General features: G+C 42.7%; 1 pseudogene; it reads right to left on the bottom strand.

The window, feature by feature from the left end:
• Positions 1 to 19,545: 19,545 nt before the first annotated feature.
• LOC141145956 (ADP/ATP translocase 2-like) lies at positions 19,546 to 46,330 on the bottom strand (annotated as a pseudogene).
• Between the last annotated feature and the right edge of the window lie 25,759 nt (positions 46,331 to 72,089).

The following is a 72,089-nucleotide window of genomic DNA, read 5'->3' as shown; positions in this document are numbered from 1 at the left end:
TCCATTGCCCCACTGATCCAACGTCAGCCAAGTAGTTAAATGTAGCAACTCTGGTATTGGGCAGTATAACACTTAAGTCACATGCAAAATCTAAACAGCACAATCTTAAACAACTTATCTGACTCAAATGTGACCTTGGTGCTCAGGCATGTAGGGAAATCAGAATGACTTGTTTCAGGTCAGTCTATTTCCCTAAAACCCTGAAATCACAGGCTCTGAAGTTCAATGTGTGGTACAACATATAACAATATGCAACATCAGCTTTATGCTTAAAATTAGAGTTCCTCCTGAATCAATATAAATGTGGTCACTGAACTTCTGCAGGCCTGAATAAAAACACTGAAATTCTTATCCCTTGTAATGGGGGATATTCAGTAATTCTTAGAAATGAAGCCTTGAGTCTTCAGCTAGCTCTTTGAAAAGGGCTCAATATGTCCTGGAAAGTGTTTTAAATGCAATATTTCATCAGGGTGAAATAACTGGCACAAAGGGCCTCCTCACAGGGCTTGATAAAGTGAGTGAAGCAAAGATGTCTGCATACAGTGTCCTCTATCTAAGGGGTTTGCACAAGATGGGCTATTGCCCGCTCACCTATCTGGTGACACCAAGGCCCAAGGGAAAATATGTCCTGCAACAGGCTCTTGCAGGGTGCCCAACTGGCCACCCGGCAACCAAAGAACCCAGCGACACAGCGATCCCTGTGTTAGCTGCTCTATGTCCAGCCGTGGAGCTACTGGTGGGCAAGTCTCTCACCCCGTCCTTGCTGTGATGTCCCCTTTTGCATAACTGACAAGGAAAACGCCTCTTCTCTTGTCTCCAGCCTCCCTGCCTCATTGTGTCTCTCTTCTGCCCCGGTCCCCTCTGTCTGCCACGTGGTGTCTCTCCCCTCTTGTCCACCAACCTGTTGGGGTCTGTAGTCTGCCCGCTATGGGGTCGCCTGCCTTCAGGACTACATGTCCCAAGATCCTCTGGTCCTGCAGTCCTTCTCCAGCTCCTCTGGCATTGGCTCTGAGCATGGCCAATCAGGGGCTGACAAAGGCAAGCCGAACTGGCTACGTACAAAATCATGCTTGATTTGAAATATCATTTTGTATGTGTGCGTTGTAATCTATTTTGGACTGGCTACGTAGACGCCGCTTTCCCCTGTGTAACAGTGCGGGGAGGAGAGGGAGGGGAGGAAATTCCCCACAGCTGCTGCAGTCTCAGTGCCTGTTTGCGCCACACTGCCTGTGTGTCCTATGGCAGGCCGAGCAGGCTGAGCGGCACCTGCTACAAGAGGATAGAGGTTGCTCTGTGCAAAACCATTGCACAGAGCAGGTGAGTTAATTTATTAAAAAATAATAAAGAAAAGCTTTGCAATCACTTTAAAGTGCACATGTATTTTTCCCATTTAGGGAGCAACAGAAGGTTTGCTTAAAATAGGTATAAAGCCTTAAGGTTTTTTACGCGAATGCATTCTCTGCATTAAGGTAAAAAACCTTTTGTAATGAGGTTCCCGTTCCAACCCCCCCCTTATACTTACCTGAACCCAACCTCAATCCAGCACTGTGCCCAAGAGCTCTCACTCTCTCTCTCTCTCTCCTCATAGGGCAGATTGATAGCATTAGGAGCCATTGGCTCCTGCTGCTGTCAATCAAATCCTAGGATGAAGAAGCGGGGGGCAGGGCAAAACCCCACTGTCTGTATTAATGAATGCAACCAGCATGGCTTGGACATTGAAGGGGGGAGGAGCCAGGAGCACTGGCAGGGGACACCAGAAGAGGAGGATTGTGGCTGCTCTGTGCAAAACCATTGCGACAGAGCAGGTAAGAAAAAACATTTTTATTTGTTTGTTTTTAAATGACAAAGGTTTAATATATATCACTTTAAGGCTCAGTTCACACTGGTGCAATGCGGGAACCACTGCGATTTCTGTGCGGGTTCACGCATCTCATCTGACTCGCAGGCAGTTCACACTGCTCTCTGCGAACTGCTGCGGGTATCAATATGAACTTAATAAGCCCCCAAATCGCTTTGCAAAACGCAGCGCAAACTGTGGAATCGGATTGCATGGGTCTGAACAAACACCCATGCAATCTGATTACAGTGCAGACCAAAAAAAGAGTCCTGCACCATTTTGGTGCGAATGTGATGCGATTTCAGCCATACAAACTGTATGAATTTGCATCGCACAGATATCGCATGTGATGTGCACAGCAATACGGTACGAATCACATGCAATGTCTAGCATCGCATTAGTGTGAACCCAGCTTCAATCCTATCCTCAACATTAGGGGTGAGCAAATCTGTCCAGGTTCCATTTGCTAAAGGGATGGCGAATCCTGTTTGAAATTTATAGAAATCTAATAAAAACTAATGGAGGCGAATCCTGTAAGTAAATTCGGTCCATTTTTAGGGCTATCTACAGGCAATCTACTTTTAAAAAGGCATTGGAAGCAAAGCAGAAACATTTTTTTTAAATGCTGTAAAGCGGGCAGAGGGTCTTTTTATGCAGCTTCGAGAGCAAAATTGAAATCCTTTAAATTACAAGCCTAATGAATGCATGAAAGCTGTATGTGGCGTTACGGAACAGTAAGATTTTCATGGACAGTCTCATCGAAAGCATACCCGGTTGTCATGATAACCCTATTTGGCTTTAATTCTTTGAATCACTGAGCCAGAGAAGTGCGCAGATAAGGATTTCTAATTTTCTCTGACCTTACTGATCTGGAGTTCTGCCATTTACCAGCAGGTTGAACTTGTCTGATCTTTGCAATATTGCACCTTAGACTGGGTGGTGGACAAGTGTCATTGATCTTTGGCACCTTGCACTCACCATGCTGTGATGTTGTCAACCTTCTCTCCTTGTTCATATTATTTCAACCTGTATTGTACCTTCCTTTGACTTTGTTTCTTCATATAATCCTTTTCTATACAGTGATGACAGTATTTAAATAACAATACTTTTTTTTTTTTTTTTTATTGACTTAGATTTGATAGAAGGGTTCTTCCTGTCTGTGATATATAGATTAACATTCCTGTGCATGATTCCCCCTACTTTAATGCATGTTAATCCAGGTCCTCCCTTTGACAGCTAGTGCTAACAGCTCCAGTACCTACTATTGATCAGGAACCTTTCCTTTTAAGCCAGCCATAGATGGTGCGATTTTCTTTTCTGCAACCAGGAAAGAAAATCGCTTAGTTCCCTCCTGTGGAGCTATTGTGTTCCACCGGAGTTCCCCTGATCAATCAACTTGGGTAAAATCAGCCTGCCCATACATGGTTCAAATCTTGGCCAGTCCCTGCTGAACCGGCTGAAATTCGAACCGTCTATGGCTGGCTTTAGAGTGGTCCCCAATCATGAGATCACTGTGTCATCTATAGTTAGCACATGCAGGCTTATTTTGCAGGCTTCATTCACAAAATAAGGTTTAGCATGCATTCCAGCAGATGGCACTGCAGCTTGCAGTTTACTTCTTTTTAATGCTGTATTGTCAAATACAATTATATGTATTAAAAATATTATACAATAATTGAAATATATATGTTTTACATTTATGTGCACTGCCAGCCTATAATAAAAATGAAGGATTTTTTTAAACAGTGCACCAAATAAAAGCCTTATATGTTCTTAATATTAATATACTGTATATGCTTTTAGGAATGCATACATTTAAAGTTCCAGTAGAAGTAAAGCAGCAGGTTTGCTTTAATTTTCCCTTTTCTAAAAGCAGACACCATCCTTTGTTTTGCTCATCCATCTCTACATTCAACCACTTGGGCAAAAAAAGGAAATTCCAAGTAAGTAATTTCTTTGCTCCCTGTGCATAAATGGGGCATAGGGGGAGCAACGTATTGTTGGTGATGGTGGCATTACAGCAAACCTGTTGCTTTGTCCTCTGCAGGGCATTCTTTACTTTTTTTAATGTTATTGTTGTACCCATGCTTCATGGGGCAGAACCATCTTCAGGGAGCAGCCAAAACACTCTGCAGGCACAGGATTCACATGGCAATAGGAGGAGGAGGCTGTAGAAGAATTGTGCAGACACTGAAGATTAATGCTGATCTGTGTACACAGTACATGCTGCATGCCGTTTCATTTTGCAAGATTTGCCTGTTGCAGAATGCTATTTGTTTTTATATAAGGAACTGGGGACTGACAGCACCACTAATAGCTCACTCTTTTAGCTATTTTGTAGAACATTTTTTACACTTCAAATATTTTTATTTTCTCATAGATAGAGAAACAGCAATACAGAGTTGTGCAACAAAGATAGGATACACGATCCAACCATAGACCACAGGTTACAAGTGCATTACATGACAGATAAAATGCCTCCAAAGACTTCACCATCGCATAGTAAATACATTAAATTGGCACATAAATAACACACACGCCCTGCTACATGGGGGAGTGATATGAACCCATGTGTCAAAGGATAACATAATGAAAAGTACCTAACTCAAAATTGGGTGAGTCACACAATCAAAAATGAAAGGAGAATAAGCAGGATAAAAGGGAAAGAGAAAAAAATATAATGGAGAAGAAAGCACAAGAACATACACCATATTACCAAAAGTATTGGGACGCCTGCCTTTACACGCACATGAACTTTAATGCCATCCCAGTCTTAGTCTGTAGGGTTCAATATTGAGTTGGCCTACCCTTTGCAGCTATAACAGCTTCGGAGACTGCGAGTCAGGACTTCTTGTCCAACATCAGTGCCTGACCTCACAAATGCGCTTCTGGAAGAATGGCCAAACATTCCCCTAGACACACTCCTAAACCTTGTGGACAGCCTTCCCTAGAGAGTTGAAGCTGTTACAGCTGCAAAGGGTGGGCCAACTCAATAATAAACCCATACGGACTAAGGCTGGGATGCCACTAAAGTTCATGTGCGTGTAAAGGCAGCGTCCCAATACCTATTACCTGGTAATATTGTGTAGATATACTGGATCCTGACATGCGACCCAAAACCTTAATCCAAAGTGTATGACAACCAAATCCTGCATTGATTTTACAGAACATTTTTAGAAGAATAAGCTACTGGGGTAATATAGCACTGGTTAAAATTGAAATATTTCATAATGAAAGAACATTTCACAATGAAATCATGCAAATTATTGTAGTGTTGCTGAAGTTATAATCATTAAAATCAAGATTAAGTCAATATTGATTTAGTATTTCTGGATTATTTAATTAAAGCAGAACTCCGCACACAGTAGACAAGTACACACTGTCCTATGCATTGCATAACAAATCTTTTATGGGCAGACTTTAATGTATTTACTCGCTCCTCCGAGTTAATTTGGCTTCATTTAGTTCAGTTTACAAATGCATAACACTGCTTCTTTGCTTCAGTAGACTACCAGATCCTACTCTACCCCAGTCATCAGTCTGGAGGTCATAGTTTATCCACTGCTCCCCATGGACTACAGCACATAAATTGGCAATGGACGTTACTAACAGCAGAGTATCCTGCTGAGTACCTGGCTAGTAACACTGCTTAATTTCACTGACATTTCTGAGTAAAGGATTTGTGGTTGTAAACCTAAAACATTAAATATGAACAAATCATATCCCTCTATAGTGTGTACTTGTCTCAATCCAGAGCACTAAGTGTAATTTCTGTCTGCTGCCTCATTCCTCTGCTATAAGCATGATTCACTTCTGACAAGTTTTCCTGACAAGAGCAAAATGGTAACAAGGGAGGGATCTGCAGCTGATTGACAGGCTCGGCTCTGTTCCTGTGTGCTGTGTGAAGCCTCAGAGCTCTCCTCACTGAGCTCTGCAGAGTGTAACATCAGCTCCCTGTCCCCTTTTCTGAACTCTCAGACAAGCTTTAAAATTCAGCCTTGAACAGATGTAGAGAAGAGACAACCGCTGATAAACAGGTACAACTTATGTAGGAGGATTTGTTTAACCACTTCCCGCCCGCCCTATAGCGGATTGACGTCCGGGAAGTGGTTCCATTATCCTGACTGGGCGTCATATGACGTCCAGCAGAATAACATGCTGCCGCGCGCCCCCGGGGGCGCGCATCGCAGCGATCAGTGGAGCGGTGTGTCAGCCTGACACACCGCTACACCGATCTTGGTAAAGAGCCTCCGGCGGAGGCTCTTTACCACGTGATCAGCCGTGTCCAATCACGGCTGATCACGCTGTCAATGGGAAGAGCCGTTGATCGGCTTTTCCTCACTCGCGTCTGACAGACGCGAGTAGAGGAGAGCCGATCGGCGGTTTTCCTGACAGGGGGGGTCTGCGCTGATTGTTTATCAGCGCAGCCCCCCTTCAGATCACCACACTGGACCACCAGGGATCGCCACTAGGACCACCAGGGAAGGGGCAACATGTGGATGGCCAGGAATGTACCCCATGGCCATCCACATGTGCCCAATGTGCCCAATCTGTGCCAATCAGTGCACAAAAATGGGCACTGATTGGCACCATTATGTTCCAAATCTGCCCAGCAATGTTTTATCAGTGCCACCTGTCATTGCCCATCAGTGCCACCTGTCAGTGCCCATCTGTGCCCACCAGTGCCCACCTATCAGTGCCCATCAGTGCCATCAGTGCCACCTGTCAGTGCCCATCAGTGCCACCCATATGTACCAATCAATGCCACCTACGAGTGCCCATCAGTGCCGCATACCAGTGCCACCTATCAGTGCCCATCAGTGCCACCTATCAGTGCCCATCAGTGCCGCCTATCAGTGCCCATCATCAGTTCCCATCAGTGCCACCTCATCAGTGCCACCTCATTGGTGCCACCTCATCGGTGCCCATCAGTGCCGCCATAACAGTGCCGTCAGTGCAGCCATATCAGTGCCCATCATTGAAGGAGAAAACTTACTTATTTACAAAAAATTTTAACAGAAACAAAGAAAAACTTGTTTTTTTTCGAAATTTTCGGGTTTTTTTTATTTGTTGCGCAATAAATAAAAACCGCAGAGGTGATCAAATACCACCAAAAGAAAGCTCTATTTGTGGGAACAAAATGATAAAAAATTTGTTTGGGTACAGTGTTGCATGACTGCACAATTGTCATTCAAATTGCGACAGCGCTGAAAGCTGAAAATTGGTCTGGGCGGGAAGGTGTCTAAGTGCCTGGTATTGAAGTGGTTAATGTCCGTGTATCACCTGAGGCCTGTCACTGCACTGGGTGTATGTATGTTTTTTGGATAGTGGATACAGCAGGAAAGGTTTAGAACAGCTGCCAATTTTTTATAGCTCTCAGTGTTCCAAACTAGGTAGATTTACGAACTCTATCTCTCATAATGTCCATTGTGAGAAAGGCAGATAATGATAAAGAGTAAATCTTCAGATATGGACACCTGTTACAGTGACAACTGTCTGAAAGCCCCCTAACCCTTCCCTACTCAAAGCTGAAAAAAGTTCTGACTTTAACGGTTTTTGAGTCCAACAGCACCACTTTGTACCTCTGAACTGTGACATAGCACCACCAGAATTTTTTTTCCTGTCAGCCCGCATTGCATTTTGAAAGGACAACATAATTAAGACCACATTATCCAGATTTCCAGGCACAAATCCTTTTTTATTTCAGAAATGTATGTACTGCGGGAGGAAGGAAATTGACTAAAACTGGAGAGTTTGAAAAATCTGGTGCAGCTCTACATAGAAACCAGTCAGCTTCAAGGTTTTATTATCAAAGCTTACTTGAACAAGCTGATGTTAGAAGCTGATTGGATCATGCACAGCTGCACCAGATTCTGAGTGCTGCAGTTTTAGTAAATCTCTCCCTGTATATTATTGTAGCCTAGTTAAAGTGGTTGTAAACCCTTACAGGCCACTTTCACCTACAGGTAAGCCTAGATTAAGGCTTACCTGTAGGTGCTTGAAATATCTCCTAAACCTACACGGTTTAGGAGATATTTACTATTTCCCCGAACGATGCTGTCTTCTGCGCATGTGCCGATGTATTCGGCGCATGTGCACTCTTTAAAGGGCACGCTGTGCTGTTTCAAGCTGGGGTCATGCCGTGACTGGCGGCTCCCGCACGCATGTGCGAGAGTGGCGTCACGCGACTCTGACCAGTCACAGAGCCGGAGTTCACGGCCCCAGAAGGAAGAGGGGTGAAGAATGGACACTCGCTGCCAGTGAGGAAATCGGGGACATCGTGGGCTCCTGTGTCAGGTAAGTGACACACAATGGGCTACTATGCGATGCATAGTAGCCATTATGCTTTACCTTTGCAGGGAAACAAAGAGGAAGTAAAACCCAACAGGGTTTACTTCCTCTTTAAGTGTGTAGATATTACACAATATATAGTTGTTCTTATGCCTGGAATTCTTCCTTAAATAAGCCGGGTAATGTCCAGCCCTGCCCTTTGAGTTAATGGAAGGGCACAATAGAAAAACAATTTTCAGCACCCAAGAACACATTGAGGTCATGAGGCATCAGGGTCAAAGTATGTTGTTCCCAAACGTGAACACTTTGGTGCTTTCCAGTGTTCAAAGGTGTGGTATCTCAATTACTATAGTAATTTGAAACACCAGACAAAATGTTTTTCTAGATTTACATTGAAGAAAATAATTTTTTTGAACCCCTGAAGATTTTGTAAGTTTGCCCACTTACAAAAAAGTGAAGGGTCTATAATTTTTATCATAGGTGTATTTTTAAATCCAGAAAAAACACATGATGCAAATGTTATAAATTGAGTTGCAGTTCAGTGCATAAAATAAGTATTCGATCTCCAAGCAAAACATGACTTGTACTTGGTGGAGAAACCCTTGTTGGCAAGCACAGAGGTGAGACGTTTCTTGTAGTTGGTTACCAGGTTTGTACACATCTCAGGTGGGATTTTGGTCCACTCTTATTTACAGATCTTCTCTAAATCCTTAAGGTTTTTTGGCTGTTGCTTGACAACTCGAAGTTTCAGCTCCCTCCATACATTTTCTATAGGATTAATGTCTGGAGACTGGATAGGCCACTTCATGACCTTAATGTGCTTCTTCTTGAGCCACTCCTTTGTTTCCTTGGCAGTATGTTTTGGGTCATTGTCATGCTGGAAGACCCATCCATGATCCTTCTTCAGTGTTCTGGCTGAGGGAAGAAGGTTATCCCCCAAGATTTTACAATACCTGGCCCGTCCATTGGCCCCTCAATGCAGCAAAGTCAACCTGTACCTTTAGCAGAGAAACAGCCCTAAAGCATAATGTTTCCACCTCTGTGCTTGATTGTAGGGATGGTGTTCTTAGGGTCATAGTCAGCTTTTTTTTTTCTCCGAACATGACGAGTTAAGTTAATGCCAAAGAGCTCAATTTTGGTCTCATCTGACCACAGCACTTTCTCCCAATCCTTCTCTGAATCATACAGATGTTCATTGGCAAACTTCAGAGAGGCCTGTACATGTGCATTCTTGAGGAGAAGGGCCTTGCAGGTGCTGCAGGATTTCAATCCATGGTGGTGTGTGTTACCAATGGGTTGAGATAACTCACAAGTTCCTCCCGTGTAGTTCTGGGCTGACCCCTCACTTTTCTCATGATCATCCTTACCCCATGAGGCGAAATCTTGCACGGAGCTCCAGACCAAGGGCGATTGATGGTTATTTTGCATTTCTTCCATTTGCAAATAATCACTCCAACAGTTGTCTCCTATTTACCAAGCTTCTTGCTGATGGTCTTGTAGCCAATTCCAGCCTTGTGCAGGTCTACAATCTTGTCCCTGAAGTCCTTTGACAGCTCTTTGGTCTTGCCCATGATGGTGAGGTTTGAATGCAAGAAAGAGATTCTGTGTACAGGTGTCTTTTATACACATAATGAGTTGCCATTAGGAGCACCTTCTTAAATTGACAGGACTAATCTGTGTACCACATGAGCACATGCTGTAGTCAGTCTGTGGGAGCCAGAAATTATTGTTGGTTGGAAGAGGATCAAATACTTATTTTACTCACTGAACTGCAACTCCAGTTTATAACATTTGTATCATGTGTTTTTTCTGTCTCTATCATTTAAAATGCACCTATAATAACAATTATAGACCCTTCATTTCTTTGTAAGTGGGCAAACTTACAAAATCTGCAGGGGAACAAATTATTATTTTCCCCAATGTAGATAGAAATAGGACATGTTGCCTGTGACACAACAGGAAGTGAAAGGTAATTCCCCTAAAGTAAGGAGAAATCCTATCTTTGACAATTGTCACCAGAACAGGTTTCCCCATTGGAATATCTCCCCTCTACCTCTTTTTCTAGTGACAACTCTAAAAGTATAATTTTCCTCCCATTTACTGCCCTGGTGACAACAGGCCACCAGGAAAAAAAGAAAAACAGAGTTAATCTTCTCAGTGGGAACACAGACCCGAGCTTTTAATTCTTCCTCACTCTACTCAAAACTAAATTAGTAGAAGGTATATCAAATAAGAGCAGGGAACATGTCTATTTCTTCAGTAATGGAGTAAGTGTTTATTGTGCAGCAGTGTAGTTGCCACTAGTAACAAACATCCACCAATTCACCCCGCTGCCAGACCCAAAAATATCACTTGCAGAGACAATGAACAGTCTTTTGCTGGTTTTGTTTTGTTTATTGTGGGGTGCAACTTGGTTGGGGAAAAGGGGTATTTAGGATAGTTCACTTTGCCATTATATTTGTAGATTTTTACAGGTTAGCACATAATTAGAGCCTGAAGAAATGATGTGCATGTTTAACTGCTATGACTTTTCTCCTGCATCACCATGCAGACTATTGCTCCTCCTCTGCTTAACTCCTGCAGACTATTGCTTCCAAGACTTCCTCACCCATGTAAGGATGAGGACATCACTCTTGACCGTGTAAGGGTGATGTTCCCAGAAATCCTCTCCTCCTGCACAAACGTATCCTGTAATTTTCAATGCAATGTAAATGCCACATCTTCTTCTGTAAGCAAGAAGGACCCACTCTAAATAGTTCCTTTAAGCTGGCTCTGGTTGCTCGCTGCTACTAGGGCAGAGGCCTACAGCACCTCTCCCCGGAGGCCTAGTAGTTTAAAAATACATGTTGGATGGTGGACTACTGTTCAGACATCGCTAATGACCATGTAAAGGCGAAGTTCCCTCACAGTTCTCCCTAGGCCACCTCCTGCGATCGGCGCACCCCCCCCCCCAGATGGGGGTGCCCTCCTGCTGCTGTCTATTATTGCATTCGCCACTTCACTCAGCCGACAACTTCCCCCCAGTGGCATGTTACCTCAGCTTATACAGGAGGCCCACTCCCTGCCAATTCCAGTTGGGTATTGGTCAGGGCTCCCACATGAGCTGCCTGCCACTCCAGTTCCAGGCCCAGCCCCTCTACCAGAATCTTCTCCCTGGAAGCAGGGGAGGCGCCTCAGAACTGAAGTGCAGGTGGTCACACCCATTGCCTCTCTGACCGCTCCCAGCCCCCAGATCAAAACAGACAGGCCTAGCTTGCAGCATAGGCCTTCCTAATTTTACCTGTGCTGACAGTCTATTTAACAAAAATCCTATTACTAGCACCTACTGATGGTAGAGGGTGCTACAATTGATTTAGCAAATAATATATATTAAATGAACATCCAAATTTACACTGTTATACAAGCTGTACACTCGCTAATTTACATTGTAGCAAAGTGTCATTTCTTCAGTGTTGTCACATGGAAAGATATAATAATATAAGTACAAAATTGTGAGGGGTGTACTCACTTTTGTGAGATACTGTATATTTTAATTATTTAAAATCATAAGAAACTATACAAAATAAATTGATAAAACGAGGTCCTACACTGAGCAGTAGGTGACCCATTGAAGTAAAAATTTAGTAAACGTTGGCTTTCAAAAAGTTAAGAAACTCAGAGAAAATTACATTATTGCTGAAGAAGAGGAATAAAGACTTTCACCTTTATAATACTTAATGATACATATCCTTCGTGACACAGCCATAAACTCTTTTATGATGGATGAGCTTTATGGCTCCAGGACCCTGAGACTGAAAACACACCAGGCTCTGCTCCTGATGAATTACTCTGATAAGCACTGCTATCTTCCTCTGTCTGGCTACACCTTTTTCCTTACAAGTATCTGACATGGTACCGATGCTTTTCCAGACAATCCTTCTGGCAGCAAACGTGGTCAGTTTTAGCATATGCAACAATTTACAGCTACTAAGACTTCAACTCCAATGTATTTATAATAATTATTATTATTGTTTTCTGAAATATTTTACAGAGAATGTTAAAGTGCAACTCCAGCCAAAACAGCAATTACAGACAAAGGTTATAACTCTTCCTCACTGTATCCAGAAGTAAAATTGAACTCTAGCTAAAATCTGTTGTGGCCAGAGCTGCAATTTAACTCTTCATTTCGATCCTTGCCCCTTCAAATCCCTACAGCCTAATGTCCATACTGCTGTCATGCTTGTTTCCATGCAGTAGGTCCAACGTTTGGGTAGGAGCCACTAAGTCAAATTGTTTTAAAGTTGAAGGAATAGAGCATTTAAAGCTGAACTCTGGCTGTAAAGCTAAATATTGTTTAAATAGAACTATATACTGAACCAGTATCATTACTTCTGTAGAGATAGCAGCAGGGTGAATCAGGAATGTGCAGGCAATACTGAATGTGCTTTTTGTTTTTGTGAATTGCATTGATCCGGGATATTCACACAGGTGCACAAATTAGTGTCTACTTATCGATGCAAAATTTAGAACATCTTATCTGATTTATTTAAAAGTGGTATCTGGGATGTGTGCTGAGTGTCTAGATATGCAAGCTCAGACCGTATGAACCAATATGAATAAAATAAAAAACAAACAAACAAATGCTTACCAAGCTGTGAAAAAGTATTTGCTCCCTTTCTGATTTTTTTATTTTTTTGCATATTTGTCACACTTAAATGACTCAGATCATCAAACAACTTTTGTTATTACACAAAGATAACCCGAGTAAATACAAAATGCAGTTCTTAAATGATGGTTTCATTTATTAAGGCAAAAAAGCTGTCCAAACCTGCCTGGCTTTATTTGAAAAAGTAATTGCCCCCTAAACCTAATAACTGGTTGTGCCACCCTTAGTGGAAACAACTGCAATCAAGCATTTGCGATAACTGGCAATGAGTCTTTCACATTGCTGTGGAACAATTTTGGCCCACACTTCTTTGCAGAATTGTTTTAATTCACCCACATTGGAGGGTTTTCCAGCATGAACGGCCTGTGTAAGGTCATGATACAGCAACTCAATTGGATTTAAGTCCGGGCTTTGACTAGGCTACTCCAAAATCTAAATTTTGCTTTGTTTGAACCATTTGGAGGTGGACTTGCTGTTGTGTTTCGGATCATTGCTTGAGCTTGAGGTCACAAACTGATGGCCGGATATTCTCCTTTAGGATTTTCTGGTAGAGCCCAGAATTCATAGTTCCATCAATTATGGTAAGTTGTCCAGGTCCTGAAGCTGAAAAGCAGCCCCTGACCATCACGCTACCACCACCATGTCTGACTGTTGGTATGATGTTCTTGTTATGAAATGCTGTATTAGTTTTATGCCAGATGTAACGGGATGCACACCCTCCAAACAGTAAAATTTTTGTCTCATCAGTCCACAGAATATTTGCCTAAAAGTCTTGGGGATAATCAAGATGTTTTTTGCTAAATGTGAGATGAGCCTTTGTGTTCTTTTTTCTCAGCAGTGGCTTTGGCCTTGGAACTCTCCCATGGATGCCATTTTTTGCCCAATCTCTTTCTTATTGTCGAATCATGAACACCGATCTTACCTGAGGCAAGTGAGGCCTACAGTTCTTTAGATGTTATTGTGGGTTCTTTCATGACCTCCCGAATGAGTCGTCGTCATGCTCTTGGAGTAATTTTTGTAGGCCGGCCACTCTTGGGAAGGTTCACCACTGTTCCAAGTTATCTCCATTTGTGGATAATGGCTCTCCCCATGGTTCACTGGAGTTCCAAAGCCTTCTAAATGTAAATAAATACATGTACATTACTTTGTTTCTAATCTGTTCTTGAATTTTTTTAGATTGTGACATGATGTGTGGCTTTTTGTGATCTGTTAGCGTGCTTCACTTTGTCAGACAGCTTCTATTTATGTGATTTCTTGATTCAACAGGTCTGGCAGTATTCAGGCCTGGGTGTGGCAAGTGAAATTTAACTCAGCTTTCCAAAAAATTGTGGTTAATCACAGTTCATTAATGATTCAACATGGGTGGGGGCAATTACTTTTTCACATAGGGCCAGGCAGGTTTGAACAGCTTTTTTTCCCTTAATAAATGAAATAATAATTTAAAAACTGCATCTTGGATTTACTTTGGTTATCTTTGTGTAATATTAAAATTAGTTTGATGATCTGAATCATTTAATTGTGAGAATATGCAAAAAAAGCACTGTATATGGTCATCACTATATAAAGTGGAACTATAGCCTCTACCTCTACTAAATATAGTGGTGTAGGGGTCAAATGGGATGGAACAAGGCTTAGTGTTTAGCACTTCTGCCCTGCAGGTGGGTCTTTGATCTCAACCTATGATCTTTGATCAAATCTCAGCCAGTGCATGTGCATGGAGTTTGCCTGTTCTTCCTGTGTTTACATGGCTTTCCTCCCAAACTCCAAAGAAATGCTGGTAGGATAAATGGTGTTTGTCTAAATTGGTCCTAGTATGTGTGTACAAATGCTATTGCTAAGCCCATTTGAGGAGGGTGGAGGAAACACATGGCTACCCACCTCATAATTAAAAACTGCTGAACTGAAAATTCTATGGAAATAAGGCTTTCAAGCAGTCATGGTGCCAGAGAGCTGGCCCATAATATCACCAAGAGTTAGACACAACTGAACCTATAAATACATACCTATGAGGTTCAAATAAAACACTGGAAGATAGCCACACTAATCTCATCAGATAATACAATTTTCCTAAGCCCCATAAATTTGGGCTGAATGTCGGGCGACCAGTTCAATAGAAACCGGCCGACATTCGGCCCATGTGTACAGCAGCCGATGGCATGACTGGGGCCGGTGCTAGTCTATTTTGTGCCCTAGGCAAAACTAGCTACTTGCACCCCCCACCCCCCCAAAAATAAAGGCTGCAAATACAGCCTGTACCGGGATGCTTTCTCACCTCCTTGCCAGACTGACTGGGGTGCTGGGAGGAAGTGATGTTGTGTGCAGCACCTCATTGGCTGGATACCTCTTTTTCATGGATTGGCTGAAGTTTGCAGGAGACGGTTTCATCTCCAGCTAACATCATCCAATCCTGCAGCAGTATGCGTAACATTGGAGCAGTGTGTGGGGAACAGGGCATCCATCAGAAATTTTGCCCCCCCCCGTTTTCCCCCGTACATTTAGGGCCAGTGCTACCAATAGGTGAACTAGGCAGCCGCCTAGGGTGCACTGCTGCCCCCCCCAGAGCATCCTGCCCAAATACCCAGTCAGCATCCCTACTTGAACAGCGCAGGCTGTGCAGCAATCAGAACTGTCCCTGAATGTATGACGGCTGACAGCATCCACCGCTGTTCTCAGCGCCAGGGTTTGGTTGCCATGTCCTAGCAACCAATCACATGCTTGCTCCTCTCCCAGGACCTAGCATTCAGAGGAGGAGGTAAAAGAAGTTTCTCCTCCAAACCTATCCGATCCCAGTGCCCAGCCTCCCAGTTTCCACCTGTCCTGTAGCCGACTGCTGCAATGAGAAGGAACGGATCCTGATGTAATCGACGGGGGTCTTCACACTACTCCCCTCCTCCCCTTCCACTACCCCAACTATTTCCTTAAACCGCTCCACCCTCCTTACCCCACTCTGCTCTTCCTTTCTAACCTTGGGGACCCTACTGAAAGGGAATGGGCTCTAGGGACCATGAAGTAAGGGGGTTTTGGGACCCTGATGTAAGGTCGCTTTAGGAACCCTGATGTAAGGGGGCTTTGGGAACCCTGATATAAGGGGGCTCTGGGGACCCTGATGTAAGGGGGTGACTTTGGGGAACCTAAGAAGAGGGGGCCTCTGATGTAAGGGGGAACTCTGGGGTCCTTGATTTAAGGAGAGGGGACTCTTGGGACCCCAATGTAAGGGGGGAGAACTTTGGGGATCCTAATGAAAGGGGATAAACCCTGATGTAAGGGGGAAACCAGGAGGGCCCCAAAATTTCTGATGGATGCCCTGTTCCCCACACACTGCTCCGGTGTTCCGCATACTGCTGCAGGATTGGATGATGTTAGCTGGAGATAAAGCCGCCTCCTGCAAACTTCAGCCAATCCATGAAGAACAGGTATCGAGCCACTAAGGTGTTGCACACAACATCACTTCCTCCCAGCACCCCAGTCAGTCTGGCAAGGAGGTGAGAAATAATCCCTGTACAGGTTGTATTTGCAGCCTTTATTTTTTTTTTCCTGAGGGGGGGGGGGGGGGTGCAAGTAGCTGGTCTTGCCTAGGGTGCAAAATAGTCTAGCACTGGCACTGCTTACACCAGAGTTTTCCCCTTTCATTCATCCTCAAAGTCTGCCCCCCCCCCCCTTACATCAGGGTCCCAAGAGTCCCCTTTCCTTAAATCAAGCACCTCAGAGTTTCCCCTTACATCAGAGTCCCCCTTTTTTTTAGGATCACCAAAGTCACCCCCTTACATCAGGGTCCCCAGAGCCCCCCTTACATCAGGGTCCCCAGAGTCCCCTTAGATCAGGGTCCCTAAAGCCCCCTTACGACAGGGTTCCTAAAGCGACCTTACATCAGGGTCCCCAAAACCCCTTTTACATCATGGTCCCTAGAACAAATTCCCTTTCAGTAGTGTAAGGGTGGCTTATCTTAGTGGGCAAGAGGAGGGGGAGAGGGGAGAGGATAGGCTCTGTGTAACAGGCTCCTGTCTTATGCTAGTACACTAGATCGTTTTTGTGTGTGACTGTGAACTGCTCTGCTTCTAAAGGGAGCATGTTTTCTAAGATCTCCCCCCAATCTCTATTGCACCTCCATGTCCCTACCTATTACCTGCTCACCAGGCACAGCCTCCTCTCCTGCATGACCACCTGAGGCTGTGGCACTACAAATCCCAGCATGCCAGGAGAGGGGAGGCAGCAGCAATATCACAGATCAGGCTGGTTTTGTAGATGAAAAGTGCTGATGTTGTATAGTGTGTGTTTATAAAATGTATGATAATTATATATTTGATTACTTATTGTGCTTGATGGTCTTAAGGTGTTTATTATTCATATATTTTTTAGTAAGTAGTGAGCAAATTTGGTGTGAAAGCGCAATGGAGTATTTTTATTTGTTCATAATGGAAAGACAGAGTAGTGGAGTGATGGCGGACTGTTCTGTTTTTCAGGCAGACCTGAATGGACGCTCCATGCATCTCTATGGAGCGACGGATGTCAGCGGTGACATGTCCGCTGACATCCGATCTAAATCCAGACGGATGGAGACCCTATTCTCCATCTGTCTGGTGGATCGGATCGGATGAAAACGGACAGGTGGATCCATTTTCATCCGATCCCCCCATAGAGGAGAGTGGGGCTCTGACAGGTCCGTCCCTGCACAGTGAGCAGAGACGGACTTGTCACCTGCCGGCTCAGCGAGGATCAACCTAACGATCCCTGCTGACCAAGTGGAGTCCATGACAATGAACATTACTGTGTGAAAGAACCCTAAAGGATGGAGGTATAGATTGGGTGACCGAGAGATGGATGATGAGATAGAGTAAGGCATGGAGGGATGTAAGCGAGACAGAGAAATGGAGTGATGGAGCAAAGAATGGAGGGTTGGAGTTATGGAAAGATAGAGGGAGAGACAGAATAATAGAGGGATGAAAGTGATGGAGGGTGAAGAGGTTGGAGGGTTCTGCAACAGAGGGAGGGATGGAGATGTGAAAAGGTGGAGGGATATAAGGCACAAGGATTGTTGGATGGACAGTATGACGGAGGGAGGGATGGAGCAAGAGATAAAAGGGTGGAATTTTGGAAAGATGAAATAAGGGAGGGATAGAGTAACAGAGGGATGGAAGTGATGGAGGGTGAAGAGGTTGGAGGGATCTGCAACAGAGGGAGGGATGAAGATGTGAAGGAGGGATGGAGACAGGAGATGAGGTGAAGGAGGGATGGAGTGATGTAGACAGGAGGTCTTTAGAATTGGGGACATAAATTCTTGTGATCGTGGTGGCTACCTGGGATTTCTGCTCACTTTCTGTGGTGGCTATGGAACAGACATTAAGGGGAAATCTGATGGATTATAATAACCTGCTGTTACTATATCATAAAATAACATAAGAAATATTGGTGGGGGGGGGTGTCCCCTGTCAGAACACAAAAGAACAGCAGGGGAGATCGAAAGAAAAAAATAGTAGTGTGTGTACTAGGCTTTACAAAAAGCAATACATTTGTTATCTTACAATACCAGAACATTGATATCCACTGACGATGCAGAGACCATTAACTCTGTGAGCAATATGCAATCTGTAATTCTTAAATAGAAAACTATAAAATATGAAACAAATACTGTGAAGATAGTACATAAGAGTGACAGCCCTATAAATAAGTGACATACGGTATATCTTCAGGCAGCTCATCTACCTCCCCACCCAACAGTCCTCTCATTTTATGCCCATGGTATTGTTTTATTGACTAGCAATATTACCGTGAACATATATTTGTTAGATCACTGAACAAAGAGAACCTTTGTATCACCGATTGTTCTTTGAACAGACTACTTTGACCAGTGCTTGCTTAATCTTTCTGGGTTTGCTTTGTTGAACAGTTAATTGTCTGAAGCTTTTGGACTGCATATTTGAACATAACACCACACCTTAATATGTTTATTTTTTAAAATGTAGGTCTTTATTTAAAGGAAAATTCCAGAATATGCCATGCTATTTTCAAACAATACAAAAGTACCTGGGTTACAGTCATTATGGCACACACATTTATCAGGCAAAATATAATACCATTCCCTTTAAATTATTAAGAGTTTCCAGATGGGATTGTATAAATCTAATGGTAAAGTATAGAAGTTTTTTATCAGGCAAAAAACACTTGATAAAGTAAAATGTCTACTCATAGACTGGCAGGTCTCACATCAAGGAATATGGACAGCCAGTGTTTCTCCCCCCAGTCGGGTGAAGTTTGCATGATGCAGGGATTGTTTCTTGTTCTTGTTTTTAGGGGGAAAAGAGGACAAGGTTAGATCAGTTTTAAAACATCTCTGGGATTTTAAAGATCACACACACTTTCGCCATCAGTCAGTTGTTCACCTTTGCTTTGCTCTAAGTAGGACCCAGATGTGTTGCATTACATGCAACTCTTGGATTGTGTTTGTATAGTGCATCTTAGCAGCCATCAGAAATAATGAATATCTTTTCTAAATCCATATTTTTTATTTACTCCAACCTAGGTTATTTAAAAACATGAATGCCTTAATTAAAAAATAAAGGGATGTTGAATTGAGTCCCATCAAGGAAGCCCACCTACTATCACATGTGCACTACAAATGCAGGACCCACTGGTAGTAAGTGGGTATAAGGGAATGATTTATGTCAATATGGAAAGCTGGTGAAATGGAATAAACGTATTTCCCTAAATAACAACCAGTAAGATTACCAGTTACATTTTATAATTAAAAGGTGTGCTTGACAAAAAACACAGAAAGTCCAGAACATTCAGGGTATGTTACATAATACAGCATGCCAGGTCACACACATCTGAACAAGGGTAAACTTAGATGAATTTGTTGAGCTCATCATACAAGACCAAGACAAAAGCACCACCCATTCCTCTGAGCACGTTGGACCAGGCACCCTTTAAAAAAAGCCTTGCTATCCTCATCTCTTGCAATCTTCCTCCAGCAGTTATTTGTGCAACTGTACATGATCTCAGCTCCTTTTCTTCCAGACTGCATCATACGACGATGGACTATGTCAAATGGGTAAGAGACAAAGCCGACCATTGCTGTTACTTTCTGAGCAATCATTCAGCTGACGATTATGTGTGTGTTCTTGGGATCTGGAAGCATACCTTTAGCTGTGTCATAGATTCCAAAGTAAGCTGTTCTGTAAATGATGATTCCCTGGACAGACACATTGAAACCTTTAAGCCCATCGGATCTGAAAATCTTGACAAGGCAATCACCAAGACCCTTGAATTCTCAGTCAGTGCCAGCCTTTCCAACATTAGCAGCCAGAGGGGTTTGAGCAATGTCAAGTGGGTAGACGAAGCACAAGGAGGCGGTTCTAGCATTTACATTAGATGCCAGGTTTACGGCAAAGTAAGGCCAGAACTGTGTCCTCTTGTCAACACCATCAAGGAAGAGCTTCTTGTACTTGTCTTTGAAGGGAAAGTTGAGGGCCTTGGTTGGGAAATACCTGATCGTATTGGTGAGGTTACCATGTCAGAAGGACAAGAAACCTTGTTCTTTGGGGATACAGACAACACAGTCGATGATTCCTTTATATTGCATTTCAGCTGTGATTTGTTTACTTGCATGTTGGACTTGCAGCAATGGCTTGACTCGTTCAATGGGTGCTACAGAGCGGCCTTGTCGAGGAAAGTGGAAAGATAGCTGGACCCATGGGTTTATTTTACTGGCATTGTTATCTTAAGGTATTACTGTTATTGTATATGATCTGGTTCCAGGCGGCTTCTATACCCCAGAGGATCTCTACAGTCTCCTTGGTTTGTGGTATAATGTAAAAAGGGTTGAAATGTAAGCGCCACACTACTGCTAAAAGGTCCAGATACAACTTTAGTCAATTTAAGGTCAGGGGTACAATTCAAGAAATAGCCAATGTGTTTCGGGGGTGTATGTGCTCCCTTTATTAGGGCTAGAAAGAACATAAGAAGATTATAAATGCAATGTCCCCTCCATGGGGTCATTTTTGTTTGATGTCAGATTGACATTATAATCTTATGTTCTTTCTAGCCCTGATGAAGGGGGCACGTAGACCACTGAAACGCATTGGCTACTTCTTGAATTGTACCCCTGACCTTTAATGGAATAAAGTTGTATCTGGACATCTTAGCAGTGGTGTGGCACTTAAATTTCAATCCTTCTTACTATAATCATTGTGGCTGCCTGCTGCAGTGTGTATATGACAAAGTGTCAAAGACCAGTGCTTGCTTTATGTGGCATATCCACCTGCCTGTCCATATACAGTGCCTTGAAAAAGTATTCACCCCCTCTGGCTTTTTACCTATTTTGTTACATTACAGCCTTTAGTTCAATGTTTTTTTTAATCTGAATTATAGTGAATGGTGAAGAAAAATTATATACATAAAACTATTTTTCAGAAATAAAAAAATGATAATTGGCATGAATGAATGAATGAATGAGTGACTTGTATAGCGCTACCTATGCGAACTGAATCGCCTCAGGGCGCTTTTTAACCTACCAGCATGTCTTTGGAGTGTGGGAGGAAACCGGAGTACCCGGAGGAAACCCACGCAGGCACAGGGAGAACATGCAAACTCCAGGCAGGTAGTGCCTTGGTCGGGATTTGAACCAGCGACCCTATTGCTGCTAGGTGAGAGTGCTATCCACCACACCACTGTGCTGCCCATGTGCGTATGTATTCACCCCATTTGCTATGAAGCCCATAAAAAGCTCTGGTGCAACCAATTACCTTCAGAAGTCACATAATTAGTGAAATGATGTCCACCTGTGTGCAATCTAAGTGTCGCATGATCTGTCATTACATATACACACCTTTTTGAAAGGCCCCAGAGGCTGCAACACCTAAGCAAGAGGCACCACTAACCAAACACTGCCATGAAGACCAAGTAACTCTCCAAACAAGTAAGGGACAATGCTGTTGAGAAGTACAAGTCAGGGTTAGGTTATAAAAAAATATCCAAATCTTTGATGATCCCTAGGAGCTCCATCAAATCTATCATAACCAAATGGAAAGAACATGGCACAGCAGCAAACCTGCCAAGAGACGGCCGCACACCAAAACTCATGGACTGGGCAAGGAAGGCATTAATAATAGAGGCAGCACAGAGACCTAAGGTAACCCTGGAGGAGCTGCAGAGTTCCACAAAAGAGACTGGAGTATCTGTACATAGGACGACAATAAGCCGTACGCTCCATAGATTTGGGCTTTATGGCAGAGTGGCCAGAAAAAAGCCATTACTTTCAGCAAAAAACAAAATGGCATATTTTGAGTTTGTGAAAAGGCATGTGGTAGACTCCCAAAATGTATGGAGGAAGGTGCTCTGGTCTGATGAGACTAAAATTGAACTTTTTGGCCATCAAAGAAAACACTGTCTAGCGCAAACCCAACACATCACATCACCCAAAGAAAACCAAAGATATTTTTCAGCAGTCGGGACTGGGAAACTGGTCAGAGTTGAGGGAAAGATGGATGGTGGATGGTGCTAAATGCAGGGATATTCTTGAGCAAAACCTGTACCACTCTGTGTGTGATTTGAGGCTAGGATGGAGGTTCACCTTCCAGCAGGACAACAACCCCAAACACACTGCTAAAGCAACACTTGAGTGGTTTAAGGGGAAACATGGCCTAGTCAAAGCCCAGACCTCAATCCAATAGAAAATTTGTGTTCAGACTTAAAGATTGCTGTTCACAAGCGCAAACCATCCAACTTGAAGGAGCTGGAGCAGTTTTGCAAGGAGGAATGGGCAAAAATCCCAGTGGTAAGATGTGGCAAGCTCATAGATACTTATCCAAAGTGACTTGGAGCTGTGATAGCCACAAAAGGTGGCTCTACAAAGTATTGACTTTAGGGGGGTGAATAGTTATGCACATTGACTTTTTCTGTTATTTTGTCCTATTTGTTGTTTGCTTCACAATAAAAAAAATTGAAAAAACATCTTAAAAGTTGTGGGCATGTTCTGTAAATTAAATGATGCAAATCTTCAAACAATCCATTTTAATTCCAGGTTGTGAGGCAACAAAACACGAAAAATGCCAAGGAGGGTGAATACTTTTGCAAGGCACTGTATGCTATAGCCTACTGCTATATTAGTCAGTGCATCTTGTGGTTGGATCTCATAAGTATGTTGATCCTCATGAGGTGGTGGCTACTTTGATGTAATGACAAAAACAATCTGTTTCTTGCTGTTCCAGGAGAAGTCACAGCACCCATTGCTTGGCCAGCTATTTCATGCTTTTATTTGGAGGGCACTGTCAGAGGGGAAGAAGTTTAGGAAGGTTAAGCAAATCATGAGAATAGCATAGTGAACTCTTTTTTACTGAATGGACCATGTGTTTAGATAAGTAGAACAATGCCCAAATGATGTTAGTAATGCACTTGCAATCAGTGGCGTAACTAGAATCTTCAGGGCCCCGATGCAAGAAACCATGAAGGGCCCCCCTGAGACCCCCGGACAGGGCTCTTTTCTCCGACCGAGCCCGATGGTGGAACACCAGGGCCCGGTCGCAAGTGGGTGGCTGCATGTAAAGGAATCGATTTCTCCCCCCCCCGCTTCTCCTCCTCTCCCTCCCACAGGCATTCAGGGGCTGCAGGAGGAAAATGGAGAGATGGGTTCCTCTATGTCGGTGTTTCTCAATCTTTTTCCAGTCAGGGCACGCTTGAAGTGGCTGCACTGCAACCAACCTGCAACTGCGTGCATTGCATGCAGTTGCAGCATAGTGATGATGCATTTAAGGGGTTAAAACAGGCGGTCAGGGGGCAACATATTGCCTCTTTACCGGCTGTCAAATGCCTCTGAAAAGCGATCTGAGCATGGATCACTTTTCAGAGGAACAGCATTTTTTTTTGCTGGTACTATGAACAAGCAAAAAAAAAAATTGGTTCTAATGGGACACATATAGGGGGTCAGGATTAAAAGCGCATACATAAAATGTGCATATATATATATAAATGCACATATGCACACACACATAAACCAGTGGCAGATGGTGCTCAAAATTTTTTGGGGGGCGCAAGCAAACTGAAAGATTCTTAAAAAAAAAAAACGCATCAATTGCAGCCTCACTGTGCTCATCAAACACAGCCACTGTGCACATCAATTGCCACCACTGTGCCCATCATATGCAGCCACTGTGCCTATCAAACGCAGTCACTGTGCCTATCAATTGCCACCACTGTGCCCTCAAATGCTGCCACTGTGACCCCCCTGCCCGCTCGCAGTCTGCCCGGCACTTACCCTGTCTCAGTGGGGACGGCGACGAGCGGGGTCCTCCATGCGTTTCCTCCCATCCTCTCCTCCTGATAGGCATCCAATAGCGGCGCCTGTCGTTTCAGCCAATCAGGTGACGGGTAACAGACCTGAGCACCTGATTGGTGGAGAGGTGGTTCAGTGTTAGGAAAGCGAATATTTATTCGCTTTTCTAACACACCTGGGTGGACTGTGAGCGCCAAGCATGGCACTCGCAGTTCACCTATTTTGAAGCCTATTAGTGCTTTAAAAACACCCCCGCCGGTGTAATTCAGGCGCCCGGCATCCAAAAAGGGGCCAGGCATCTGAATAGGGGGGGCAGTGGCGGCCATAGATAGATTCACGCTATGCATTAATCTATTTGTGATAGAGGGGTGCCTGGAGAGAGGGGGTGGCACCCATGCGCCCCTATGGACGCACCGCCACTGAACACATACACATACATACACACATATACATACATGCTCACACACACACATACATGCACACACACATGCACATACACACACATACATACATGCACATACATATAAACACACATACAGTAGATAAAAAATGGCAGACCTTTACCTTAGTCTTCTTTACCTTAGATCTTCTTTACCTTAGATCTTCCTGCCGGGTACTGCACTGTAGGGGGAGACAAAGAGCACAGCACTGTGCTTTCACTTTGTAATCAATGTGACCAGCTCCCTGCACAGTGCCTAATACAGTTCGGCTTAGGATCGAGGAGCTTGTCTCCGCTCCTTCTATCAAAGTGCTGTATACAGGGGGCCCTCAAGGGGGCAGCAAGGGGCCCGGTCGCCATGGCAACCTCAGCGACCCCTATAATTCCGTCACTGCTTGCAATGATGGTGCAATAAGTCCAGTGACATTTCAACCCCGTGTCACCAATAATGCCAATGTGCTGACATTTCTAACACATACAGTATCCTGTAGCAAATGGGGCATAATGAGGGCATAGACATGTAAGGCAATGGAATGCATTTGAAGTTGAGAAAAAATACAGTTTTCACTTCAAAAATAAAAATGACATAACAGGTTTAGCACTTTTTTTATAACTTAACTAACCACTTCCTGACCAGCTGCCGCAGTTATACTGCGGCAGGTTGACTCCCCTGCACGAGCCATTGTAGCTGTATGTCAGCTCTTTAGGACGCCTCTGGCGGCATGCCCGAAGCATGTCCCCGGAGCCGATTGCTCGTTACAGAACGAGAACGGGGATGTGTGTGTGTAAAGACACAAATCCCGGTTCTTTCAGGGGAGTAGAGACAGAATGTGTGTCCATACTAAGTATTAACACCGATTTCTCTCTTCCCCTAGTCAGTCCCATCCCCCCTACAGTTGGAACACACAGTTAGCCCCTTGATCGCCCCCTAGTGTTACCCCTTTCCTGCCAGTGTCATTTATACAGTAATCAGTGCATTTTTATATCACTGGTCACTGTATAAATGTCACTGGTCCCCAAAATTTGTCAAAAGTGTCTGATTTATCCACCGTAATATCGCAGTTGCAATAAAAATCGTTGATCGCCGCCATTACTAGTAAAAAAAAAAATAATAATTAAAAATGCCATAAATCTATCCCCTATTTTGTAGATGCTATAACTTTTGCGCAAACATATCAATATACGCTTATTGCGATTTTTTTTACCAATAATATGTAGAAGAATACAAATTGGCCTAAACTGAGGAAAATGTTTTTTTTTTTACATTTGGGATATTTATTATAGTAAAAAGTAAAAGATATTGTGTTTTTTTTTTTCAAAATTGTCGCTCTTCTTTTGTTTATAGCGCAAAAAATAAAACCCCCAGAGGTGATCAAATACCACCAAGAGAAAGCTTTATTTGTGGGGAAAAAAGGACGTCCATTTTGTTTGGGTACAGCGTATTATTTCTAAAATTGTCTAGAAATAAAAGTGCATCTTTCTTGCAGTGTGGCAATCTGCAGTCATCTGTGCACTCAATAGGTCCATTTTTTTTTTAACAGTAAAAAACTTTGCTTACCCAACCTTCTTCCTCCCTTTTGATTTATGTGCTTGAAAATACAGTATTCCGGTTGAGTTAGTATATATATGCTACCAATTTCTTATTGCCTGATTCAATTTCAAATTTGTATAATTTGTGAGGTTCCTACAAATTGTACAGCTTTGCTTGTATTACACTGATTTCTGATACTTATTCTATGGTACTACTTGATATACACTATATTACCAAAAGTATTGGGACGCCTACCTTTACAGGCACATGAACTTTAATGGCATCCCAGTGTTAGTCCATAGGGTTCAATATTGAGTTGGCTCACCCTTTGCAGCTTTAACAGCTTAAACTTTTCTAGGAAGGCTTTCCACAAGGTTTAGGAGTGTGTCTATGGGAATGTTTGACCATTCTTCCAGAAGCGCTTTTGTGAGGTCAGGCACTGATGTTAGACGAGAAGGCCTGGCTTGCAGTCTCCACTCTAATTCATCCCAAAGGTGTTCTATTGGGTTGAGGTCAGGCCAGTCAAGTTCCTATACCCCAAACTCGCTTATCCATGTCTTTATGGACCTTGCTTTGTGCACTGGTCCAGACCATTTGGTGGAGGGGAGATTATGGTGCAGGGTTGTTTTTCAGGGGTTGGGCTTGGCCCCTTAGTTCCAGTGAAGGGAACTCTTAGGGCGTCAGCATACCATGACATTTTGGACAATTTCATGCTCGCAAATCACCAAATAATTTGGACCAGTGCACAAAGCAAAGTCAATAAAGACATGGATGAGTGAGTTTGGGGTGAATGAACTTCCTGACCTCAACCTGATAGAACACCTTTGGGATGAATTAGAGTGGAGACTGCAAGCCAGGCCTTCGTGTCCAACATCAGCACCTGACCTCACAAATGTGCTTCTGGAAGAATGGTTAAACATTCCCATAGACACACTCCTAAACCTTGTGGACAGCCTTCCCAGAAGAGTTGAAGCTGTTATAGCTGTAAAGGGTGGGCCAACTCAATACTGAACCCTGCGGACTAAGACTGGGATGCCAATAAAGTTCATGTGTGTGGAAAGGCAAATCTTTTGGTAATATAGTGTATTTAACATTTACAACTTTAGATAAAGTTTTTTTACTGTTATAAAAACAACTTAATAAAAGTTTTAAAATTACAATGTAACAAAAAGACAAATGTTTCTACCACAGGTCATATACAGCATAAAGAAAATAGCATGTAGAAAAACATACTATCTGTATGAACCTTACAGAAACTTTAGGTTATGACATTACACAAATCAATACCATTGAAGCAAGTATCATCAGCATTCCAGACATTTTGAATAATGGTACCAATTTACAAAGCAGGGGCTATACCCCTGCCTAAAAAAAAAAAAAAATCAGCACATTTAAAAAACATTGCTGTGTGCTCTATAAATGCAGTTTGTGCTTCGGGACCTTAGACACAAGCAAAGCACCATTTCTTCATTCAATTCAATTAATGGAATAAAGGTCATGTGACAGCACTCTTCTTTTATCTGGGAATGTTTTATTCAGCATTAGGCAGAACACTTCAGGGCATCATATGGAGTATTTCCATCAATGACAAAAATATTCAGGCACTGCAGCTTTTTTATTACTAATCTGAGATTGCTCAGGCACTTATAAGCGAATCCGCCCATTTAGAAATTAGTTTGACAAAGGATATAAAGTGCATCTCTAGGCAAAATTATTTTTCGTTTTGGATAAAATAGGGGAGGGTTAGGTAAACAATGTTCTATATTTGTAAGAAAAAATACACATAAATAACAAAGAATAACCACATAAAAATGTTTGGCACAGAACTTATTCAACTTGAATTTGATATAGCAAGGGAAATAGAGAAATCAGGCCCATGATACTATTGCTATTCATACATATACTGTATGTACTACATAAACTGTTATGAATCCTTTCCTCATAACTGAAGATATACATGTAGCGCTTACCCCCAAAGGAGCGGCTGAATATTTGCTATATCTGTAATTCACGTTTACTACTCAACCCTCGCAGCCCATAGATTTAAAAGTCACAGTCCTTAATGCTTTTTCTTAATGCTTTATTCATCAACATAAACTGGGATGGGAGAAGGACTTCCTTTGAGATGCTCTTCTGTTACATTGTCATCTTTCAGTGAATCATACAGGAAAATCTGAGTACATTTGCGGATAGTCAAGAAATCATTTTCCAATGATCTCTTCAATCAGGGACGATGGAAGTAGATTTGATAGAGAATGATTTGATAAAGAGTCACTCTGAATAACTTCTTCATCTGGATAACTTTAAAAGAACGATCCATATCTCTACATGTGTGCTTGCAGCTTCACCGCTACCTCTTTACCACTACTTCCCACCGACATGGTACTTCCAAATTAAGCTAAAGGAGAGCCAATCTGAATAACTCCTCCCGCTTGACTGATTGGAATCCCGGGGCAATGCTGAACTCAAAGTCATAGGCCATTACTTCCCATCTCTCTGACTTGTGCACCAACAACCCTCAGTCTCTGGTAGTACCTTTCCCTTGGGCTTTCACTCACGTGATCAATAGTCCATGTGCCACTCATAAACGATCGATCGCCCAGTTTCCTTCCGCTTTGTTGCTACTTCATCCGCAATGATCCCCAGCTTTCTCTATCTCTTTGTGGCCCGTTCCCCTCCCCGCAGGGGCGGCCTACGACATCCACGACTACACGCGGCAAAATGTTGTCTCTTCCTCCATGAGGACCGGATCTCCACCCTTCTCGCTAAGGTGAAGCTCCGTTGGCTCCCAGAGGGGAAACCCTCCAACTTCCCCTCCGGGAACCAGGCTGGCTCTCTCGCTCCTCAGAGCAGGACTGGACTCGAACTCCCCCCTGCACCATGTGACCCCCTTTTTATATGAGAGTCCCGGGATTACCAAGCAAATTAATGATTGGCCGAGACCAACACATAAACCACCTGTCACTCAAATATGGAAATCAAACAAACAGGCCTGGTGCGAATAGCATCAGCCTGTCTAAATTTACCTGTAACAGAAAACTAACAAGAAAGGTCACCTGCTTAAAAGTAGGTGCCTGCTACATACATATAAAGAAAAAAGAAAAAAACAAACATTCAACAATTCATAAAATATAATAAACATTTAGTCCTTAAAAAATTTCAAATATTAGCCAATTCCAGGTACTATATTATTAAAGTGTTTGTGTGCATGAAATATTTGAAGACTTGGTGGGTATCTTTTAAAGAACAGAGTAATGTCACCACAATTTTATCTAAACAAAGAACCAAGTACTGTCTTTGATACTTTTGTATTACTTGCACCAATAGCTAACTCTTCAGGACAAGCTTTTTGGGTGTTACCCTTCTTCTCAGCGCAAGTAGTACTGATACAGAAAGGAAGACAACAAGATCCAGATGGCCGCAATCCAAAAATTATCGAGTTTATTGTATAAAAGACCAAAATAAATCATTTTTAATTTTTTTATAATTTTCTTGTCATTTCACATTGTTTATTTTTTCAATTTTTTTATCTTTTGCTACATTTGTTATAGAGCTCATTTTCTTTTTCCTGTTTTGATCCCTCCCCTCCTGCTCCGTGCTTGCTATAGACTGCTGCAAGTTTTTGATATAACAGGGAGTGCTGATAATTTAGACAATTTTGTCATGGTTCATGTACTGACCTTTGTTTTTGCTTTCTTTGATGTTTTTATGATATATACACATATATGTTGTAATGTGATTCATATGTGAGTAATCTTGCACGTTTATTAGTAGGTGTCGTGGTCCCACACATGGTTCGCTGCAATATATGATTGTGTTGCGGTGGATCAGGATTGAGACTAATGACACTGATTTGGTGTGTTCTGTGTATGGGGAGCTCTGAACCCAAAGTTTTATTCATGCCAGCTCAGCACTTCATGGATATCGACCAATCACTCGTTATATAGAAACCGCTGTATGAAGTGTATATAAGTGATTCTTGTGTTCGGATCCAGTAGGTTATGAGTAAGCGCTGACAGTGAAAAATGCGTCAACCTTCATCTCCCCCACTGTGTCTGTATTAGCCTGTCATTTTGGTCTTTTATACAATAAAGTGGATCATTTTTGGTGTGTGGCCATCTGTATCTGCTTGTCTTCCATTGTGCCAGCTGTTGGCTAGCACCCGTTTGTACGGTGTGTCGGGGTTTAGTAGAGTGAGCCTACCTGGAACAGCGTTTTGGTTTTAGTAAGCTTTAGCAAAATGTTAAGAACAACAATCACTGAAAAAAGCACACCTCTAGAGTCAAACAACATTACCAGTCGTAGTTCAAAGGCTTATCTTTCCTGAGTATTTTTAATGTTCCCTTTAAACCAAAATATTCATGTCTTTCAGAGAACCGTCTGGTTGTGAGAAATGATGTCCCATAGGTGTGCAGTAACTCTCTTCCTTTTATTCTTATGGTGTGTCTATGAAGTATGTCTATGTGTCTATGTAATTTCTGTCCTGTCTCACCAATCTAACATCCCCTGTTACACTTGTTACATTAAATGTGGTACACCATAATACTGGAGGTGCAGCTATATGATTCTGCAGTATTGAAGGTTCCTTTTGAGTTTGTGACACTTTTTAAATAGATTTATGTGGCTGAACAGTTTGCAGCATTTATTGCTGCATGGGGTTGTTCCCTTGTTTGCATTCCAGTAATCAGAATTAGATTTCCTGCTGATTCATTTATTTCAGAGGCTGGGTGTTGCTTGAAGGCCAGCACGGACAGTACTGAATTGTTTTGTTACAAGTGCTAAAATAGCTAAGATCACCTTAAAGTGATATTAAAGCCTCATACTTTTTTGTTAAAGTAATAAACGTGTTATACTTACCTGTTCTGTGCAAAGATATTGCATAGTGATGATCCTTTACCTCTTCTTTTTTGGTCCCCCACTGGCGCTCTCTGCTTTTCCACGTCTCCAAGTGCTCCAGTAGCAAGTAGTGTGCTAGGGGGGGCAAGGGTGCGAGTGTACTCCTGAGCCTGGGTGTGTGCACCCATAGACACACAAAGCATGGTATGGCCCCACCCACACTCCCTCCTCTCAGGATACGAGAAAATGAAGTTCAATGCTTCCGAGCATGCGTTGAATTGTTTCCGAGCATGCATGATTTTTTTGCGCGTCCGAATTGCATACAGACGAACGCATTTTCGGATAGGAACTTTTTCTGACGGAAAAATAGAGAACCTGCTCTCAATATTTTGCTGGCTGGAATTCTGCCAGCAAAAATCTGATGGAGCATACACACGGTCACAATTTCTGACCAAAAGCTCACATCCGACTTTTGCTGGCGGAATTTCTGATCGTCGAAATGCCTATTTACCTTTAGTAAATTAACTCCTACAGTATGTGCACACTAGAAATATCTTGAATGAATATGGGAATTTAATCTGTAGGACTACAGACTTTAATATGCATAGTCTGAAGATTGCAGCAAACAAAGAAATGCACACTAGGACCTCTTCCCTTGTGACACCAAATGTCCTGATAGGATGTGTGTTTTTTAATATAATTTCTGGCATGTGTTGGTATAAAGTCTTTATCCACTGTATTGTTGCTATAATGCAATAAAATTACACATTCAGAAATATGTGTTCCTTTTAATATATTTCCATATAGATAAATCCTGTATGTCCTGGATGGATACGTCACATGATAACACTAATCCAAGCTATTCCTTTTCATTTTTTATTTATTTATGCTTTTCTCAAATATATAAAGAAAGAATGGACTAGGAAGGCTTAAAGGGGTTGTAAAGGTATAAATTTTTTCACCTTAATGCAAACTTTTGAAAATACCGCCGCCCCCAGCCCCCCCGTTTTACTTACCTGACACCTCGAAACTCGGCCGCTCGCTCCGACCTCCATTCAGCCGATCAGCCTGGTCGCTGATTGGCTATAGTGGATGGATTGAAAGCAGCGCAGCCATTGGCTCGCGCTGCTGTCAATCACAGCCAATGACGCGGCGCGCCGGGGGCAGAGCCGAGTGATACAGCGAGCGGCTATAGCCGCCGACTGTATCACGGGAGCGCGCCCGCAATAACTAACCACCATGCGAGAGAGCTCGCATTAAGGTGGTTAGTTATTGCGGGGAGGAGCTGAGACAGCCGCCGAGGGACCTCAGAAGAGCAGGTTCGGGGCCACTCTGTGCAGAACGAGCTGCACAGTGAAGGTAAGTATAACATGTTTGTTATTTAAAAAAAAAAAAAAATTTACCTTTACAACCCCTTTAAAGCTTTGAGCCTGACATCATGGGCATGGGACCGCCCTCTCCTGTTGGCTAAGAAAATAAAAAATAAATGAATAAAAATATATACTATAAAAAAGGTAAGGTCACTAAGAAATTTAAAAGGGATTTGGGATGGGAAAAACAAGGTCATATGACATGTGGGAATTTCCCAGCATGTCATGTGACCCCTTGGAATGTTCTGAGAAAAAAAAGAATTTTAGAGTTGTTCCCAGAAGAAGCGGTATGAGGAAATCTTCCGATGGGGACATCTGCTCATGGGATAGCTGTCTAAGAAGGGAATTTTCTGGGACAGGAAGTGAGGAGAAATTGTCCCAATGTACACAGGCAGCAAAAGATATATTGGCAAAGGTTCTTCCTTTCTTTACTCTATATTAAACTAAAAACACTTTTTGACGATACATAAAATTTGTTCATAACAGAGAAAGACATGAATTTGCTAAATATTTTGCCAAAATCTTAGCACTGCTTAGAGTACAAATTGGGCGGAGTTTTATTCTCAACAAAACTAGAGTTACGCTTTAAAGTGAGTCCAGAGCGGAAAAGTATACAGGTCAACCATTGAACCCTTAGGAGATGTGGGCCCCCAAGTAACAATCCAAACTGCACTATATTTGGACTAATAAATAAAAATGTGAGTGAACTGAGCCATCTTTTAACTTTGGACTTATGGTTATCACCAAGATTAGCCTTATACTAATCCCCCGTGGGGATTAAGGTTTTGCTTGCATGGGAATAACATATGGAGGCATATGACCTACATGTCTGGGGGTTTCACCATACCTAGCATGAAGATACCATCCTCTTGTGCCCACACTTACATCAGTGATAACAAAAATATTAACAAAACTACTATGCATGATAAGGGGTCTACTTTAGAGTGGGCCTGAGCTGAAATAGTGAACTTTTCTAACTTTTTTAAAGAACATCAAGAGATGTTAATTGTACCTAAGCAGTATTAAGAATGATTTACCTTTTTTCTGTAATTTCTTCTGAAAAATGAGCCTTTGACTGGAGTGGGATTTTGTGATTTCACTGCTGTGCTGCTCTCCTTATTGGAAATTCTTTCTCTTCCTCTAACAAGATGGCCACTTCCACACAACAACATAGTGAAAAATAAAGCTGACCATACATGGCTTGACTATTGGCCATTTCCAGCTGAATTTGGTGCCAATCGAGCAGTGGGTGGCCCTGTCAGTACCACTCGGCTCAACAAACTATGATATAAATATCAAAGGAGTCAGGTGGAAAATTCCCACCTGAACAGTGACTGTAGCCCATTACTGTTCAGGTATTCTTACAGCCACGGGGGCAGTAGCTGTCAAAATACAACAGCACACAGTCAACTGATTAGTGTGGATGGGGTAACCTATTGATATGTATGACAAACTTAAGACATTGCAATACAGTAATGGGGATACAATAAACTGCAGGGAGATCACAGGCAATAAATAGGACTAGTCCTTTAGCCTTTGTGTCCCCTTTTGAAGGCACAGCTTTCAGAGTCTAGTAAGGACATGAAGTGCCTGTAAACTTATATAATATCAGGTTATGCGCACTTGATGTTTTTGCAAACTGAAGCAGAACCTAAACTCTCTGTTACAAAAAAAAAAAAACTAAACCTCAGCTGAGGGAAAGCTTCTCTTCTAATCAAGGTGTTTTGTGATGGATGATGGAAAAATCATCATTGCATATAGGAGCTAACTGGTGTCTGGAGCTCACATAAGCAGGATTTACTGAGGAAAGGCTTTCTTTACCACTACATGCCCAAAGCTTTATCAAACATTATTTATAGAAAATATTGCGTCAAAAGGTAAAAAAAAAACCCCAAAAAACAGACATACGTAACTACCAGTTTTCTGTTTTATTATCTTGTTATCTTGCCCGGAGGTTCCTTTTAATAGGAGTATAAGTCACACAGCCTGTTTTCAAACAGAGATCTCTCCACATTCTCTGCTTTGTACGACATGCCTGAAATAAGAAATGAATAACTCGGATAGAGTTTCTCTTTTATAGCCGGGCCTAATTTGTTACATAACAAAAAGCAATAAGTGATCCTTGAGCCTCTTTAGTTGTTGTGAGGCTCGCAAATTACAATGGAACCCTCTCGCTCAGCAGTCTTACTCCGATTAAACATTTATGGCTTAGTTTGTGCGCAGTGATCCCGGACAGGATAAGAGAACTGGAAGATGACAATGTGTACAAGAGTTGTCATGGGGATTATACAAGACAGGTGATGCATGCTCCTTCCAGAGGCACAATGTATAATGGGGCAGGGTTTTAAGTATTTATTCTTTTTTTTTTTTTAAAGCTTATTCTCAAACCAGTTTACAATTGTTAAAATAAGAAAAAACAATTATAAACTTCAAGGCAAACCTGTTTTGTAGATTTGCTGAAATAAGCTTCCCTAGCCTTTTGTTATCATTCTTATCAACCAATTGTGCAAATATTTGTTTCAAATTTCAGTATATACATTTGGCAAATTTTATCCCAAAAACTAGCAATATGTTCAATGATTTTATGAAAAAAATAAAGGCATAGAAAAGCATAAAATGAAGGAATACAATACAAACTCAAAGCAGTAAAGATCAGGAAATAAAAACTATTATAATGCGGAGGCGCATGCGCGGAGGCTCTGAGGATGGCAGTGTAGGACCGGAGCTCCGCACAGAGCCGGCCATACAGCGAAAATAAAAGGCAGGTAACGGCTTTCAGGAGTTCCCAAAATAATGGGAACAGGTTGAGGAGACCCCAGGGCACCTTTCTATATTGATAAGATAAGAAGAAAAAGCCCTGCATCTTATCTCAGAGACCTTTGAAAAGCCAGTCATCCACAAAAGGTGGGAGCACCTCAGATAGCAGTTCAGTCAGGAGCTGAGGTATCCACAGCAGGCAGGCAAATTGTTAACCCTGCGACTCTCTCATATGTTCCACAATTATCTGGCTTAGTTCCTTCTCTTAACATGTCATCTCCTGAAACTGCAGTAACTACAGTTTGATAGAACGTTCAGTGGGACTTATGGAAATGTGCTCACTGGATGCTAACCCAATTTACCCTGACTCTATAATGGTACAAACAGTGCAGACTCCTGAGGTAACTTTTAATGTAAATGATTATTTGCTAGAATCTCTGAATTGCTAGACAAAGGACTAACCCAAAATGCTGACAGAATTACAGGGGAAATAAGGGCAGATTTTCAATCCCTGGGAAAAAGAATTGAACATATAGAACACAAGCTAGATGTCACAATCTCCAGGGCAACTCAGAATACTGACCATTTGCAGTTTATGCAAGAACAGCTTGACACTGCTCAGGATCGGATCGATGACCTTGAGAACCGATCGAGGAGGGATAATTTTCGGATCAGAGGACTACCAGAAACAATTTCTGATGTACAAACGGCAGTTCAAGATATTATCAAATCCTCAATCCCTTCAGTTCCAGCTCATAAATTAGAACTGGATAGGGCACACAGGTCCCTTGGCCCTCTGAGGAAGGATGGATCCGCAAGAGACATTGTAGTAAAACCGCATTATTATTCTATCAAAGAAGAAGTGATGAAGAGATCTCGTCAACAGGAACAGATTCAGTATCAACGGTCGGACATCCAAATATTTGCCGACATTTCCCCCTATACCATACAAAAGAGACGATCATTGAAACGCCTCTTGGCAGCACTCACCAAGAAAGACATAAAATATCGTTGGGCCTTTCCGTTTGTCCTGAAATTTTCTTACAAAGGTAAACAACATGCATTTCATAGCTTTCCACAGGGTGAACGTCTGCTGCTGGACCTGAAGCTCATTACACATGAATCTGACATGGAAACAACACCCACACAACAGGGTTCAGCTAAACGTCAATCCCCTACAAGCCCACCTCCTTTACGTTGGGGTAAAGCTAAATACAGGAAAATCAAGGATAACCTCCCACCCTGATGAGGAGACTCTTCTGTGTGAAATATTCTAATTCCTTTTTTTTTTTTCTTACCATGTTCCTTAGACGAAAAAGGGAATTTTTTTTTTCTGTTTGTTCAGACAGATAAATAAATATCGAACCTAGACTGACTTGGTTCTTACTAAAAAAGACTATTACAGGCATATAGTTCAGTGGTTCTGCATAGTTTATCTGAGTCAAAGACTTTTCCACTTACACTGAAATCTAGTTAGTTTGGACTCATAGTTTTTTTTTTTTTTTTTTTTTTTCAATTTTCCCTCTAGATAGATAGTTTGGATTGCTATCTCGAAAGGGAGCTCCTGTTAGCGGGTCCTGTACTTTGAATATTTTATAATTTTTTCATATGCTGTCACCGGCCGGTGCTGATGCATTGTGCCTGCGCCTACTACTCAAACCAGTTGTTTGCTGCTTTGCGTGGTAGGTTTCTAGCCCTTTTTATGTCTTATTCCTCCCCACATTCCGGGCCTGGTTATGGCCTTTCGGTGCTTTATATAGTCATGATGTCTCTTTATGTCTTCATTTCTTCTAACCTCTTTTCTCTTCTAGCCTGTCTGTGATATCCTTATAAGGTGTATTTAGAAGTGTTACTCTCAATAATAGTAAATGATTTTATCTTCTCTACTTTTTCTACCACATGGAATGGGGTAGATGACTGTGGATTGGTCAGCGTTATTTTCTTTTTGATCCATGGCTGGTAGTAATGCTACTTCTTCCCCCCTACGCATTATCTCCCATAACACTCAGGGGTTGAATTCCCCAGTCAAGAGACGGAAGGCCTTTCAGGCTCATCCCGCAGCACCAGTTCTGCTTACCAACAGTGGCCCACTGGGCCCTCGCATTTCACGCTAGTGCCAGTCACATTGATGTAGTTCTCCTACAGGAGACTCATTTTCCACTGCGGTACACCCTCGTTTTTACATGCACACTTCCCAGTATTTTATTTGGCTAATGCTGAAAACAAAACGAATGGAGTAGCGATTATATTTTCTAAACATTGCAAATTTAATTTTAAGATGGAACACAAGGACCCGGAAGGAAGGTTTTTACTGGTTAAAGGTACGATTGATGATAAGTTATAAACTTTCAGCGCAAATGATTTTTCAATCAGATTTAACTGACATTTGGAGGGAACTAAATCCAAACGTACAAGATTTTACTCACTACTCAAATCCACACCAGTCTTACTCGCGTATAGATCACATCCTTGTCTCTATACATCATATTCCATTGGCCATTACATCCTCTATCTTAGACGTAGCTTGGTCAGACCATTCCATGGTTCTATTAACAGTAAGAAGAGATAATTATGGACAAAAGGCTTCTCATTGGACTCTTAATCAATCTATTTTGAAGGACCCCATTATAGTGTCTGAAATACAGGAGGCTCTGCGGGAATACTTTTGCTCTAATGATGTGGGTGATGTTTCTGCAGAATGCAGGATGTCAGAAATAAAGAGATTGGAGAGTGATTTTATTAATTTAAGTAAACATCATAAAAGAGATCCCTCCAATGTCCCTATTTCCACGCTAGATGCGGCTCGGACGGTCTGGGGCCAAGTTTTACCAGACTAAAGACAAAATAGGAACCATGCTAGCACATAAATTGTCACCTAGGCTTCGTTCACACGCTCTTCCTAAAATCAAACAGGCAGATGGTACTTTTACCCTAAATTCACAGTGCATAATGAAGGGATTCCAGGACTTTATGCTGAGTTATATAAGGCAGGGATAAATTCTAACCTCACTAAAATAGACGAGTTCCTAGACAACTTACATCTTCCAACACTGACAACTACTCATAAAGCAGAAATGGATGCTCCCATATCCATTGAGGAGGTGTCAGAAGTTATAAAAGCATTAAAGGGTGCTACAGGGCCAGGGCCTGATGGCTTCTCTACCCCTTATTATAAAACGTTTTCTGATCTTCTTACCCCCTACCTCACTAGATTCTTCAACTCCATGACTAAGGGCACTCGGATAGGTAATCAACTCAATATGAAAAAGGGGGGATTAAGTACAGCGCTGCGTTAAAAAAAGGGGGAGAATAGCAGCCAACACAACTATAGACTCAAGGTAAAAAACAAAAAAACGAAAAAGTGTAGCGCTATAGGCCCCAAAAATAAATTGAAAATGTGTCAAAACTAATATATTGTATAGTAATATATATATATATATATATATATATATATATATATATATATATATATATGCGAACAATATGTAAAAATATGTCACCACCTTAAAGTATAACCATAAAATATAAATTACACCATAAAAGTAACACTGTGCTAATAAATCAAAACGTTGTGAAATGAAAACATTGGTGATAAATATTAATTATCAAATGTAAACATTAATAGAATATAATTGAGAGACTGTAAAGGTCCAATATGTCTAATGCCATAAAAGTTTGTAAATAAAAAAGTCCTGAAACATAAAAGTCCACAATGTTGATTGTAGAAAAAAAAATGTGAAGTAAAAACCACCACCAGAGGTCTATGGAGGTTAAACACTAAAAATGGTAGATCAATAGCTCCCCAGGTTTTCAAGTAGAGAGAATCAACTGGATCTGGCAGGTGAGTGAGCTGTGAAAAAACCACGTGTGGACAAAAGATCTAAGGTGGTGCAGGGGCCATCACCGGAGACATCAAGAGGCTTACCGGAACTTAATGACTTGAAAAGACATACGTCATACAAGTCAGAAAGGCTTATTGACCAACCGGTCTGGATGTTACGTCTCTTCAGATGTCATCAGTATGTGGCAGAAGGAAAAAATGGCAATACGACTTCCAAATCCATAAACATTCCGATAAAAGCTATACGAGTATTCATATGTTAGAAGATCATAAACAGCTCAAATATCAAATAGCGGTAATCGTGAGTGGTCCACCCGACATGTTTCAGCTATGGAGCCGTCATCTGGGGCTCCAGATGACGGCTCCTTAGCTGAAACATGTCGGTCGGTTGATTTATTAGCACAGTGTTACTTTTATGGTGTAATTTATATTTTATGGTTATACTTTAAGGTGGTGACATATTTTTACATATTGTTCACATATACATATTGAGTGTTGTCCTGATCTATCGTACTATACAATATATTAGTTTTGACACATTTTCAATTTATTTTTGGGGCCTATAGCGCTACACTTTTTCGTTTTATTGTTTTTTACCTTGAATCAACTCAATATGGCATATATATCTGTAATCCCAAAACCAGATAAAGACACCAGCCAAATAGAAAACTATAGACCTATCTCTCTAATTAATAATGATCTTAAAATATTGACCAAAATATTAGCTAACTGATTGGCATCATTTATAGGACTATATATTGATAAAGATCAGGTGGGGTTTATCCCTGGTAGACAGGGTCCTGATCAAGTGCGAAGAACGGTTGATCTTATATCAATAATGCAATCAGAATGGGAGGGAGGTCAAAAACAAGAAGGAATGCTACTATCGCTGGACCTCCAGAAGGCATTCGATTCATGGTCATATCTTTTTGCAGTCCTTAGAAGATGGGGATTTGGTCCAAATTTTTTAGGAATCTTGGAAGCCTTATATTCAACACAAGTAGCCAGAGTCAGACTTCAGGGACTCTTCTCTGACCCAATTAAGATTGGCAGGGGCACACGTCAGGGCTGCCCCCTCTTACCCCTGATATTCGCTATAATGATTGAATCTTTGGCAATAGCTATTCGTATTAATCCATATATCAGGGGGATTCAGTGTGGCCAAAACAATCATAAATGCGCACTGTTCGCTGATGATCTTCTGCTATTTTTATCCTCCCCAATTTCCTCCTTACCCGAGATATGTTCATTGCTCAATGAATTTGCGTCAATTTCAAGACTAAGAGTGAATATGTCTAAATCTCAGGATCTCAATGTATCCCTTCCAAGCTCTATGGTCCCCCAATTACAGGAAACATATGACTTTAGCTGGAGTAATTATTCAATTAAATATTTAGGAAATAATATAACTCCCAAGATTGAAAATCTGTACCAAGCAAATTACCCCCCAATGTATCGAAAACTTGAAGCTGATCTCAAGAATTGGGAGTCACACAATATTGCCTGGATTGGTAGAATTCATTTGGTCAAGATGACCTTATTGCCTAGACTTTTGTATTTGTTTCGATCCCTTCCTATCCCGATTAGAAGGGACCATCTAAAAACTTTTTAAGGTAAACTTAATAAATTTATTTGGAACAAGAAAGGTTCACGTTTATCAAACTGTAACTTATTTAATCTCCCTAAGCAAGGTGGATTAGGTTTTCCAAACCTCCTATGGTACTATCAAGCAGCCCGATTAGCACAATTGTCCATTATATATACCTTAAATCTGAGCGACTAGATTGGATATTAATAGAAAGCCAAGCAGCTCCTACATTCTCCATGGAATATTTACTTTGGTGTCCTCCCAGGAACAGGCCTCCAATATTGTCACCAACCCTTTCACAATCCCTTACTTTGTGGGATTACCATAGGAAGCTTCCTTCCCTGTTTCGGAAATACAACCATTATCTCATCTGTTCCAAAATCCTCTATTCCAACATGGCATGGATGTTGAGGCCTTCAAGTGGTGGAGGGACAAGGGGGTGTACCGCATTGGTCAATTTTTTTCTTGCACAGACCCACTACCCCTTAAACATTTTATAGATGAACTAGATCTTCCCTCTACAGAAAAGTCTAGATTTTACCAGATCTCAAGCTTTGTCCACTCTTTATGGAAAACTAAACCTAATCCTCCAAGATTTACGGCATATGAAGGATGGTGTGCACAAGCCACGGAGCGGAAGGGAGGGATTTCTGTGATCTATGCTTCACTTGCTTCTAATTCCGTAAAATTACCATACATGTTGGCCTGGGAGAAAGACCTGACTGAATGGGATCTGGAAGACTGGTATGAGAACTATTCTCACTCGATTAAAGGTTTATACAATACTTCACTTATCGAAGCTAATGTTAAAATATTCACGAGATGGTATTTGGTTCCCACAAGATTGGCAACAATGTTCCCTTCCACTTCACCTTTATGCTTTAGAGGCTGTCAGGGAATAGGTTCTATGATTCACATATAGTGGGAATGTCCCAGAATCCGAGAATTTTGGAATAGGGTCTTCCACATCATACAAAAGGTTACAGGTTGTGCTATCTCTCAAACACCAGCGACTGCCTTGCTGAATGGATTCTTGCCGCATTTCCCTAAAATCACCCGTAAATTGATTCTGTTTATATTGACAGGAGCCAAATTGACTATTGCCAAAGCATGGAAGAAGTCTTCGGTATCTCTATTGTCCATGAAAAGGAAGATTTCATGGATAATGGAACAAGAAAAAATGGTTAGTTCCTTATTGGACAAGACCACACAATTTGAAGCCACTTGGGAACCCTGGGCTCAGTTTATGGGAATTTCTCTGATACCGGACATAGGTAGCAACACCAATCACTGATTTTTGAGTTTCACATCGGACAGACAAGCATTCAATACTCTTTTTCTGTACTATTCCTTTATCCTTTTTTTCTCTCTTCTCCCCTAGTCTTTTTTCTTGAAAATATCTTCTTTTTCTGTTTTAGGAACAGTATAATTTTTCCTTAAAGTTACATTATAAAAGTCTATTATAATGGGAACATTATATTGTACCCCTGATAAATTCCGTAATAATCTTTGAGCTGGATATAACGGAATGTCAATAATATCTCCTCTCTTCTCTCAAATGGTAGTTTATAAGAGAAAAAATGGATAATGAGAGGGAGAATCCTCACTCCTCCTTGGACACAGTGTGATCCCCTTTGGGGTGTCGAAGGAGGAGTGAGGCTTCAATATATCTCAAAATAGGCAGGTGTACAATTTGAAATTGAATGGATATAGTCAAAGTCAAGAGTTTACATTATATTACTTATACTTTATTTCTATATATTGTTAGTGCTATTCACCACAGTAATAAGACAACCAATGGACTGTGATCACATATTTTGAGCTTGCTGTGAATTATATTGTACTGATTTTTTATGCTAATTATACTGTAATAATTTTTCAATGATGATCATAAAAAACTTGAATGAACTTGAAAAAAAAAAACTATTATAATGCACCATTATGATAAACTATAGTAATGTTGGTAAATTAGGGAGAAATGTGTAAAAAGAGACTGCAAAAGAGTCACACACCTAAAGTGTTACTAAACCAAGGACCCTGCATTCACTATATCTGGTCTCCCACAGTACACAGAACATGTAAATACAACTATTTTTGAAAATATAAACTGCTAAACACCTTTTCTCATCAGCAGTATAAAGCAATCTTATGACTTCTATCAGTGTCTGGGTAATGTTTGTAGGGGGAGTTTTCATTCTACTCTGACTGCCCTTTGAGGATCCCTGACCCTCTGTCTGGACAGTGCTGATTGGTCCTGTGCTGATTACATGCACCCTCCCAAGAAAAAAAAAGCTCTCTAGCAATACACAACAAACTGAGCATGTGCAGAGTGACACCAAAGGCTCTTTCTTATCAGGAGATGGATTGGGGACAGTGGAGGTTGGGGAGGATTAGAGAAGACAGGATCAAATAGCCTTTTTACACAATACAGATGATTAACCCCTTAGGTTCCACAGTGAGTATAACAAGCATGCTTTACTGCATATACCGACTGATTTTACTGTTGTGGGTTTAGTAACACGTTAAGCTTATGTAGCACGGCCCCTTGGGGACTGCTTGGATTTACCTGTTCTTCTGCATCGCCATGACCCTGTGAACATTCCAACCCACCTGGCACTCTGAGTTCAGACATCTTCCACAACACCTTTAAATGACACGTCACACAAGTCAAATATGTTTATAGTATATACACTTTTACTGAAGTAAGTGATGTGGTATTGATACACAGAAAAGAGGAATTGGTCAGCTGAGTTCTGGATAACAACCCAGACTCAGAAGAATAATCCCCTAAAAGGCAGCCTAAAACACAATTCACATATATGTACAATGAATTACCACTTGGAGCATAACCTGTAAAGGCAGTAAAAGGTTAGCCATCTAGGACAGGCAGTCTCACACTAAAGGGGAACCCCAGGCTGGCCTATTCAACCTTTATCTCCTAATGAGAGATCAGATGAAATGGGGGATGGAGTAGGGCCCTTTTGTATAGTAATAACAACAGTGTCCAAGATGCAGGCCTTATAGTCTTCACCAGCAGTTGGAGCTCATTAACTTGTATCCGATAAGGCAAAGTGGTGCGGCAATAGCCAAGGGGCTCAAACAAGTTAGTGATACTCCTTGAAGTGGTTTTAAGTAAAGATGTCTATGTACAGTGTTCCAAACAGTAATACAATAAAGTGTTCCCAAGGTAAAGGTGTCTGTACACAGTGTTCAGGTATAGTAGCAAAGAAGGGTTGCAAAGGATGGGCAATTGCCCTCTCACCAATGGCCAGACCGGCTTACACCTTGCAGACAGCGATCCTGGAAAAGATGTCCGTCAGCAAATGACCGGCGATGACCCACAGCTGATGGATGCAGGCGGATGTAGTGTAGATCTGCTGGGTAGGTGCCACGTGGATGTCCGACGAACAGCAGGCTTTGGCCCTCCCGAGCCAGGTTGGAATCACTCATTAACCGCATGGTAGGCCGCAGCCTCTCCCCTCCTGTACAGGGGGGATGTGCACACAGCAAGGCCCAGGAAGAAGAGAGTGCTGCGCAGATCTCCAGGCCCTTTTATAGTCCCTCCCAGGAGTCTCTTCAGGTGGTAGCAAGGATCCCTGGGATGTGTGGTTCAGATGTCATATCACACAAAGGAAACACCGGTCTGAAGGACTACTAATCCCACAATCCTTTCTGGTCGGGCTCACAGATTTGATGACAGTCACTGGCGCCCAGCACTAGAGGTTTATGTCTATAGGTAAAGAATGGTGAGGAACTGTACCATGTTATGATCGTAGTCCACATCGCTACATCCTCCCCCTACTTGAAAGTTTTTAGTCCACAAAGACAGAACACAACCTGTAAAATCACTTTACTGCATCGTAAGAAGTAAAAATTTGTTATGTCACAAACCAGAAGCTGCAGTAGTTAACAAGTGACCCAAAGAAGGATCTCTATATACATTTTCAGATAAAGTCATATCAATTTCGTGACAGGCCAGTAATAGATTAGTGGCCCACCCAGTAGTGTCAGGGGGTGGATCAAGGTCATCCTCTATCAAAGGTTCGATAAAGGAGGCAAGTGCGTGACTAGAGCGCTGAGTGGTAGGAATAAGTTCATCAGGGTTTTCCCCAAAGGTGTCCTAAGTCAATCTTTTGGGAGGGCAGATCTTCTGTCTCAACCTAGAATAGATGTTCTCCAATGGCTCTGGTCCTTGCTCTGTTCCCCAGAAACTACATCCAGGTTCTGGTTCAGGCTTGGGTTCAGGCTCAGGTTCAAGTTCAGTTTCAGGTTCAAGTTCAGGTTCAAGTTCCTCCTGGATTTCAATGACCCTCTCACCTTTTACTTCACCACCCAGAGGAGTTTGGATTTCTGTCACCTCAGGCGCCCATAGATGGTCATTGGACTCTATCTTAGCTCTCTCGTTTCCTTCCGGGGTCTGACAAGTGGCAGGGTGTTCTTCGGGGGGGGACCCATAACCAATCTAGGGTTAGTTCTTCCTCTTCACTCTCCTCATCTAAAGGCATGGGTTCATGGCCCTGACACCTCCTAGGCTTTAGAGTAGGAGACCGGTAGGCCTCTGAGGAGGGGGGTGGAGGCACTCGAACAGCCTCGGATATAGGCAACAAATTATTTCAGTGCCAAGTTTTCAAAGGGCCTGTCTTTCCTTCAGGGCGGATCTGATATACGGGAAGTCCAGGTAAACATCTACAGACAATATAGGACTGGAAGAGCCATCGATCAGCCAACTTATGCTTTCGGGCACTCCTAGGTTGCGCAATAGCACCTGATCTCCAGGTTGCAGGTCGAACCCTCACTTTGAGGTCAAAGTTTTTCTTGTATCTCTGCTCCCTGGTGGTAGACGCTTCCTTAGCCTTCTCATAAGCAGTCTTTAAGTTCTTCCGAAGTCTGTCAACCTACCCTCGGTAGATGTGTGATCTAGTAACGTCCCAACGGCTAAATCTACTGGCAAGCAAGCTTTCCTTCCAAACATAAGTCGGTAGGGGGAGTATCCGGTTGAGTCATTCGTTGTAGTATTGTAGGCATGAACCACTGCAGCAATGTGGTCTCCCCAGTGTTGCTTCTTCTCCAAAGGAAGGGTCCCTTGCATGTTCAACAGAGTACGGTTAAAGCGTTCAGGCTGTGGATCCCCCTGAGGGTGATAAGGAGTATTTCTTGACTTTTGGATGTTCAAGAGCTCACACAATCTTCGGATAGGTTTACTCTCGAAGTCTCGACCTTGATCCGAGTGTAGGCGCTGAGGCAGCCCATAATGAGTGAAAAACTTATCCAACAGGGTCTTGGCTACAGTACTGGCTTACTGATCCCTAGGGGGGAAGGCCTGAGCGTAATGGGCAAAATGATCTGTCACAACTAGAACATTACTCCGCCCACTCAGGTCAGGTTCCAAACATAAGAAATCAATGCACACCAACTCCATTGGTCCCTGACTCTATAGATGGCCCATTGGGGCAGCCTTACTTGGCAAGGTCTTTCTCTGAATGCACTGGATGCAAGAACGACACTAACTCTCTACTTCAGCTCTCATGAACGGCCAATAGAATCAGTCCCTGACTAGTTTGAAGGTTCTATCTGGACCTAAATGACCATGGTCACTGTGAAGGGCGGCTAACACTACCAACCAATGTTTCTCAGGTAGGAACAGTTGACGAACACCCTCTGGTTCCCCAGATGGGCCCTTCCGGTATATGACTCCATCATCTAGCCTCATTCATTCCCATTCTTTATAGGCCACCTTAGCTCCCTCGATGGAACTTTTTACCAACATCTGGGGATCCTGAATAGACAAAGATTTCTTTAGAAGGCTGCCCAATGGGTCTTCATGTTGATCTCTCCTCATGTCTTCTCTGGTTAATTGAGGCAGTTCTTGACTACGCACTTGTGTCAAATCACAATAGTATCTTGGTACTCCAGCGGGGGTGACCCCCATGGCTTCGGCCCTTGTCACCACTCTATGTCTGTGCTCTACTCCCTCGTATACGTCTAGTACTCCCTTCAGGGGCAAATGGACCCAGTTCTTCTGACCAGTGTCTGGGGTGTAAGGTTTTCAGGAAAGAGCATCGGCGTCTCGGTTTCCCACCCCTGGCCGATAGTTCAAACTGAACCAGAACTCAGACAAAGCAGCCAACCACCGATGTCCGGTGGCATCCAACTTGGCAGTGGACAGCAAGTAAGTCAGAGGGTTGTTATCCATTTTCACCACGAACGTGGCTCCATATGGGTAGTCCTGTAGCTTGTCTACTACATCCCATTTGAGGGCCAGGAACTCCAATTTGTGTACCGGATAATTCTTCTCAGGGGGAGTGAGGCTGTGTCTCACATAAGCCACCGGATGAAGCTTCCCTTCCGCCTCGATATAACACTCCCCCTAGCCCATCTCTGCTAGCATCCACATGTAATTCATAAGATTTTGAGGGGTCAGCATAGACCAATACAGGCGCTTCAACCAGGCTTCCCTTGAGTCGTTCAAAGGCCCTTTCACACCTCCCGGACCATTGTTCTTGAATAGATTCCCGGGCCTTCCTAGGACCTCCAAGATGAGCCCTCTTTGGGTCCCCTTCTGTCTGTTTCTGCAACAACTCCTTCAGAGGCTTAGCAATCCTTAGTGACCTTAGTCCTTAGTGACCCAGAGGACTCCGGACCGAATGCCTCAGCAAACCTACGCTGCATGGCCTCCCTGATCCTGCAAAGCCTGCGTAAGGATCTTTGTATTCGTGGTATCAAGGAGAAGGACCAATACTGGCTGGCAACCCTCCTTGATCCACGTTACAAAGGTAAGGTTGCTGACCTTATCTTGCCAACGCAGAGGGAGCAGAGGATGAAACATCTTCGGGAGGCCTTGCAGAAAGGTCTGTGCAACACGTTCCCAGAGACTGGGAGGTTACAAACTCCTGTTTCTGGACAACGTGTTGCTGAGGCTTCGGTCAGTCAAAGAAGAAGCGGTGGAGAAGGTGGCCGTCTGACCGATGCGTTCAGACAATTTTTTAGTCCGCAGCCCCAAGGTATGATCGGTTCCAGCAACCATCGCCAGCATCTGTTTTACATGGTGCAGGAATACCTAGGGGCAAGATCTGACTTGGACACCTTTCCCACCAAAAATCCTCTGGGTTACTGGGTCTTGAGGATGGATCACTGGCCAGAGCTTGCACAGTATGCAATTGAGCTACTGGCCTGTCCTGCATCCAGCGTTCTTTCGGAACGCACATTCAGTGCTGCTGGAGGCTTTGTAACCGATCACAGGGTGCGTCTGTCCACTGACTCGGTCGATCGACTGACGTTCATAAAAATGAATCAGTCTTGGATCACCACCAGCTACCAAGCACCTGATGCTGATGTAACCGAATCATTTTTTTTGAAATCTCAGATCCCTTCAAAGACTGCCTATGCTGATGCTGAGTGACTATCCTGAGTAATTATCATCTTCCTACTCAATGATCATGCTGATAGCTTGTAAGAACATTTTTGGTTCTGGGCGCCGCCACCAGTGCCTAAGGACCAATTTTTCAGCCCCTGTTTAACAGGGTGTGAATTTACAATTTTTGATGCAATACTTTGCAGCAGGGCTCGTTCCTGCATTCCAACTAGAGTATCTGTGAGGGTTTCAGTGTTGTGGCACCAGCACCAGTGCCTAAGGCCTAATTTTTCAGCTCCTGTTTAACAGGGGTGTGTAATTACATTTTTTCATGCAATACTTTGCAGCAGGGCTCGTTTCTGCATTCCAACTAGAGTATCTGTGAGGGGTTGCAGTGTTGTGACACCAGCACCAGTGCCTAAGGCCCAGTTTTTCAGCCCCTGTTTAACAGGGGCGTGTAATTACAATTTCTGATGCAATACTTTGCAGCAGGGCTCGTTCCTGCGTTCCAACTAGAGTATCTGTGAGGGGTTGCAGTGTTGTGGCACCAGCACCAGTGCCTAAGGCCCAATTTTTCAGCCCCTGTTCAACAGGGGCATGTAATTACAATTCTTGATCTAATATTTCACAGCAGGACCCGTTTCTGCGCCCACCAAAAGCGAGTGAGGACTTACAGTGTTGTGGCACCAGCATCACCACCACCACCAAAGGCCCAATTTTTCTGCCCCTGTTCAACAGAACAGGCCCAATTTTTCTGCCCCTGTTCAACAGAAACGGGCCCTGCTGTGAAATATTAGATCAAGAATTGTAATTACATGCCCCTGTTCAACAGGGGCATGTAATTACAATTCTTGATCTAATATTTCAAAGCAGGGCCCTGTGAAGGCTTACAGTGTTGTGGCCACAACAACACCTAAGGCCCAAATTTCTGCTGGATATATAGGGCAGGCCCCTACTTTCAAACATCCAATTTACAAATGACTCCTACTTGCAAACAGAAAGAGACAACAGGAATTGAGATGAAATCTACCCCTAGGAAGGGAAATTCTCTCCTGTAAGAGTTAATATGGGAAAAACATTTCTCCTTTCCACTAATGCTTTATCACCAATCCTTGTTTCACAAAAAAACCCAAATTTTCAAAAAACATTTGTCATTGGGACAAAAAGTGAGGTGAAATCTTCTGAAGATGAGCACAGACAGCAAAACAAATGTCACAGGGGTGATAACCCTTCCCTATGTTTTCCAAAAAGCTTAAAATAGATTTTTTGGCTGGAGCTAAACACGTTAAAAATGTACCAGTTCAAAATTACAAACAGATTCTACTTAACAACAAACCTACAGTCCCTGTCTTGTTTGCACCGCCTGTATACTGCTGTTCAGAGTACAGAGCCTGTATACTGCTGTTTCCTTTTTTAATTTGGGTGCGGGGTTCCCCTTAATATCCATACAAGGCCCAAAGGGCCTGGTAATGGACTGGGGGGTACCCATGCCGTTTGTCTCACTGATTTTCATCTATATTGCCAGGACCCGTCATTACATTAAAGCCGCAAGCAGTTTTAAATGACTTTTTTTCCTTTAAAAATTACATTTTGTGCAGGGACTGTTCTAAGCACGGGAAACACGCGCCACTTTACAGGCATACTATAGACACCCCCCAGGTACGATATTTAAAGGAATATTTCACCTTTTTTTTTTTTTTTTACTTTAAGCATCATTAAAATCACTGCTCCCGAAAAAGCTGACGTTTTTAAAAGTTTTTTTTGCATTGAAACATGTCCCCTGGGGCAGGACCCGGGTCCCCAAACCCTTTTTAGGACAATGCCATGCAAATTAGCCTTTAAAATGAGCACTTTTGATTTCGAACGTTCGGGTCCCATAGACGTCAATGGAGTTCTAACGTTCATGCAAATTTTCGGTCTGTTCGCAGGTTCTGGTGCGAACCGAACTGGGGGGTGTTCGGTTCATCCCTATTCCTCACACTGACAGGGATACTCCCCCCCATTTCTCAGTAGGGCCTTAGTGGGTACAATCTCTGGGACCAATTCTATTCCACTATCTTCTTCCAGTGGATCAGCTTCTACCACCACATAGGGACCCCACTGATCCCATGATAGTTAAACAGTGACCTTATTGCAGGTTCTTTCACCAAGCTGCAACACCTTTCTCCTTACTCCTTCCACGGGGGCCTTCTTTTCCTGCAGCACACGCTGAAAAGCCTGCCACAATTTAGGATAAATCTTCTCTACTGGAGAGCCTTCCAAGGCCAATGGGGTGAGCAGTCTCCACAGGAGCACTTGCAGCAGGCAATATACACACAATGTAGAACAATGCTACTGTGTTTATATCAAAAGTGAAATTATGTCATAGCACTTCCTATTAGAAAGGAGACTCGGGCCGAACAGAAACAGCACTGTGTAGCCTCTATCCACAATAGTAGATCACTCCTTTACTGATCTATTGCTAGCTGACTTTTATATAACTTACTATTAGAAGTGATTTGTTGCTGAAGAGCTGCATAAGTGACTGGATCAAGTCTCCACTGACCAAATTCAGCACTCCGCCAGCACTTACCATAGGAACTGAAGCATGCAGTACTATTAGCTCCATTATTTTAAATGACATGTAACTTTTTTTAATACAGCACACCACAATGCACAGCGGTGCACAGGTTACAGTGAGTTGCAGTAACACATGATATGTCATAGGTTTTACTGCTGTAATAAGGGAAGCTCAGAATCCCCAGCCAGCTGTGTAAAAGTAAACTTGTAAAAGTAAACAAAGTTTTTACTGTCCATTCAAAAACAAGCAAACAAAATAGCTTCCTTTAGTGAAACAAACTAAAACAGTCCATTATTCTGGTATGGTGAAAATAACACGTTGGCTCACGGCCAGTATACCAATCGCACACCAGGGTTTAGGGTTCCTGTCTATTTCGGAATGCTGAAAAATCCGTAGGATTTCAGCAAATAGTGTCTTAGTTGCCAGACAGTTCACACTTGCTCACAGCTGTAAACCACTCCACTCTACCTCACAGACTCCTGCTGGCTTTTTTCTGATCTTTTTTCTGGACCCTCCTGCAAACAGTTTAAGCCTTTTAGGACCAAAGTCCCTGTAATCAGGGTCTGTAGGCTCTTTCCCAACCAAATACTCTCTGAGTCTCTGAATTCCAGGTCCCAGCAGAGGTCTTACCATTCCTGAGAACGCTGTAAATCAGTCCCCTCTTCCTAACCGGACTACCACAGAACCACTTACCCTACATGGGTGAGAACCCTTGAATACTCAAAAATTGCTTTCAAGTCACCCCATTGAAGTTACCATAATCAAAACAACAGGGACATGTATCTCCCATCCAGGACCCATCCCTGGCTTCCTGTACACTGCATGTTAGGCCAACACAATGTTATAAAAACTTGACTATGAAGATCTTGAGGCCCCTTATATTCATTAAGTTGACCACCACTGGTCTAGCCTTTCTTCAATTGAGGAGAAAGTCAGACTCTGCATACTGAAGTGATGGGTTTTCTCTTATTACTGTGGGCAATGGTGAGAAAATATGACACAATGGAATGATTAATGAGCTTATAACACACTCTCTATGTACGATGTTAAACCGAGTAGCTTGGTTTGTTTGAGACGTTTGACTGCACAAATACCCCAAGGCTACCTGTCTTAGACGTGTCTTACATTGTGTAAAGTCACATGAGTAGTATTGTTGAGCCTCTGTTAATTACATAGATGGTTGTAGTTCATGTACTGTATTATAAAGAGGGGTGTGTTCAGTGCAGTGAACAAAGTGACAGCAAGGTCTGGGAGTACAATGGGCTCTGTGGGCGGCATAAACTAACAAACAAAAAAAAGACAAAAAATTCATTTGGGTACAGTGTTGCATGACTAAGTAATTGGCATTTAAATTGTGATAGCGCTGAAAGCTGAAAATTGGCCTGGGCAGGAAGGGGGTGAAAGTATCCGGTATTGAAGTGGTTAATAACATAATTACAACTAAGGTGAATTAGAAGTTTAATATTATTTTAAATCACCCATTAATTCCAAACTGCAGCCAGCTAAGATTTTCTAAAACTGAAAAAAAATCATCATAATGAAGGAGTGGAGTGGTGGAGCACTGGACCCCAGTTGTAGGCAGGTTGGTCTGACAGATATCCAGTCTGCCCAGGAGGGAAGGGGTTAAACCTTTCTGTTCATTTTCCTGGGCATTTTCTGGGCTTTACCCTCTACCCTGTGGAAAATATGGGGATGGCTCTGCTCAGGCACCTTTTGCTGGCAGCCCGCATGGGAAGAATGAATAGGCTAAGCATGAAGATGTAGCTGTCAACAACCCCTGGACCACTCAAAGGACTTTGCCTCTTAAGGACTCTTGCCTCTGGGAAGGTACTTGCTGGGTAGCTTGGGTTCACTTCTAATCCAGGGTTCCATCTTAATGTTAACTTTCACACAAACGTGATCCTGCCTGGTCGTGGGAATTAGTGAGCAGTTAGTTATACGAGAAAGGTACCCCCCACATGCAGGTAGAGTAGGCCTCGCCTACATGGTGATGGTGAATACTTCAGTCTGATAAGACGGCTCTTTTTGAGACTGCTCTCAAGTGCATTATGGGCTGTGACATAACCCCTGGGGAAAGGTCTCCAAAAAGAGTGGCAAAACAAAGGAAGGTCAGGGTGAGAAAAAAAATCGGGGGGTGGGGGGTAATCCGGGGTTTATAAAAGATACCAAGTCTGAACTGTCGCCTGTTGCTGCATACTTGTAAGTAATAGAAAGAGCAGTGTATTCTTGAAGCTGCCGGTAAAGAATTCAGCTTTATGACATAAAACACTCACAAGCTATTTAGGATCAACATAAACAATTTCATGGTAGGGAATGGAAGTCATTTAGGGTTAGTGACTGTATGGAACTGAAGGATTGCTGAACTTGGCAATTCTTGCAACTGACAAAATGGTCAATAGATCATTCAGGATCAGAATAGAGGAAATCTCAGGGTAAAGTATAAAACCCTTTATGCACTGGGCTAAAAATGAAATCAACGGACACTAGACTATGTAATAACTCTACAAGTCTGAGTACACAAAGCTAACACACCAGAATGAGGATACTTATTTTTTCAAAAAGTGACAGTTATTTTCAGGTGAGTTCAATAAAATCAGAAAACTACAGTCATAAGATCCTTATCTTTTTTGGTAAAGCTTTGAACTGAGTCTATAGTTTGAAAAAATCCCTAGCATCCCTTTGTAGCATGAAGAGATGAATACACTGTCCACACAGAGTAGGTCACTCCCTAACAGAAACCTGGCACATGAGTCACGGAGGCTGAAACATCAATATATTATTTAAACAGAACAATGACCCAAGCAAACATCTCTTTGTCCAAGAAGGAGTGTGTTCTAGTTTGAACTGTATAGACCTTCTCACAATGTTCCCAGACATATTTTATATCATAGCCATTGTGCTTTCAGCTGAACCATGCTGCTGTGTGCTTTTACATATGAATAAACATTAGCTAATCATATCATCGAAGCAATTCATAACAATGTTTAGCAGCCTATTCAACAACATAATTCATGAAAAGGAACATGAGTTTCTTATCAATTGAGAACCTGACAATATAACATTTACACTAAAGGTGTGTACTTTAAAAAAAAAAATACAAAAATACGCACAAGCACAGAATTTTTAATGTAAACCTTTCCCTAGAGAAACATGGGGCCAGCCATTGCTGACTTTCTTTCCAAAATGTTATCTGTTTGGTTGTAATACTGAATATCTGGATACTTTATGTTCTATGTCCCTGACCTTGAACAATTTAGGATAGCCGGAGAAAACCAGAAGTCTATCTGAATACTTGTTCTCGGTTACTTGTAGGCAGGTGCATTCTGCTGTGTCCACTGCAGGTGACGCTCAACCGCAGCGACAATCAGAGAGAGGGGAAGTCATGAGGAACTTGGTTCCTCTATGATTTCCTGGGTCACTGGGGCAGTGATCCGATTGGATGTGACTCTGGCAGCCATCTTGGATGTGGCAGAGTCTATTTAAAATCCTGTCCCCTGGGTTTGGTGTTTTGGTTAGCATGTGTGTTGTGTAGGGACAGGTTACCCATCTGTTAGGGACAGTATTAGTGGCAGGGAAGGGTTAGAGAAGGGAAAGCTTAGGGCTTGCAATCTCTTGGAGATCTTCCCATTTGGGTACTACATGGCCAGGCCGCATTCTGCCCTCCAAACAGATGCTGTCAGTTTGGCTGATACCTGCTTCGCTATATGCTGTTGGTACTCCTAAAGTGCTCCTGGTTGGGCCCTTTCCCACAGGGTTTGTTGTGAACTGTTTTGCCTTTATTACAATACAAGCTCTACTAATTGCACCTGTGTTTGTTATTACCGTCACACCAGACTGCACACATCCACATACTGATGCCAAGAATTAAAGCAATAGGGTTGGTAGGGCAACCAGCAATGGCAACCTTCATGTAGCTTTCAGGAAAGGCTTTTTTAAGGGAATTTCTCGATTACAATTTACTCATGTTGAGTATCTATTTGTATTTTGCAAACAAAATGACTAATATACTGTATTGCTTCTGTATGCACTATAATTAAAGTGATTGTAAAGTTCATTAAAAAAAAAAACAGGTTTATATTTACCCACTCTGTGCAATGGATTTGAATAGAGCAGCCCAGAACCTCCTTCTCTGGGTTCCCCTGCTGGCGTTCCTGGCTCCTCCTCCCTTCCAAGTGCCCCCAGAGCAAGACACTTGCTCTGGGGGCACTGGTGTGGGCTTGAATCCCAGAGTCAGGCTGTGTGCCTATTTAGACACATGGCTCAGCCTCGCCCCCTCACTGGATTTGATTGACAGTAGCAGGAGCCAATGGTTCCCATTGCTGCCTCCTTGTCCAGTCAGGAGAGAGAGAAAGAGCTCAGGTATGTATTTAGGGAGGGATGGGGGAGAGCAGAATAGGTCTTTTACCTTCATGCAGAGAAGAAGATTAAAAAAAAAAAAACTTTAGCCTTTAACACTACTTTAACGTAGTGTAAATCTTTTACTAACATTTTGCACTTGATAAACTGTTGCTCTAATATCGTTGGACACCACTACCATTTTGATCTCTAGGATGTCTGCTTTCAGAAAATATATAATGTTTTCAAGTCATCTTTAGGCCTAAAATTATTTTTCTAAACATTTGATCAAGAAAAACAAAAACAGCTCTGGCAGTGGTGGGGTTAAGGCCTGTTGACACATTTTGTTTGCAAAATGCATGAGGTAAAATGCATGCATTTTTAACCACTTGCTGGCCAGGCCTTTACTGGAAGTTTAAATTAGTATTTTTTGCTAGAAAATTACTTAGAATCCCCAAACATTATTATTATTTTTTTTAGCAGAGACCCTATAGAGTAAAATGGTGATCAGTGCAATATTTCATGTCACACTGTATTTGTGCAGCGGTCTTTCAAACGCAATTTTTTTTTTGAAAAAAATACACTTTAATCAAATAAAATTGTAAAAAAAAACAAAAAAACACAATAGTTACCCCAATTTTTTTGTACAATGTGAAAGATGATGTTATGCTGAGTAAATAGATACCTGGCATGTCATGCTTTAACCACTTAAGGACTGAGTCTCTTTCTGAGCTTTGTTGTTTACAAGTTAACCACTTGCTTACTGGGCACTTAAACCCCCCTCCTGTCCAGACCAATTTTCAGCTTTTAGCGCTGACGCACTTTGAATGACAATTGCGCAGTCATACAACACTGAAAACAAATGAAATTTTTATCATTTTTTTCCCACAAATAGAGCTTACTTTTGGTGGTATTTGATCACCTCTGCGGTTTTTATTTTTTGTTAAAAAAATTGAAAAATACCAAATAAAAAAAAAAAAATTATATTTTTTTATATTTTGTTATAAAATTTTGCAAACAGGTAATTTTTCTCCTTCATTGATGTACGCTGATGAGGCTGCACTGATGGGCACCGATAGGTGGCAGTGATGAGCACTGATGGGTGGCAGTTATGGGCACTGATGGGTGGCAATAATGGGCACTGATTGCTTACACTGATGGCAGCACTGCTAGGTGGCACTGATTGGCACCACTGGTGGGCATTGATAGGTGGCACTTGTGGGCATTGATAGGTGGCACTGCTGGGCACTGTGGGCACTGGCAGGTGGCAATGGCAGGTGGCACTGGCAGGCACAAATGAGGCATATGTGCCTCCTTCCTCTTCAGGACCGATGTCCCTTGAACAGAAGCCGGTGATTGGCTTTTTTTTTCTCCTCATGCTATCAGCGCGAGGAGAAAAAAGAAACGATTACCGAGCTTTTGTTTACATCATGTGATCAGCTGTCATTGGCTGACAGCTGATCACATGGTAAGGGGCCGGGATCGGCCCCTTACTCGGATCTGTGATCATCCGAGTCTCCGTGACTTGGTGATCACAGCATGAGCACCGTGCGCCCTGAAGGGTGTCCTATGACGGCCTCCCAGAAATTGAGGTCCGCACTGTGGCCGTCATTCGGCTATGGCCCGGACCTCAAGTGGTTAAAAACAGTTTTTTTTGCTAGAAAATTACTTAGCATCCCCAAACATTATACATTTTTTCCTAACACCTTAGAGAATAAAATGGCGGTCGTTTCTGGCGATACTTTCTGTCACACTGTATTTGCGCAGCAGTCTTACAAGTGCACTTTTTTTGGAAAAAATACACTTTTTTGAATTAAAAAATAAGACAACAGTAAAGTTAGCCCAATTTTTTTATATTGTGAAAGATAATGTTATACCGAGTAAACTTATACCGAACATATCACGCTTCAAAATTCTACAGGTTGCATGCTTTGAGTTACAGAGGAGGTCTAGGGCTGAAATTATTTCACTCGCTCTACCGATCGCGGCAATACCTCACATGTGTGGTTTGAACACCGTTTTCATATCCGGGCGCTACTCACGTATGTGTTCGCTTCTGCAGGTGAGCTCGGCGGGACAGGGCACGTTTAAATTTTTTTTTTCTTATTTATTTTACCTTTTATTTTTACACTGTTCTTTCAAAAAAAATGTGTCACTTTTATTCCTATTACAAGGAATGTAAACATCCCTTGTAATAGAAAAAATAAAAATTTAAAAAATGGCCCTTTAAGAGCTATGGGCAGAAGTGACGTTTCAATGTCGCTTCCGCCCTGTAATGGTATGGAGACGGGTGGGGGTCATCTTCCCCTCAATCGTCTCCATGCAAAGCAGGAAGAAGGATCCGATCGCCTCCGCCGCTGCCGACGGCTCCGGTAAGCAGCGGAGGGCACTGGAGCGCTGCGAATGCGCCCCAGAGACCACTATTATCAGAAACCGGATTGTCCACCGAAGCAGAGGATACCAGGGTTATGGCAGCTAGTTGCCGCCATAACAAAGATATCTCTCTTCAAAGTTAGGAAGTATATTGGCTTGCGGCGGTCTGGAAGTGGTTAAAATTGCGCACGCTCATGGAATGGTGACAAACTACGGTACTTAAAAATCTCCATAGACGATGCTTTAAACATTTTTACAGGTTACCGGTTTAGAGTTACAGAGGAGGTCTTGCACTAAAATGATTGCTTTTGCTCTAACGATTGCGGCGATACATCACATATGTGGTTTGAACACCGTTTACATATGCGGGTGTGACTTAAGTTTGCATTCGCTTCTGCATTCCCTTCCTATTACATGTACTGTAAACATCCCTTGTAATAGAAATATGCATGACAGTTTCTCTTTATTGAGAGATCTGGGGTCAAAAAGACCCCACATCTCTAATTTCCCTTTAAAAGAAAAAGAAAAAAAATGTCATTTTCACTTAAAAAAATTTTTAAAAATTTGTTTATGCCCGAGAATCAGACGTGACATCAGAGGTCACTCCAGTCCTCCAAAGGCATAGAGCTGATTACCCCCACTCGACTTCCTGCCTAGCCACCAGCCGCACCACCGGATCGCTTCCGGGTTTATCAAGAGCTCCAGTAAGCTCGGAAATGGCTGGGAAGCAGCTGGATAGGGAGATGGGGGGGCGCCTATAAAAGTGATCCTGTGGCAAATCCACCCGTGGGACGACTTTTATCTTGTAGAGAATCGCCCACAGTAATTAATGATGCTGGCGTTATGGCAGCTAGCTGCTGCCATGACACTGATATTCAATGTCAAAGTAATGACATATATTTACTGTGGGTGGTCGGCAAGTGGTTTGTCAGGCACAAGTAAAAATCATGTTTATTTCTGTGTCAATTGCTATTTCTATGTGTTGAGTTTACATTTATGTGGGAGAAAAGCAGAGAATCGGCAGCTTTTTAGGGTAATAATATGTCAAATCAGTACTAGGAGTGAATGTTAAGAAGTAATAATGTATGCTTCATGCGCTTTAACTTCATCTTCACCAAAGAAACATAGTTCTTTTCAATCTGCATCAACAAGAGTTAATATCATGTGTTATTGTATGTAGGCAACATGCATTAAATACATGCTACATGTGCATGGGAATAAAGGACCCTACAATTTTTTTTTCTATTTGTTACATGCATGTTTTCCATAAATCTCATAATTCCTAGAACAATCTTAAATCCTGAATTTGAGCAAGTAAAGGGGATTGGCTGATAAACTATGCCAGAAATTGTGTATCTAAGGTGGATTTGGGTTTGGTTTGGGTGGATTGACATTGTGGTTTAATGCTAGAAATTTCTAATATTTACACGTACAGGCGAAGGTAAGTAATGAAAAAAGGATCTCATTTGTTGCTACACAAATCACAAACATCCGTCTTTGCTTTAGCTCTTATCAAACAGCTCATATGCTAAATATGTGTATAATAACATATTTTCTAACACAATACAGTACACTACTACCCTACTCCCCATACCATTCTCTCTTCTATGTAATAATGTAATTCAAGATATTTACTAGTAAACAGTAATATTATTATTGAAAAAATATACTTTGTTTTTTTCTCTTCCCTTTAAAGGAATTTTTAATAAACAAAAATATATGTATGTATGTATGTATGTATGTATGTATGTATGTATATATATATATATATATATATATATATATATATATATATATATATATATCAATAAATACACATGTTTTTTGAGGTGAAAAAGGTGTATTTTTTTTTTCACAGGAGCCTGCCGACCATTGCACCTGCAATCAGTGGGTTGCAGGTGCAATAAAAAAGGTCCTGCAGACTCTGTACGGGCCATCAGTTTCAGAGCTACACGAAGAGTGAATGGACTACGGCTGATCATCAAACTCACAGTCCATTAAAACAACAAATCAGTCTGCCGCGGTGGAACATAGAACTGTGCCCAAATTTAAAATGGCACAGTGGCCGGGGGGTAAGGGGGTGCTGTATAGGAACATGCAGTGGCAGCTCATCCATGCATTCGGCCCCCTAATCTACATGCAGGGCACCGGATGCATTGGATCCCAATGGAGGGGGGGGGGGGTTGAAGCACATGATTAGAGTCAGAAGCTCTAATAGGCTTCAAAAAAGGGTGGGCTTAGGGGGGGCAGAGCACAGCGCTCAGAGCCCACCCAATTGTGTGGCAATAGCAAATGAACATTCACTATTGTCACACTGATCCTCCTCCTGGCTAATCAGGAAGCGGGTCCTATTGGATGCCTAGGAAGAGGAGGAAGGAGACTCACGGTGGAAGCTGCCGTGATGTGGAGGAGGAGGAGACGCAATAAAAGCCGCTGCTCATCATCTGTAGGAGCACTGCCTGCCCGTAACCTAGATGAGGTAAGTGCAGGGCTGGATGACCAACCGCGAGACCCCCCAGGGGGAGGGGGTGACTAACAGCCGGTGGTGCTGGGTGCCCCCAGCCGTCTGATTGAGATAGATTTATAGCATTTTTATTATAATTTTTTTTTTTACTAGTAATGGCGGCGATCTGCGATCTTTATCGTGACTCGCGACATTATGGCGGACACATCGGACAATTTTGACACATTTTTGGAACCATTGGCATTAATACAGCGATCAGTGCGATTAAAAATGCATTGATTACTGTAAAAATGTCACTGGCAGTGAAGAGGTTAACACTAGGGGGCGGTGAAGGGGTTAACTGTGTTCCCTGGGAGGTGATTCTAACTGAAGGGGAAGGGATTAACTACAGGAAGTGACAGATCGTGGTTCCTAGCTAATAGGAACACACGATCTGTCACTCCTGTCAGAACAAAACATGGAAGTGTGTGTTTACACACACTCCTCCCTGTTCTGTGTCTCCAGCTCACAATCACTCGTGGCCGGCGGTCATCGCGACCATCAGCCACTAGCATCGGCACCCCCGCTATGCAGTGGCTGCTATCCGGACCCCGCAAGCCAACGTATAGTTACATGGTTTAGTGCAGGGGAGCCAACCTGCCGCAGTGAAACGGTAGCGGTTAACCAAAGCATATGTCTTTACGACTCCATGTAGGGTATTTACTAAAACTGGAGAGTGCAAAATCGGGTGCAGCTCTGAATAGAAACCAATAGGCTTCCAGGTTTTTGTGCCAAAGTGTAATTTAACAAGTTGAAGTTACAATCTAATTGGCTACCATGCACAGCTGCACCACATTCTGAGTGCACCAGTTCTAGTAAATCAACCCCCATGTGTTCTTCCCTACAAAGTTCCCAAATCCATCAGGCAGAGGTGGCCATACATGGTTCAAAGTTTGGCGAATTATTGCGAATCAGCTAAAATTTGAGCTGTGGGTGGCCCTGCCAACACCATCTGGTTCAGCAAACTTGGAATGAGAAATCAAAGGAGCTGGGCGGAAAAAAATCATCTGCAATAAGTGGTTACATATCCTGAGAGTCGTGAGTGTCTGATGTCAGAATACAATAGCTGGCAAAGGTAGATTCCTTCATCCATTCTGTTTAGCTTGTTTTGAATGGAAGAATTTTTGGATTTCCTTTGTTTAGCCCAGCTGAGAAATCTTCTAAAAAATGTGTATGGCCAACTTTAGGTTGTCTGCTAGCCTCACTCCTCCTACTGCATACATTAAAAAACTATGGGATAGTAAGATCCTCGCATAGCCACAGCACCCGGAGTTCAGCAAACTTAGCCAGAGAGATATTAAAGTGAAAACTAAAGGCAATAAAATAAACATACCTGCCTGTTTGCAATCCTCTGCATGTGCAGCTCAATTTACATTTCTAGCACGTTGCCAATATCCCCGGATGAATGGCTTCTGTGCAGGCGCAGAAGTGATGAGCGCAGACTGGCACCCAGAAGGAGCCAGATAGAAGATATATAAAGAGTTGGTAAATGACTTAATCCATTTGCATATAAAATAAACTATATGTAAACCCAGACATCAAAATCTCATAGCTGTAACATGTTAATGTAATTTCCAAAGCAATGTTTATTATTTTTAAATCTGCAGCTTTCATTATATATAAAATGTTTAAAATATATGTGTGTTCCAGTGTGTATATAGCAGGGATAGGCAACCTTTGAGAGGTGGAGATCTACCTGAACAACGTGAAAGAGATCGAAGACCACCGGGGTTCAGCACCATTTTTAAATTAACTAGCATGGCCTAACTAAATAGTAAGGAAAACTTGGAAAATTATAATTGTAGCGCACCCCTAAGGAGCTGCAAGTAAACTGGGATCCCCCAATCTGCACAGCCAGGCACACCAAATTTTCACAGGCACTCTTGAGTCAGAGAACAGTCCATGACTTTGACGGGGGTAATAACTTGGATAGGGATGGGAGGTTATGAGATGTCCATTTAACTTCAATAACAACTTCAGGGCCAGTCTCTATATTCAGCTCCTCTTCTTCCTCCAGCACACACTTGCCTGCAAAACCCAGCTGGAACACCTATGAGTACCTGACAGCAGTCAGATGAAGCAATGGCCCATTGCAGGCAGGAACTCAAGTCCCCTCAATTGTGTAGCAAAATTTCAGTGTCCAGCTTGCATCACTCCTGTGGATACTGATCCCAGCACCACCTCTTCAGGCAATGCCTACCCACCGGGCTGCAGCTGCCCCTTTCGCTAGCCCTTCAGGCTAACTTCTCCCCATAGTTCTCCAGACTGACACTCACCAGCCAACACAGCTGACTCTCAAAAGATCTCCCGGACATCCTAACCTGCTCCTGCTGTCCTCTCTCCTTGCTTTCATGCCTCCAGGAAGCATTTTCTCTGTGTGTTTTGGTAGGAATCTTGATGCACCTGAGCCTCAGGACCGAGGTCACACCCCCCAGACTAGGGGGCACCCTGCAGGGTCACCGACAGCCTCCTCAGCACTCTGTCCTCATTTTCCAGCTGACTGCCCCTCCCTGGCATGACTCATGCCTATTTATGAGGTGACCTGCCCCCTGCCAGCCCTTTACTGGGGATTGTCTGAGACCCTCATAAATATTCCAAGCAGCTTCTCCTAACCTCCATCCACTATGTTTAGAACATTCTCCAATGTCCCAAAGAACAGAGGGAGGTACCTGAACTAACTTACCTACACTAACAAAGAAACCTACAATCTACATTCTAGCACACTAGAGGGTGCTACATAATAAAGAAAATGTCACTGTAAAAATACAATCTTAGCCTACCTTAAAAGTAGACTGTCAGTCAGTAGAGCAGTGGACTTTGTCGGTAGAGCAGTGGATAGTGTCAGTAGGTTTTTTAAAATTATTTTTACTATTTTATTTTTTATTATTGTAGCGGTACCCCTGTAGGGGCTGCTGAGTTATTGTGGCCCACCTGTCACCCTGCCCAGCCCGGCATTCACTTCCAGACACTCCAAGAAGATGAACAAGTCCATCAGCTTTGTTTTTGTATTTTATTGAGGGATTAGAACTTGGATGGGGTTAAGGAATTTATGGGATGCCCAGGAAAAAGATTCTTGCATGGTTTTGGGACGATTTAGATATTCTCCTCCTCCACAACACTTGCTGCAGACTATCTCTCCTTCTCCCTCCAGCACAATTCTTCAGGCGCAGCTAGCACATGGTTAGGCCTAACTCTGATTTCAGCCAGGCCTTAGCAAAGTTCCTTATTACAGGCAGGGACCACGGGCCCCTATAGTGAAGCAAAAGAAAGTTCTGGTGCTAGCTGCCCTCTCTGCTGAACTACTGATCCCAGTCAGCCCTTTGCAGTCCCCGACAGCCCTACCAGCTGCAGCGGCCCGACTTCACTGCCAGTAACATCACAGTCTTTCCCACTGGCTCTACATCCATCTCAGACTGCACATTCCCAGTCCGCTCCGGCATGCCTCTCCCAGCTCTCCCGATTGTGATACCCATAAATATCCAAGGCGTGTGTAATATTTATGGTTGGTGAGTGTGCATTTTGTATGCACTGTGGTGAAGCACTAATAGAAGAAGATCTAAGCACTTTATAATTTTAAAACATGGTGGCTGGAGGATTTAAAAAGGACTATTTATACCTTCATATGGATTTTCAATATTCACAATTTTTCATTAATTGTTTTTTTTTTTTTAGAGTTATGTTTATTATTGTATATTGTTCTTTGTACTTTATTTGTCTTGAGAAGCTGAAGTTGTTTGGTAGCGCCTGACTTTTTATTTATTAAAGTATTTTGATATCTCCAACAAGATTTGTGACTAAACTGCATGAACAAAGCTGTCACAAAAAGCTTCAAGACACAGATATAAAACTTAAAAAGCACCCATCCGACTTTGAAAAAATACTGTTGCGGGTGCTGTTTAAAGTGAAACTCCAGCCAAACCATTTTTCTAGTTTTGGATAGCGTGGGGAAAGTTTTGCACCTATGCATACCTCCCAACATTTTGAGATGGGAATGAGGGACACCTACTAGCAAATGTATGTAGGCAGAGGACACGCCCCCTGTCACACACCTTTAACCACTTGCCGACCGCCTAACGCACATATACGGCGGCAGAATGGCACGGGCAGGCAGAATCACGTACCCATACGTGATCTGCCTCCCGCGGGCGGGGGGTCCAATCGGACCCCCCCCCGGTGCCAGCGGCGGTCGGCATTTGACTGGGAGCGTCGGGAGGCGAGGGGGAGACCATCCGATCGTGGCCCCCCCCTCGCGATCGCTCCCAGCCAATCGGAATCCTCCCCTGCCTGTGTGTAGTTTCACACAGGCAAAGGATGTGATGTCATCTCTCCTCGGCTTGGCAGTTTCCGTCCCAGCGCCGAGGAGAGAAGACATGTAAGTGCACAACACACACACACACAACACAGTAGAACATGCCCGGCATACTTTACACCCCCGACCCCCCCCCGATCGCCCCCCGATCCCCCCCCAATCACCCCCCCTGTCACAAACTGACAGCAAGCAGTATTTTTTTTTTTTTTTTTCTGATTACTGCATGGTGTCAGTTTGTGACAGTTACAGTGTTAGGGCAGTGAGTATTACCCCCCTTTAGGTCTAGGATACCCCCCTAACCCCCCTAATAAAGTTTTAACCCCTTGATCACCCCCTGTCACCAGTGTCACTAAGCGATCATTTTTCTGATCGCTGTATTAGTGTCGCTGGTGACGCTAGTTAGGGAGGTAAATATTTAGGTTCGCCGTCAGCGTTTTATAGCGACAGGGACCCCCATATACTATCTAATAAATGTTTTAACCCCTTGATTGCCCCCTAGTTAACCCTTTCACCACTGATCACCGTATAACCGTTACGGGTGACGCTGGTTAGTTTGTTTATTTTTTATAGTGTCAGGGCACCCGCCGTTTATTACCGAATAAAGGTTTAGCCCCCTGATCGCCCGGCGGTGATATGCGTCGCCCCAGGCAGCGTCAGATTAGCGCCAGTACCGCTAACACCAACGCACGCATCATACACCTCCCTTAGTGGTATAGTATCTGTACGGATCAATATCTGATCCGATCAGATCTATACTAGCGTCCCCAGCAGTTTAGGGTTCCCAAAAACGCAGTGTTAGCGGGATCAGCCCAGATACCCGCTAGCACCTGCGTTTTTCCCCTCTGCCCGGCCCAGCCCAGCCAAGTGCAGTATCGATCGATCACTGTCACTTACAAAACACTAAACGCATAACTGCAGCGTTCACAGGGTCAGGCCTTATCCCTGCGTTCGCTAACAGTTTTCTTGGTAGCGTTTTGGTGAACTGGCAAGCACCAGCCCCAGGTTAGCGCCAGTACCGCTAACACCCACGCACGCAGCATACACCTCCCTTAGTGGTATAGTATCTGAACGGATCAATATCTGATCCGATCAGATCTATACTAGCGTCCCTAGCAGTTTAGGGTTCCCAAACACACAGTGTTAGCGGGATCAGCCCAGATACCTGCTAGCACCTGCGTTTTGCCCCTCCGCCCGGCCCAGCTCACCCAAGTGCAGCATCGATCGATCACTGTCACTTACAAAACACTAAACGCATAACTGCAGCGTTCGCAGAGTCAGGCCTGATCCCTGCGATCGCTAACAGTTTTTTTGGTAGCGTTTTGGTGAACTGGCAAGCACCAGCCCCAGGCAGCGTCAGGTTAGCGCCAGTACCGCCAACACCCACGCACGCACCGTACACCTCCCTTGGTGGTATAGTATCTGATCGGATCAATATCTGATCCGATCAGATCTATACTGGCGTCCCCAGCAGTTTAGGGTTCCCAAAAACGCAGTGTTAGCGGGATCAGCCCAGATACCTGCTAGCACCTGCGTTTTGCCCCTCCGCCCGGCCCAGCCCAGCCCACCCAAGTGCAGTATCGATCGATCACTGACACTTACAAAACACTAAACGCATAACTGCAGCGTTCGCAGAGTCAGGCCTGATCCCTGCGATCGCTAACAGTTTTTTTTGTAGCGTTTTGGTGAACTGGCAAGCACCAGCGGCCTAGTACACCCCGGTCGTAGTCAAACCAGCACTGCAGTAACACTTGGTGATGTGGCGAGTCCCATAAGTGCAGTTCAAGCTGGTGAGGTGGCAAGCACAAGTAGTGTCCCGCTGCCACCAAAAAGACAAACACAGGCCCGTCGTGCCCATAATGCCCTTCCTGCTGCATTCGCCAATCCTAATTGGGAACCCACCACTTCTGCAGCGCCCGTACTTCCCCCATTCACATCCCCAACCAAATGCAGTCGGCTGCATGAGAGGCATTTTCTTTATGTCCTCCCGAGTACCCCTACCCAACGAACCCCCCCAAAAAAGATGTCGTGTCTGCAGCAAGCGCGGATATAGGTGTGACACCCGCTATTATTGTCCCTCCTGTCCTGACAATCCTGGTCTTTGCATTGGTGAATGTTTTGAACGCTACCATTCACTAGTTGAGTATTAGCGTAGGGTACAGCATTGCACAGACTAGGCACACTTTCACAGGGTCTCCCAAGATGCCATCGCATTTTGAGAGACCCGAACCTGGAACCGGTTACAGTTATAAAAGTTAGTTACAAAAAAAAGTGTAAAAAAAAAAAAAAAAACACATACAAAAATATAAAATAAAAAAAAAATAGTTGTCGTTTTATTGTTCTCTCTCTCTCTCTATTCTCTCTCTATTGTTCTGCTCTTTTTTACTGTATTCTATTCTGCAATGTTTTATTGTTGTTATGTTTTATCATGTTTGCTTTTCAGATATGCAATTTTTTATACCTTACCGTTTACTGTGCTTTATTGTTAACCATTTTTTTGTCTTCAGGTACACCATTCACGACTTTGAGTGGTTATACCAGAATGATGCCTGCAGGTTTAGGTATCATCTTGATATCATTCTTTTCAGCCAGCAATCGGCTTTCATGTAAAAGCAATCCTAGCAGCTAATTAGCCTCTAGACTGCTTTTACAAGCAGTGGGAAGGAATGCCCCCCCCCCCCCCAACGTCTTCCGTGTTTTTCTCTGGCTCTCCTATCTCAACAGGGAACCTGAGAATGCAGCTGGTGATTCAGCCAGCTGACCATAGAGCTGATCAGAGACCAGAGTGGCTCCAAACATCTCTATGGCCTAAGAAACCGGAAGCTACGAGCATTTTATGACTTAGATTTCGCCGGATGTAAACAGCGCCATTGGGAAATTGGGAAAGCATTTTATCACACCGATCTTGGTGTGGTCAGATGCTTTGAGGGCAGAGGAGAAATCTAGGGTCTAATAGACCCCAATTTTTGCAAAAAAGAGTACCTGTCACTACCTATTGCTATGATAGGGGATATTTAAATTCCCTGAGATAACAATAAAAATGATTTAAAAAAAAAAAAAATGAAAGGAACAGTTTAAAAATAAGATAAAAAAATAATAATAATAAAGAAAAAAAAAAAAAAAAAAAAAAAAAAGCACCCCTGTCCCCCCTGCTCTCGCGCTAAGGCGAACGCAAGCGTCGGTCTGGCGTCAAATGTAAACAGCAATTGCACCATGCATGTGAGGTATCACCGCGAACGTCAGATCGAGGGCAGTAATTTTAGCAGTAGACCTCCTCTGTAAATCTAAAGTGGTAACCTGTAAAGGCTTTTAAAGGCTTTTAAAAATGTATTTAGTTTGTCGCCACTGCACGTTTGTGCGCAATTTTAAAGCATGTCATGTTTGGTATCCATGTACTCGGCCTAAGATCATCTTTTTTATTTCATCATACATTTGGGCAATATAGTGTGTTTTAGTGCATTAAAATTTAAAAAAGTGTGTTTTTTCCCAAAAAAATGCGTTTGAAAAATCGCTGCGCAAATACTGTGTGAAAAAAAAAAATGAAACACCCACCATTTTAATCTGTAGGGCATTTGCTTTAAAAAAATATATAATGTTTGGGGGTTCAAAGTAATTTTCTTGCAAAAAAAAATTATTTTTTTATGTAATCAAAAAGTGTCAGAAAGGGCTTTGTCTTCAAGTGGTTAGAAGAGTGGGTGATGTGTGACATAAGCTTCTAGATGTTGTGCATAAAATGCCAGGACAGTTCAAAACCCCCCCAAATGACCCCATTTTGGAAAATAGACACCCCAAGCTATTTGCTGAGAGGCATGTCGAGTCCATGGAATATTTTATATTGTGACACAAGTTGCGGGAAAGAGACAATTTTTTATTTTTTTTATTTTTTTTTGCACAAAGTTGTCACTAAATGATATATTGCTCAAACATGCCATGGGAATATGTGAAATTACACCCCAAAATACATTCTGTTGCTTCTCCTGAGTACGGGGATACCACATGTGTGAGACTTTTTGGGAGCCTAGCCGCGTACGGGACCCCGAAAACCAAGCACCGCCTTCAGGCTTTCTATGGCCGTAAATTTTTGATTTCACTCTTCACTGCCTATCACAGTTTCGGAGGCCATGGAATGCCCAGGTGGCAAAAAACCCCCCCAAATGACCCCATTTTGGAAAGTAGACACCCCAAGCTATTTGCTGAGAGGTATAGTGAGTATTTTGCAGACCTCACTTTTTGTCACAAAGTTTTGAAAATTGAAAAAAGAAAAAAAAAATTTTTTTTTCTCGTCTTTCTTTATTTTCAAAAACAAATGAGAGCTGCAAAATACTCACCATGCCTCTCAGCAAATAGCTTGGGGTGTCTACTTTCCAAAATGGGGTCATTTGGGGGGGGGTTTGTGCCACCTGGGCATTCCATGGCCTCCGAAACTGTGATAGGTAGTGAGGAGTAAAATCAAAAATGTACGCCCTTAGAAATCCTGAAGGCAGTGATTGGTTTTCGGGGCCCCGTACGCGGCTAGGCTCCCAAAAAGTCCCACACATGTGGTATCCCCGTACTCAGGAGAAGCAGCTAAATGTATTTTGGGGTGCAATTCCACATATGCCCATGGCCTGTGTGAGCAATATATCATTTAGTGACAACTTTGTGCAAAAAAAAAAAAAAAAAATTTGTCACTTTCCCGCAACTTGTGTCAAAATATAAAACATTCCATGGACTCAACATGCCTCAAAGCAAATAGCTTGGGGTGTCTACTTTCCAAAATGGGGTCATTTGGGGGGGTTTTATGCCATTTGGGCATTTTATGGCCTTCAAAACTGTGATAGGTAGTGAGGAGTAAAATCAAAAATGTACACCCTTAGAAATCCTGAAGGCAGTGATTGGGTTTCGGGGCCCCGTACGCGGCTAGGCTCCCAAAAAGTCCCACACATGTGGTATCCCCATACTCAGGAGAAGCAGCTAAATGTATTTTGGGGTGCAATTCCACATATGCCCATGGCCTGTGTGAGCAATATATCATTTAGTGACAACTTTTTGTAATTTTTTTTTTTTGTCATTATTCAATCACTTGGGACAAAAAAATGAATATTCAATGGGCTCAACATGCCTCTCAGCAAATTCCTTGGGGTGTCTACTTTCCAAAATGGGGTCATTTGTGGGGGTTTTGTACTGCCCTGCCATTTTAGCACCTCAAGAAACGACATAGGCAGTCATAAATTAAAGGCTGTGTAAATTCCAGAAAATGTACCCTAGTTTGTAGGCGCTATAACTTTTGCGCAAACCAATAAATATACACTTATTGACATTTTTTCTACCAAAGACATGTGGCCGAATACATTTTGGCCTAAATGTATGACTAAAATTGAGTTTATTGGATTTTTTTTAGAACAAAAAGTAGAAAATATCATTTTTTTTCAAAATTTTCGGTCTTTTTCCGTGTATAGCGCAAAAAATAAAAACGGCAGAGGTGATCAAATACCATCAAAAGAAAGCTCTATTTGTGGGAAGAAAAGGACGCAAATTTTGTTTGGGTACAGCATTGCATGACCGCGCAATTAGCAGTTAAAGCGACGCAGTGCCGAATTGTAAAAAGTGCTCTGGTCAGGAAGGGGGTAAAACCTTCCGGGGCTGAAGTGGTTAAAAGAGAATTAACCAAAAAAAGTTTAATTAAATCCACAAGGGCTTTTTTTACCAGTACTATTCCTTTATATTGGCTTTTAAAATTTACAAATGCAGCAATTTAGAAATTAGAGGAAAGGTTTAGCACTGAGAAACACTTTTTGAAAGATAAAAAGTGCATTGTATATACAACTATATAGATTAGATCAAAATGAGGGACAAATGAGGAGGAAAGAGGGACAGAGGGACATTGTTCCAAATCAGGGACAGTTGGGAGCTATGCCTATGTCAGGGTTTTATTGATGTCTTCATTAAGGAGATTTCTTTTCACTTCCTCCACACTGAACAATGAGAGGAAACTTGCCAAAAACGATGGGAAATCCAATCTTTGGAATTCCCTGGAAAACACGTTAACGATGGGAGATTGTCTCTTTACTATGATGACAGCTGTATTTTTTATTTTATTTTGCAGTTTTGTACTCTTTCTAATCTAGAAGCAAAGGTTAATGGGACAGAAGGTGAGAGTGAATCACTTCAGCAATCTTCAAAAGGCAATAACTAATTGGCAGTTCTAACCCAATCTGACTTTACCCAAGACTAAAAAAATAACTTAATTTTAGTTGGTGTTCCAATCACTTTTGATAAAACGGGTTTCAGTCTTTCATAATCATCATGTGACTACTGAAATCAAAATCTAGATAACAATCAAAAGAGGACAGAAAAACTTTTTCCCCACAAGGTCTATAATGTTAGCAGAGAACCGCTACACAAATGTCTGAAACTGCTGTGTTTGGGCCTATTGACCCCCTCAAGTAATGATGCCACTTTTGTACACCGGAAATAGGGTGTGCAGAATTTACAAAAGGAAGAGGTTCTATCCAGTGGCCATTGTATTATGTTTGTGATTTGCACAAGCACTAAAAGCACTGTGCACTTTATCAGTACATGTTGTACCCCCAGAAGAAACCACTAAAGCAGCACAATGTGTTTGGTCTTTTTTGGGGTGGTTTACGGGTTTTTGCTATCAGGGATGGTGCTGCCATCTTGCAGTGTATATTATAATTATACAGGGTTTTTTTTCAGCAGTAACACGGGGGAATGCACCTCCAGCACTGAATGAATGTAATGGCAAGGGGTGCTGGGGTGTGCTGGAGGGTCTATTGATGCTGGCTGCTAGGGAATCTGTTGTTGCTAAAGGGGATCTATCTTTTGTTGCTGGAGGTCAATTGTTGCTGGGAACGATCTACTGTTGAGTGTTGGGTCTATTGTTGCTGGTTGCTGGAGGGTTTATCGATGCTCGCTATTGGGAGTCTTTTGTTACTGGGGGTGTTCATTGTTGCTAGCTACAGGGAATCTATTTTACTGCCTTTCTTGTTATCATTAACAAATTCCATACAAATTACTTAGCACCAGAAAATTATACTACATTCTGTATTCTCTAAAAGGGGTATTACTGGGAGGCAGGTAGGGGGCAGAACCAAGGAGCGGTGCTCTGAATTGGGTAGTGGGCGGAGGCAAAAGGTGGCTCGGAAGGGGAGAGTTCCAGTGCCTATTCGCTGAGAAAAAAAGCCCTGTATGTATATATACTGTATACATAATTCTTTCTCTTCCTTTCATATTCATGGCAAATAATTGCTACAATAATGGGACAATATGGCAGATGGTATGAGGAGGGAAGTTTATTCTGGCAAGTTTAGCTGTACAGGAAAATAGGAGATTTTTTAAAGTATCCTATTAACTTTTTGGGGGAAAATATCCTCTAATAGGTTTTAAATGGGGGCAGTATCTCAAACAGTAAATAGAGATAAATTAAGGCAGAACCTACCAATATGTGAGCACCACAACGCTATTTCAATCAATTAATTTTTAATATTCAAAGCAAACTCATCCATCCATCCATCCATAACTCCATGTTTTAGTTTTTGAGAAATCACTTTGAAAAACACATTTGGTAGATTATTTATTTAGCGTCTATCTGCCCTTACTGTGATAACACTAGAAAACAGGCATGTACTGGCCATCGGGACTACCGGGAGATTCCGGGTGGGCCAGTGGCTCAGTGGGCCAGTCAGGTGCGGTCCTGGAGCCGCTCCTCTCTGACAGTGAGTGATCGCAATTTCACTTCTGTCAGGAGGATCAGCTTCCGTCATATGCTGGAGAGAGCATTAGGCTTTATGCTCTCTCCAGCCTGCAGGGGGAGATAGACCAACGGCAGACTTTCCTTCCTCTCTCCCCTATCACTTGTTATCACATGACTGGAGAGAGGAAGGAGAAGCTGCCTTCAAAACGGTGAGTACATGTGGGAGGGGGAGGAGAGGGAGGACACTCTGATGTGAAGGGCTGCTGATGGGGGCTCTCTGATGGGGACTGTGATGTGAAGTGGGCTGCTGGTGGGGACTGTGATGTGAAGTGGGCTGCTGGTGGGGACTGTGATGTGAAGGGAGCTGCTGGTGGGGACTGTGATGTGAAGTGGGCTGCTGGTGGGGACTGTGATGTGAAGTGGGCTGCTGGTGGGGACTGTGATGTGAAGTGGGCTGCTGGTGGGGACTGTGATGTGAAGTGGGCTGCTGGTGGGGACTGTGATGTGAAGGGAGCTGCTGGTGGGGACTGTGATGTGAAGTGGGCTGCTGGTGGGGACTGTGATGTG

The sequence above is a fragment of the Aquarana catesbeiana genome, linkage group LG05 (assembly GCF_042186555.1).
Source record: "Aquarana catesbeiana isolate 2022-GZ linkage group LG05, ASM4218655v1, whole genome shotgun sequence".
In the NCBI taxonomy this organism is placed as follows: Eukaryota; Metazoa; Chordata; class Amphibia; order Anura; family Ranidae; genus Aquarana; species Aquarana catesbeiana.
Note: the sequence above shows the minus strand (reverse complement) of the source record. Positions and strands in the feature narration are given on the sequence as shown.